The sequence below is a fragment of the Sus scrofa genome, unplaced genomic scaffold (genome assembly GCF_000003025.6).
Source record: "Sus scrofa isolate TJ Tabasco breed Duroc unplaced genomic scaffold, Sscrofa11.1 Contig1431, whole genome shotgun sequence".
Taxonomy (NCBI): Eukaryota; Metazoa; Chordata; class Mammalia; order Artiodactyla; family Suidae; genus Sus; species Sus scrofa.
The window spans coordinates 264,927-337,015 of record NW_018084874.1 but is presented as its reverse complement, the minus strand read 5'-3'; the positions used below and the strand labels follow the sequence as shown (position 1 = coordinate 337,015).

Below are 72,089 nucleotides of genomic sequence, written 5' to 3'. Positions count from 1 at the left end.
AAAACCCAAAAACAAAAACAAACAAACAAAAAAACCACAACTTGAAAAGAAAAGGGAAGTCAGGGAACTTAAACACTGCTTAAACTAAGTCTAAAGATACAGTTAAGCTACAGTGTTCAAAACAATTTGGCCTTACTATATAGGTAGGAAAATAGCATCAGTGAAACAGAAGCGAAACTACACCAGTGCTGTCAGTTGATTTCTGCCCAGAGGGCCACGTTAGTTTTCCTTTTCCCAATAAGAAAAAGGAAAGTCTCTTGAACCAATGCTTCTGGATCAGCTGGATATTCAAGTGGAAACAGAATGAGCTGTGACCTCATTCTACAAACACTAATTTGGGATGGGTCATAAACCTTAAATGTAAAAACTAAAACGGGAGTTCCCGTCATGGCACAGTGGAAACAAATCTGACTAGCATCCATGAGGGTGTGGGTTCAATCCCTGGCCTCGCTCAGTGGGTCAGGGATCTGGCATTGTCATGAGCTGTGGTGTAGGTTTCAGACATGGCTCAGATCTGGCATTGCTCTGGTTGTGGTGTAGGCCAGCGGCTGTAGCTCTGATTCCATCCCTAGCCTGGGAGTCTCCATATGCTGCAAAAAGGCCCTAAAAAGCAAAATAAGTAAATAAATAAATAAGATGAATGCTACAAGCATAAATCTTCTGTAAGAAAAGACAGGGGCAGTTTTGGGGTAGGTAAATATTTTGTATTTACCCAAAAAGCTCTAACTACAAAGGAAAAAGAGATAAACTAAGAAAATGAACAGCTAAGCTACAGATTGAGAGTAAATATTCAGATTACATGTTCTTAAATGTTAGTTTTCCCAAAAGAATATTGGCATCATTCAGGTCCATGGCATGCTGTTAAAATGCTTTATTTTAATTTTATTAATTAAGAATAATTTGTGGAGGGTTTTTGTTGTTAAAAAGTGAGATATAGGACATTGTATCATGGGGACAGTGCTTTCTCCTACTGGTTTGGACTGGATTCTCCTACTTGTTTCACTCTTCATGAATGTCGGTTCCTTTTCTGTTTACACTTTGCCCACTATTCCACGACTGCATACAATGGAGTTCCCGTGGTGGCTCAGTGGTAATGAACCCGACTAGTATCCATGAGGACACAGGTTTCATCTGGCCTCGCTGACTGGGTTAAGGATCTGGAGTTACCACAAACTATGGTGTAGATCACAGATGTGGCTTGAATCCTAGCATGGTTGTGGCTCTGGTGCAGCTCAGATTCAGCCTGTAGCCTGGGAACTCCATATGCTGCAGGTGTGGCCCTAAAAAGACAAACATTAAAAAATTTTTAAAAGCTGCTTACCAGAGGGATGGTGGTTTGTAGACCGTATTACACCTTGCAAAGTAAGAGATGTTAGACAAAGTAATCTCCTTTGGGAGGAAACTAGCTTCAATGATTGATCCCTCAAAGTCTGTGGCTCTCCTTAGGAGAGCAGCAGGGAGCTTTCAGGAACTCCCAGGAAGGGAAGCAAATCTAGGTACAGAGTCTATTGCCCTTAAGACTTTGCTTCCCGTCTTTCATTTACAAACCAAGAATAAGACAAAAACTGGAGTTCCCGTCAATGGCTCAGTGGTTAACGAATCCAACTAGGAACCATGAGGTTGTGAGTTCGATCCCTGGCCTCGCTCAGTGGGTTAAGGATCCGGCATTGCCGTGAGCTGTGGTGTAGGTCGCAGACACGGCTCGGATTCCGCGTTGCTGCGGCTCTGGGATAGGCTGGCAGCTACAGCTCCGATTAGACCCCTAGCCTGGGAACCTCCATATGCCGCGGGAGCAGCCCAAGAAATGGCAAAAAGACAAAAAAAAAAAAAAAAAAAAAAAAAGACCAATAGGAGACAGAAACCAAAAAATGAAACTAAAAGCTGTAAAAGAACAACAATACAATTAAAAATTAGAGGAATATCTTAAAAACCATGGGTAGCATGCGGTTAAAATCCCAAACTTGAAACTTAGCACTGAGCATATTCAGTTGAGTTTTGCAATTGCATACATATATATGGATATACACATAGATACATAGATACATATATATGTATCCATCTGTAAGCACTTAAGCAATCCATACATACATGTGCACCACAGATATGCACCCTTTAAGCACCAGCAGTGTTTGGGGAGGAGTCTAAATCCAGGCGGGTAAGGTTTATGAAGCAGTCAAATTAATTTCCCTAAAACTTCCACAGCTTGCGGGAACTGCCTTCGGGTTGTTACCAGGGCTCTGTGTGTTCCTGTTTGTCCAGCCTTTGGAGTAACACGTGGCACACAGTAAGCATGCAGCGGGGGTCCAGGAGAAGTGAAGTCACCCAGCCCCAGCCTTGACCCTTCCTATTCCCCAATCCTCAGATAAAGAAATGCTTGTTGTTGGGAGTTCCCATCATGGCGCAGTGGTTAACGAATCTGACTAGGAACCATGAGGTTGCGGGTTCAATCCCTGGCCTTGCTCAGTGGGTTAAGGATCCGGTGTTGCTGTGAGCTGTGGTGTAGGCTGGCAGCTACAGCTCCGATTTGACCCCTAGCCTGGGAACCTCCATATGCTGCGGGAGCGGCCCTAGAAATGGCAAAAAGACAAAAAAAAAAAAAAAAAAAAAAAAGCTTGTTGGAGGGCCTTTCACAGCTTCACAGGAATTTCCCAGTGTTACAGCTGACACTCCAGCAAATAGGACAGAATCAGTCACTGTCTCTTTAATGTACAGGTGTTTGGGCCAGAGGAGTGTTTCCCATGGGAGGAAAGTGAGAAGGTTGTCGGCGGTCCCCAGAGAGATGCTTTAAATGTTCATAGTTAGGTGTTTGGTACAGTGTGGAATTATCAGGTAGCTCTTCAGCCCTAAGAGCTAAGAAAACTGAGTTGACTTAAAGACCCATCCCATTCATCAGGCAGTATGTGAGTGTCAGGAACAGTTGAAAGCAGCACTGGACTGAAGGAAGATTGAGTGTCTCTTTCAGATCTTTCCAAATCTGAGATGTTTGAGTCTTTGCTCCTGGGTTTGAAACACGAAATCAAGATATTCAAGTGGAAGGGCTGGTCTCTGGGTTTGGGGAACAGAGGACGGTTGTGGAAAAGGCAGCAGAATTAGGTGCACAGGATCGTGGTGCAGTGATAACCACTGGTGATATTTTGGTATCTACTCTGCGTGGTTGATACACATGTACATGTTCATTTGAACAAACTTGGCACCATCCTGTCCTTATGATCTGTGGTCTGTTTTGTTGACCTGATAACTCCAGGTTCAGTCTTCTTGTGAAAAACTTTTTTTGTGTGTTCATTCTTGGGTTATTGCCAAAGGACAAAATCCCAGAAGTGGGCCTGTTTTGCTTGCTCATTGTGTCCTCACGTTATGCCGTCTTTTTATCCCTGTTGCCGCAGTTCCCTGCAGCTCGACTGTGCCCCTTGACCATGTGATGGTGGTGCCCCAGGGCCTCCTTCCCCTGTCTTCTCCAAAGCCAAGTGCAATTAAAATAGAGTTTTAGTGCTGATTTGAAAGGAGCCATACTGCCTTCTGTGTTTGCTTTCATTTTCATTTTTCTTTCTTTTTTTTTTTTTTTTTTTTTTTTCATTGACACAGCTGACCTTCTTATATGTTCATTGTTCATTTGTTTCTTCTGTGAATGGCCAACTTTTGTCCTTTCTCTGTTCTTTTTCTTCTGGAATATTAGAGTTTTATTTGTACTTATTCATTTATGAATTCTTTATATTGTAAGGACATGAGCACCTTGTGACCTGATACAGATATTTTTCTTTCTTTAATATTTGCCTCTTATAGCTGTGTATGAAAGCCAAACTGCTTGTTATGAAGACAATACAATTTTTTTTAAAAGTTAGGCTGCACCCACGGCATGTGGGCGTTTCCGGGCCAGGGATCAAACCCGTGCCACAGCAACCACCTGAGCCACGGCAGTGATGACACCATATTCTTCACCCACTGTGCCACAAGAGAACTACTAATTTTTTTAAATTGAAGTACAGTTGCTTTACAATTGTGTTAGGTTCAGTGTATAACCAAGTGATTTAGTGGTACATATATATGTTTATACATGACATTCTGTGACACGTGTTTTTGCATTTTAACATCTCTCAAATCAGATGTGACTTTCTCTTTTTTTTCTTTTTAGGGCAACACCTGCCGCAGATGGAAGTTCTTGGGTAGGGGTTAATGGGGGCTGCAGGTGCTGGCCTACACCATGGCCATGGCAACAGTGTATCTGAGTCAAATCCGTGACCTACACCACAGTTGGCAGCGATGCTGGATCCTTAATCCAGTGAGTGAGACCAGGGATGGAATCCACATCCTCAGAGACACTATGCCCCTCACTTAACCCTGAGCCCCAACAGGAACTCCAGATGTGACTTACTCTCGACCTGTCCTGCAGTCACTGTCAAGGTGTGTTGGAGCGGTCATCACCTGTGCAAGTGGACACAATGGCTATTCCTGGTGGCATGGCCGGGCTGGACCACTGTGACCATGGCCCCTGGTGCTTTACTCCACATACCATTTGAGGGCCATTTGAAGAAAGAGCGTAAATCCTGATGGCTTTTGAAAGTCATCCACTGGTCCCTTTTGAGATCAAGAAGGAGCCAGCACCAAAACTTCCAGAGTGAGGGTCAACTGCTGACCCTCACTCTGATATGAAGAAACCCTCAGTGCAGGTGGAGAGCGTTCTAGAGTCATGCTTCCTCAACAATGTCACCCAAGGCCCAAAGGGCTGTGCTGTTTGGAAAGGCACAGACACGCCGAAAGGGGAGGTTCAGCCAACATATGTCACTCATCTTTGCCTGTTGTTTGTTCCAGGGAGAGAGATGATGACACTCGGTCTCAGTAAAGGAGCTTTTTTAGTAACCCCAAAATTAAAATTCTAAACAAGAAAAATGTTAGCTAGCTGGCAGGATTTTCTATTCCCTTTTTTTCTTACAGTGGATAGTGTCTTAGATATGATGAAATATACAGCCTATGCATCATGAACCCTTTGTCATTCCCAGTTGTTCTAGTTCATATTTTAGATAATTCATTAATATTCATGGAGTGGATGCCCTGGAGTTTGCTCAGCTCAGTCCAGTCAGTTGTCCCGAGTCACGGTGCTCACCGCCCTTCAGAAGCCCAGCAGGACCCTCTCCTACCTCTTCCCAACAGTGTGTTGCCCAACTTTTCTCTTGGCCACTCTCCTGGAAACCACTGGCAGTCCCTGGATTGGAGGGCTGGGAGGAGACACGTGTTGGAACCATTAGGATGCAGGAGTCATGGGAACTAGTGATCAGGTGGTCCTTGTGTTATGTCCATGCGTCGCCCCAAGTGATGGGGGTCCTTGTGTTATGTCTGTGTCCCCCCATCTCTCTATTGTCACACATCACTGACCATGTCCAGTGTGCTGTGGGGATCTGTGCCAGGCTCTGTGTGACCTGAGTCTGCTTCTGTCCCCAACCTCCTCTCCAGTTTCTCCTGTTTTCTTCCTCTTCTCCAGCCCCCCTGCCTCTTTTCTGCTATGCTGACCCTCTTCATCCATCCATTCCCAACCCTGAGCGTTTCTCTGTGCAGTTCCTTCTGTCTGGAATGCCTTTTGCACAGCTGACTCTGCCACATTCTCTAGGACTCACCTCAGCCATGCCCTTTTCAGCGAGGTTCCCTTTCCCGTCTAAAGTAGGTTCTCCACCTGCCACACAGGACTATAGGTCATTTGTCATCATCCCCTATCTTCATCTCTGTCCCTTCTGTTTTGTTCGCCAGTGTAGCCCAGAGCGCAGCACTTTGCTGACAATAAATATTGCTTGATGGGAGCAATAGCATTAAATCTGCTGATAATGCAAAGTTGGGAGGAGTAGACTGCTCCTTGTTACCCAAGATGGCACTAATAAATCCAGCAAGGAAGATTTAGAGGGAGGCAAATTGGTGAGCTTTTCAGCAGTGTGTGGTTCTTAGCAGTGGGGCGAGGGCTTTCTCTGTAGGGAGTAGTCAAGAGTGGCTTCATGTTGTTGAAAGGATTCTTGCCCTGGATATTGGGGTTGACTAAGGTCCTTATTTATTTATTTATTTATTTATTTTTAATTTTTAAGGCCACACCTGCAGAATATGTAAGTTTCCAGGTTAGGGGTCTAATCAGAGCTACAGCTGCCAGCCTACACCACAGCCACAGAAATATGGGATCCAAGCCATGTCTGCGACCTGCATCACAGCTCATGGCAATGCTGGATCCTTAACCCACTGAACGAGGCCAGGGATCAAACCCACATCCTCATGGATCCTAGTTGGATTTGTTTCTGTTGCACCACAACAGGAACTCCTAAGGTCCCTTTTTGATGTCTGTTCTCATCACTAGTCTGCCCTTCTTGTTTCAGCTGCAGATACGGCTTTTACCACTAGATGGCAGGAGGTGATTCCTTTGAAATCAAGCGTCCCTCTGCCACCTACAGTGAGACCTCATTTTTCATGGCACTTATACCCCCAACATACCTTTGAAACAGAAGCTTCACAGAACATCCTCCCCCTTACACCGTGTAATGATGCTGTCTTTTCTCTTTTAATCTCTTTATTTTCTAAAATGTAGATTTGCAAACTATGACATTGATTTTATGCTAGGCTCACTGTTCAAAAAGCACTCTTGCAGACAAGGGAGCAAGTTTGCTCTGTAAAACTGTGGGTCTGCTGTTCTTTGTTCTCCTGGGACAGTCTTGGCTTATAGCAAATTGTGTCCCTTAGTGAGTATGTTGTGTGTTGCTGTGTTGAGTTGCTGCCTTGAGTAGCTGAATATTCCTGCTTCCTCGTGGGTGTCTATGGATGTGCAAACGTGGATGCGAGAGACTGGGGCAGGGGGTGGGGTGGGGATTGCAGTTAAGGCAGCTGTAAGCCTTGTTGGTGGATATAAAGAAAAGAAAGATGTAATATGTGCTTCTGGGAGCTTAGAACCTAACTGGGTGCATCAAATGTTCCCCCCCCCCAAAAAAAACCCCACACACTTCTTAAGTTTCAGCTTACTTATCCAGCACCATGGAAGTGGGCGTGTTATTCAGGATATCACTTAGGGTGATTTAAGCTGTAACAGAAGACTGACTCGATTTGGCTTAAGTGCTAAAGACCTCTGTTATCTCACTGTTACCTCATATTCATAGTGGGGTAGAGAAGGCTCCAGCCCAAGGGGGTGTGACATGGCCTTAGGGATCCAGGTTCCTTCTGTGATGTCTCATTTGTCCTCAGGCTGGTTCTACACACAGTTACACGAGACTTTCCGTGGTCATCCGGGCTTCAGCTCCCAGGCTTGGAACACTCCAGCCTCAACTCCTGGGAGTGTAGACTAGGATAGAAAGAGTTTAGGCTCCTGTAGCATTTCCCAGGTTGCAGCCATTTTGTGTCTTTGTCCCCGGTTCCCCCACTGTGACCTGCTTAAGGGACATGAAATGACAGGTGCTTAAGAGCCAGGAGAAATACTTTGGTAAATTATTAGTTATGTTTGCCAAATATTTCTGAATCTCTCCCCACCCTGGACACAACACTCTTGGTTGAGCAAAGTTATCTGGACCAACTCTGGCCAGTGAGTTTGCTGAGTGAATGAATGGTTGCAGGTCTTCTCAATGATGTATGAGGTGAGGTTATTTGATGTTTAGGGTCCTGAGAAAGGAATTTGTGATATGAGGGAAGAAAGAGGTATTTTCTGAGCAAGGTCCATTGAGGCAAAATGTCCCTTCCGTGAAAAAGTTTTCCTGTCTTGGGCAAGGAAGGGGAATAGCACAGGGCCTCAGAGTCCTTTGTGGAAGTGATTTATTTATTTATTTTTGGTTGTTTTATGGTCCCACCCAGGAATCAAATTGGAGCCTTATGCGCTGGCCTGCATCACAGCCACAGCAAAGTCACATCTGAGCCACATCCAAGATGTACCCTGTAGCTCATGGCAACGCCAGACGGTTTACCTCCCGAGGGAGGCCATGGATCGAACTCCATCCTCATGGACAGTGGTTGGGTCCTTAACCTACTGAGCCATTAGAACTCCATGTTTGATGATTATATGGAGCTGAAATGTTTAAAAAAAATCTCAAGTCTTTCTTTTGTAAAAAATGTTACGGCAGTTCACCTTTTAGAGGAGAGGATGCACAGGCCACATCTGGCCCGTCACCTATTTTTGCAAATAAAGTTTTATTGGAACACAGCCACTCCCACTTATTTACACCTTATCTATGGCAGCTTTAGCCCTCAGACCGCAGGGCCGAGAGCTTTGACAGAGACCACTTGGCCTGCAAAGGTGAAAATGCTTTACTTTCTGGTTCTTTCCAGAACGTCTGCTAAGCCCTGTCTTAGAGCTTTCTATCTCTGTAAAAGGACAGGGAAAGTCCTTTCCATTGGTCCTGTTGCCTTGTGCCCCTTCCCCCTGGGGTGGCCCCCTAGCCACACCAGCAGAGGCTTAGCTGTGAGCCACAGGCTTTCAGGGACCACAGCCATGAGAGCTCATTCCATCTTATCTCAGGGGCCCTAGACTGACAGTCTAGGACACCCATCTCCAGGCAGCAGGCAAGAATGGGGCAAAGAATAAAGGGTGAGTGAAACTCTCTGAGGGGCCTCAGTTCTCAGGGTCTCTTGAATAACCTTTCTGGGCAGCCAATGATCAGGTGTGGAGGGAACGCAGTCTCAGTTTGGATGCATGTGAAGCCAGGGACCATATTGTGTCTTTGTCTCAGGGCCACCCTTCCTGGTGGCTGCTTTTGGCTGCCCCCTGGTGGCTGTGCTCAGCCTTGGCTGTCTTCCCTGCCTCATGTGCCCTGCCAGCTACTTGGCAGTGGAGAGTCAGAAGGGCCAGAGAGTATCATGGAATCAAACATTGAAGCATTGCTGCCACAGCCTTTTTGCCCCTTTCTCAAGGCTGACAAAGAGGACGTCTGCTTCTGAACAGCTCCAGGGGTGCCTTTTGGAAGCTTCCTTCCCCAGGGATCCCTCACTCAGAGCTCTGATGAGGAGCAAGTGTGTGAGGGCGCAGGCAGGCCCCTCAAATAGTCAGAAGTCCTCTCCAGGATGTAGGATGCTGTGCTGTCCTTCTCTTGGTCCTTGGGGTCTCCTGAAGTTTTAGACTGTTCCTAAGGCTCCATCCCTTGTTTGCTTTTTTTTTTTCTTTGTCTTTTTGCCATTTCTTGGGCTGCTCCTGTGGCATATAGAGGTTTCCAGGCTAGGGGTCTAACCGGAACTGAGCCACTGGTCTACGCCAGAGCCACAACAATGCCAGATCTGAGCCGTGTCTGTGACCTACACCACAGCTCACAGCAAGGCTGGATCCTTAATCCACTGAGCAAGGCCAGGGATCACACCCACAACCTCATGGTTCCTAGTTGGATTCGTTAACCACTGAGCCACAATGGGAACTCTGGCTCCATCCCTTGGTGAGTGAAATCTCTTGAAAGGTGTTGTAGACTTTCTTAGGTTGGTAGGGTTGTGGATTGCTGGGCATCTTGCTAAGTGTTAGAGCTGTGAGGAGCTGCTGCAGGCAGAAAGGGGTGTTGTCATAGTCTTCACAGCTGGTGATGGAGCTGAGGAGGAGAGGATGCATTCGAGGACAGGCAGTGGGGCTGAACAATTTTTAAAAACTTGAAATATATTTGTGATATAACTTTTTATTGAAATGTAATTGATTTGCAGCGTAGTTTAGTTTCAGGTGTAAGCACAGCGTAGTTTAGTTTCAGGTGTGGGGTGTGTGTATGTGTGTATGTACATATCTATATAGAGAGATTTTTAAATACATTATTACGAAATATTCAATATAGTTCCTTGTGCTATATACAGCAGGTCTTCAGTTTTTTAATTTTTTAATTTTTATTTATTTACTTTTTTGTCTTTTTGCTATTTCTTGGGCCGCTCCCGCATATGGAGGTTCCCAGGCTAGGGGTCGAATCAGAGGTGTAGCCACCAGCCTATGCCAGAGCCACAGCAACGCGGGATCCGAGCCACATCTGCAACCTACACCAGAGCTCACGGCAACGCCGGATCCTTAACTCACTGAGCAAGGGCAGGGACTGAACCCGCAACCTTATGGTTCCTAGTCGGATTCGTTAACCACTGCGCCACGACGGGAACTCCCTTCAGTTTTTTTAGATTCCACACAGAAGCAATATTATATGATTTGACATAGTGTGTTAGTTTCAGGTGTATTACACAGGGATCTGACAATGTGCATACATTCAAGGCTGAGTGACTGATTGGACAGGGAGGAGATGGGAGAATTCTGTCATGACCAGCAGGTGCCTAGATGTGGGCGTGGCCAATGACTAACCTAGGAAAAGCAGAAGGGGGAAGCAGGGCTATGTGTGTGTGTGTCTCAGTGTTTCACACTTGTTTAAACTGCAATCATAGTAGAAAATCACTGTGCATCCCAGCCAGGACCTACATCTATGCACTCGTGTCTGTAAGTGGTAGAGGCATACGCATGATGCTTGCTGAGGGCAGGCACTAGTCTGCATGTCCCTCCTGTATTTCCTCATTAATCCTCACAACCCCATGAGGTGTCACCACTTTCTCTCCTTTTCAAATGAGGAAATTCTGGCCCAGGGAATTTGTGGCTTTCCTAAGGCCTCACAGCAAACAAGTGGTGGAGCTGGGATTCGAACCCTGTCTCCCCAGGCCCAGTGTGCCTGCTCTCTACTACCCCCCTGTTCACCATCATGGGAAAAATCGGTGCATCACAAGATAATACTTACCCTCATTCCATGGGATGCTTTCTATTTGTTATTTCTATTTTATCCACAATCCACTACATTGATTTCTTGACTCTTATCACTCTGCCTTTTTGGGAAACTCTGTTGAGTCCTACTTCCAAGTCAGCTTTTAGCCCCTCCCTCCCAGTGGCCACTCGCCAGATTCAGGCTCCTCATCACGGCCTACCTGGATAACTCCATCACTTGCTTTCCCCCTCCATCCAGTCTTTATGATGAGACTGAAGTACTTGGGAAAGCACCTTTTTCTTTTTGTCTTTTTAGAGCTGCTCCTGGGGCATATGGAAGTTCCCAGGTTAGGGGACAACTCGGAGCTGTAGCTGCTGGCCTACACCACAGCCACAGCCACACCAGATCGGAGCTTCATCTGCAACCTACACCACAGCTCATGGCAACACTGGCTCCTTGACCCACTGATCAAAGCCAGGGATCGAACACAAGTCCTCATGGATACTAGTTGGATTCATTACCACTGAGCCATAATGGGAACTCTGGTAAAATATATTTCTAACCATATCATTCCCCTGATTTAAAATCCTTAAGTCCCCCCATTGGTTATCAGGGGCTAGTACTTGGTCCACTAGGATGATGGCTAAAGGTGTGAGTAACACATAACTGTATAAGGATTTCTGTGTGTGTTTTCTCAGGATGAGGATCTTCTGCAAGTAAATACTGTGAAGTAGACTTCCCGGTGAGAGTCATGAGAAAGCTGTACACCATCAAGTAAATGTGGCTTTGGCCAGAAGCCAGAGCCCAGTGGCATCAGAACCAGCTCCCGGCAGACGGCAGGGCTGAAAGCAGGAGACCTCACTGTAGGCACTGCTTTCCTTTCCTGCCCTCCTCTCTTTCTGGCCTAGACCCTCCTTGCAGTGTGTCCTGCACCCTTTGAAATGAAATAGACCCTCCCTTGTCACCTTTCTATCCATCAATGTCATTTTCTGAACATTAAAAAAAATTACCTGGGAGTTCCCTTTGTGGTGCAGTGGAAAGGAATCTGACTAGTATCCACAAGATGCAGGTTCAATCCCTGGCCTTGCTCAGCGGGTTGGGGTTCTGTGTTGTGAGCTGTGGTGTAGGTTGAAGACGTGTCTCGGATCCTATGTTGCTGTGGCTATGGCAATAGGCTGGGAGCTATAGCTCCAATTCAGTCCCAAGCCTGGGAACTTCCATATGCTGCAGGTGGTGTCCTAAAAAGCCAAAACAAAACAAAAAATGAAACAAAAAACCCCAACCCTATAGGAGTTTAGTAATCTGAATTTTTATGTGTATTTTTCTTCTTTATCTCCAGGGTATAGAAAGGTGCCTGGTAAATGTGTGGTAAATATTTTTTTGAATGAATCACTGGGTGGCTGAAGTTAATTAGTTATTATATATGAGATATTGGGGGGGGGGCTGCGTTCCAAGTCCAGTCTTCAAGGAGTTTCCCAAGCTGTATGTGATGAGTTTGCTAATCTTTGTGGAGAGTGTTCCTTTGCCTAGTCCTGTGGCACATGCCTCACTTGCACTGTCTCACTCAGTCCTCAGAGCCCCCTCCTGGATCAAGTGCTATCATTAGCCCCTTCCTACAGACGAGAAAACTGAGGCTCAAAGAAGTGTAGTTAATTTGCCTCAGGTCACCTGGCTAGAAAGGGGGTGGAGTTTCCCAACGGCTTTGACCTACGGTCCCTCCCTGCTTTTTATATCGGTCATGTCAATGAAATCCTAATTCTTCTATTTCACATTTTAAATAAGCACAAAGTGTCATCTTGTCCTTTAGAGGTGTCTTAATTCTCACAGACTTGAGATTTTCAACTTTTGTTTTTTTTTTCTAGTTTATCCTATGAAAATTAGCTTTTTACTTTTTCCAAATATAACATTCTATCCTTTATCAAATACGCTTTGTAGATACTAGATGGCAATTCTGATGCTCCGTGAACTACAGGGGGAGACTAAACTTTTTAGGACTCTGAGAGAAAGCAGAGCAGGTAAGCCCTGCATTAAGGCCAGGGATGGTTTCCTGGGTGAAAAAATGCATTGGCCTTTGTGTAAGCTTGATGGAATATTGAGCTTGGCTCTCTGATTTCTGATTTTTTGCACTTTCTTGACTGGGGAAGTTTTCACAAAAACATATGCAACTTTAGGGACCAAAAAATGTACTTGCACAAAAATGTGCATAACTTTAGGTACAATAATGTACAAAACTTTGAGTCAATTTTTTTTTAGCATCTTTTAAAAAAGTGATCTTAAGTTTTGTTTGAGAAGAGGCAAGACACTAGCGATGGCTTGAAAACCACTGGGACATTTGGAGTGTTCTTACTGGCCTGTCTGCAGCTATTTCTAATTAAGTATTTCATGATCAACTTGTGATTTGATTTCAGAATCTCAGGGTAAACCTTAGGCTGACCTAACCTGATTATTTCCTCAGCCTGGACTTTTGCTGTGCGTGCTCAGGGTCAAATGTAATTAAACAGACGTCCCTGCAGAGTGGCTTTCTTTGAACAGTACCGATATCCACTGACTGTGACTGAGGTGAGTGTCTGCATTCTTGCAGTAAAGGAGTTACTTGACTCACCTTTCTTCTTTTTCTCAGCTTCCCATAGATTGAAACCTCTCCTGTCAAAACCCATTTTAGACTTACATTCAGAGGTCACACTTCAGATGGGCAAGTATCCTTAACCTCAGTAATACAACATGGGCTAGATAACAATTGTTGCTCTTTTCCCCTTTTCTTTTTAAAGATGCTGTGTGTGTTTGCCCAAATGCACATAGCCTTCTAATATATTTTCACTTCTACTGCAGTTACTATGAAGGAATTTAAGTTTTTGGTATGACTTTTCTTAGATATCCGTAGAGCTCCGATCCTAAATTTTTTTTTTCTTTTTTTTTTTGTCTTTTGTCTGTCTTTTGTTGTTGTTGTTGTTGCTATTTCTTGGGCCGCTCCCGAGGCATATGGAGGTTCCCAGGCTAGGGGTCAAATCGGAGCTGTAGCTGCCAGCCTACGCCAGAGCCACAGCAACGCAGGATCCGAGCCACATCTGCAACCTACACCACAGCTCACGGCAACGCCGGATCGTTAACCCACTGAGCAAGGGCAGGGACCGAACCTGCAACCTCATGGTTCCTAGTCGGATTCGTTGACCACTGCGCCACGACGGGAACTCCTGCTTTTCTTTTTTTCTTTTTCAGCCACACTGGCAGCATATGGATGGAATCCAAGCTGCATTTGGGACCTATGCCACAGCTGCAGCAATGCCAGATCCTTAATCCACTGCACTGGGTTGTGGATTGAACTGGTGCCTCCACAGAGACAGGCTGGATCATTAACCCACTGCGCCACAGTGGGATCGCCAATCCTAAACCTCTGTAAAAAGAATTTAAGTTAATTGCCAACCTTTCAAAAACAGGCATTTCATGAAAGTCTTTTTTAAATTAATGTATACTCGATTCACAATGTTGTGCCAATTTCTGCTGTTTAGCAAAGCGACTCAGTCGTACAAATATATGTATATGTATTTCCATCACAGTCTATCCCAGAAGACTGGATAGTTCTCTATGCTGTATAGTAAGACCTTACTGTTTATCTATTTTAAATGTAATAGTTCGTATCTACTAACCCCAAACTTCCGATCCATCCCACTCCCTCCCCATCCCCCTTGGCAACTACCCGTCTATTCTCTGTCTGTGAGTCTGTTTCTATTCTGTAGATAGGTTCATTTGTGCCATTTATATATATTTGGTCTTTTTGTGTTTTAGGGCCACACCGGTGGCATATGAAGGTTCCCAGGCAAGGGGTCGAATCGGATCTGTAGCCACTGGCCTATGCCAGAGCCACAGCAACATGGGGTCTCTACTGCACCTGTGACCTACACCACAGCTCAGGGCAATGCCAGATCCTTAACCTACAGACCGAGGCCAGGGATCGAACCCGCATCCTCATGGATGCTAGTCGGGTTCGTTAACCAGAGCCATGGTGGGAACTCCTATTTGTGCCATTTTTTGGATTCCACATGTAAGTCATATCATATGGTATTTGTCCTTCTCTTTCTGACTTAGTAGGATAATCTCTAGTTGCACACATGAAAGTCTTGATTTCTGGTTTTGCTTGGAAATATCAGCTCTAGCTCCTACATGGCTGTATTAGAGCAGGCTACCTCGTTTGGAGGGGTCATGCCTTCACCAGCTCTGTCACCTTCCTGGTCCCTGCAATCAAGTTTTCCCCTCAAGTTTTGGTTGTGAATGTTTTTACAACCCTTTCCGCATGTCTTAGCCCTTCAAATCATGCAAAACTCTCCCAGAATCTTCCACTGTTTTCAATTTCTCTGACAGAGAAATTCAAGAGCCTTATTAATAATTCAGGTCAGTGGAGTTCCCATTGTGGCGCAGTGGTTAACGAATCCGACTAGGAGCCATGAGGTTGCGGGTTTGGTCCCTGCCCTTGCTCAGTGGGTTAAGGATCCGGCATTGCCGTGAGCTGTGGTGTAGGTTGCAGACGCGGCTCAGATCCCACATTGCTGCGGCTCTGGCGTAGGCCGGCAGCTACAGCTCCGATTGGACCCTTAGCCTGGGAACTTCCATATGCCGCGGGAACAGCCCAAGAAATAGCAAAAAGACAAAAAAAAAAAAAAAAAAACAAAAAACAAAAAACAAAAACAAAACCAGTAAAGTGGAAACTAAAGCCACAAGGAGATACTCATGCAGCCACTAAGTTTAATAATATCAGGTGTTGGTCGCAATGTGGAACAACCAAAAAAGACAAAAGACAAAAACAAAAATAATAATAATTCGGGTCAGAAAACATGCTCAGAGGAGTTTCTGCTGTGGCACAACAGGACTGCCCCAGTGGATTGATGGTGTCTCTGCATCTCCGGGATACAGGTTTGATCCTCAGCCTGGCATATTGGGTTAAGACTGGCGTTGCTGCAGCTGCAGCATAGATCACAACTGAGGCTCAGATCTGATCCCTGGCTTGGGAACTCCACATGCCATGGGGCAGGAAAAACAACAACAAACTGCTCGGAGAGGACAGCCTTCTTGGATGGTCAATGCAGACAACACAGCACCCATCAGAGGAAGTCAGCTGATCCTCCTTTTTTGCACAACCCCAGGGCTTCAGTCCTCCTCCTTGTGATCAGGTTCCCAATACACTGTCCACAGAAAAGAACAGCTCCCCCTTCATTTCTCTCATAGAAATTGTCGCTAGAACCTCTTCAGGCTTTTCCATTTGCTGCCCTATTTGCTTTCTCTACAGTTTTGCTACCCTAAGTTCCTATATATTTGGTTAACATTGTGTCAAAGTGATTATCTGTAATGAACATGCTACTGCTTTGCTAGGACATGACCTTGAACTCTCATTGTAGAAATACATGAAGGTGACAGTGGAGACCTTCCATAATCCCCCCAACCCAAGATAACTATGTTCAGAGTATTTTCCACTACAGATGAACAGGGAAAGGTATCACATGATAAAATATGCACATGAATATAATCCAAAGCCTGGCACATAAGTAGTTCAATAGATTGTTGTTGAATTAATATATATACACTTTGAATATATATGTGGTAGCTTAACATTTGTTGAATGAATGAATCTATACTTCTATATATAAATATAGGTTTACATGTAATTTTAACAAGGTGAATAATTTATACAGGCTGTTGTGTGACTTGCTCTTTTTACCTCCTAGTAAATCATGGCTATCTTTCATGTCAGCATATCAAGTCTACTTTATTAGTTCTGATGGCATTATATTACTTTTCCCAAGGAAATTCTATTTTATTGAATCTACTCCCTACTGATGGTCCTTGTTTATTTTTTACCTCAGTGAATTTTATTATACTTACAGTTGTACAACCATCACCAGAACCTAATTTTTAGAAAATTTCCATCCCCAACCCCAAGTCTGCACCCCCACCCCCAGCCTGTCTCCTTTGGTAACCACAAGTTTAATTAATTTATTTTTTTTGTCTCTTAAGGGCCTCCCCCATGGCACATGGAAGTTCTAGGCTAGGGGTCGAATAGGAGCTGCAGCTGCCAGCCTATGCCACATCCACAGAATGGCAGATCTGAGCCACATCTGTGACCTACCCCACAGCTCACAGCAACGTCGGATCCCAGTCCACTGAGGAAGGCCAGGGATTGAACCCACATCCCCATCAAACGAGCTCCCCCTAAGTTTGTCGAAGTCTATGAATCCATTTCTATTCTGCAAGTAAGTTCACTGCATCCTTTTTTAAGATTCCACATAAGTGATAGCATGTGATGTTTGTGCCTCCCCATCTAAATTCACAACGCATGATAATTTCTAGGTCCATCCATGTTGCTACAAGTGCCATGATTTCATTTTTTAACAGCTGAATAATATTCCATTGTGTATATGTACCACATCTTCTTTATCCACTCCTCCATCGGTGGATACTGAGATTGCTTCCATGTCTTGGCTATTGTATATAGTGCTGTGGTGAACACTGGGGTACACGTATTTTTTTGAGTCATGGTTTTCTTCAGATAGGTGCCTGGAGACAGCCCTTTAAATACACTTTTTCCAGAATGTATAGTCCCCTGGTCATCATGGGATATCTGATAGTCACCTAAAGGCAGATTACAACAATCAGCATCAGAAACAAGCTTAGAATATTAATAATTCAGTTAAACTTTACATTAATGTAACCTAGCAGCAAAGATCTACTTGGGAGATATGTTTACATGGTAACACTAACCTTGGAAAATAAAACTAGAATGTGAATCAAAACAATCTATTTCTTTAAAATTACCCTCATTTTAACCAAATATAGCCAGGCTGGCATTGTAGAAAGTATACCCCAAATGGAAAACACGTTTTCTTTCTCTTTTTTTTCTTTTTTCTTTTGGTTTTTAGGGCCACACCCGTGGCATATGGAAGTTTCGAGGCTAGGGGTTGAATCGGAGCTGTAGCTGCTGGCCTATGCCACAGCCACAGCAACATGGGATCCAAACCACATCTGCAGCCTACACCGAAGCTCATAGTGAGGCCAGGGATCAAGCCCACATTCTCATGGATACTAGTCAGATTCGTTTCCTCTGCGCCACAAGGGGAACTCTGGAAAACACATTTTCTAATCAATTCTTATTCATTACTTGTTTTTCCAAGGTTCTGGGAAGAAGCAAGTGGCCATCTCAGATTTCCCAGAGCCCCGACTGTTTAGTTCACAGCCATTGTTTCTGAATTTCTCTGATTTAGAAGCAGACTGTAGCCATGCTACGAGGGCATCAGGATGGAAAAAGTCTAACAGTGGGGGGTTAACTCTTTGTAGAAGCAGAGTTATCCACATGTGACAATCTTTAGAGATTTCATTGTTTTTACCTTTTATTTGATAATGTGTCCCCTGTCATTTAATCTGCCAAATAATCCTAGTTCAATACCTTTTCTGAGATGCTGCAGGGCCCTCCTGAAGCACCCCAAAGTTAGCTGGAGGTCAGAAGAAACTGAATTAAAATTTTAAGTTTTGGGGAGTTCCCATCATGGCTCAGTGGTTAACGACTCTGATTAGGAACCATGAGGTTGCAGGTTTGATCCCTGGCCTTGCTCAGTGGGTTAAGGATCCAGCGTTGCCATGAGCTGTTCTGTAGGTTGCAGATGCAGCTCGGATCCCACACTGCTGTGGCTCTGGCACAGGCCTGCAGCTACAGCTCCAATTTAACCCCTAGCCTGGGAATATCCATATGCCATGGGAGTGGCCCTACAAAAAGGCAAAAAGACAAAAAAAAAAAAAAAAAAGAAAAAGAAAAAAAAGAAAAATATAAAGTTTAAAAACACCTGATAGGAGTTCCCATGGTGGAGCAGTGGTTAACGAGCCCGACTAGGAACCATGAGGTTGTGGGTTCGATCCCTGGCCTTGCTCAGTGGGTTAAGGATCCTGTGTTGCCATGAGCTGTGGTGTAGGTTGCAGACGAGGCTCAGATCTGGCATTGCTGTGGCTCTGGCGTAGGCCGGTGGCTACAGCTCTGATTAGACCCCTAGCCTGGGAATCTCCATATGCGCGGGAGCAGCCCCAGAAAAGGCAAAAAGACAAAAACAAACAAAAAAACACTTGATCAAACTGATTGTAGATTATTGTTAAACAATCCTTATTCATTCAACCAAAGGAACAAAAGGTTTCAAAAACAAATACAAATTTCAAGTCAAAGAAATTCCCATAATCTTTTATCAAAAGTAGCATTTTAAGAAAACCTTTTTCTTTTTTTTTTTTTTTTTTTTTTGTCTTTTTAGGGCCATGCCCCCAGCATGTGGAGGTTCCCAGGCTAGGGGTCAAATCGGAGCTGCAGCTGCTAGCCTACACCACAGCCACAGCAATGCTGGATCCGAGCTGCATCTGCGACCTACACCACAGCTCATGACAACGCCGGATCCATAACCCACTGACTGGGGCCAGGGATCGAATCCGAGTCCTCATGGATACTAGTCGGGTTCGTTAACCGCTGAGCCACAATGGGAACTCCAAGAAAACCTTTTAGCAGAGAGACCAAATCCAAATTCAAGTTTTGCACTAGCTTATTTTTCAATATTTACTCAATTAAACTTAATTCTAAACTTAGCCCTGACTGTGCACAAAATTCCTTTCCGTGTCCACTTCCCACAAAACCTTCCATCAATTTCTGTATCCACATTAGTCTGACTGCTAATTTTCCATTCAAGCTATAAGACAGACTTTCTTTTCCCTTAATAAAATGCAATTCTTTTTCTCATTCCTTCTTTACTGAAAACACACATCCTGCTTTTCTAAAGCAACCATGGACTGTGTGTTATAATTTTTACAAATAAAAGCTTTCTTAGAACATCTCAGGGTGGCACTGAAGATAGTAATCATCCTAAATGACTTTGATTTCTGTTTAGCAACTGGTCTCTCAGTAACTCATTTGACTTCTATTAAACCTGGGTACGATAAGTTATTATGTTTAATGCTGATGACTCTAAAGACATGGTGTCTAGATTAATTACATCAATAAACTTTAACACTAGATATTAATTTAATACTGACTATTCCCCAGTCCATGTGAACCTGAAATTAATTCTGGCCATTTACCTTACATATTTTGGGAATTCATGTAAGCCCTTCACTTCCTTTAAGGCAATTAAATAGAGCTCTTTAATGAATCAATTTTGGCAATGCCACACACACACACACACCTTATGAGCACACAAAACAGAGACCTCATAGTTCCTATTCTGAAGTTTCAGCCATGAACAAGGTACAACTGTGTAAAACCCATCAGTTACAAAGGAGATGGGATTCAAATTGGGTTTCTGGAAGATGGAACTAATTAAGGTGACCTCTCTAGATGGCTAAACATCCTTTTACTAACATTTATGAAAGGACAAGTTCTCTGTTTGCCTCTGAGAGTTCAACCTCCAACCTGTACCCCTTTTCCTAAAGTTTGCATTTCAAAAGATGGTGAAGATAAGGATTCCAGATGACCAGGTAGAATATTTGCACCTCAAAGGCACTGGCAGGGAGTTCCCTGATGGCTCAGGGGGTTAAGGATCTGATGTTGTCATTGCTGTGGTGCAGGCTCAATCCCTGGCCAGGGAACTTCTGCTTGCTATACGTGCAGCAGAAAAAAAATATATTAAAAAAGCAAAGCAAAGCACAGGAAGACATCTCCTGGGATGACTTTGTTTCTTTAAGGCCAGAAAATAATATCCCTTAACATTTAGAAGTGTCTTCCCTGAGACATTAAAGGCCCTATCAAGTGAGACCAGGAATGGAATTCGAGGGCCCTGTTCTAATTTTTGTAGTTTTGTCTGTCAGGGGAAGCCTGGCTTATAAAATGGATTGCAAGGATGGCATGTATGTCACTGGTACTGGGGTTCAGATTAGTGTGGAGCAGACACGGGGAAAGGGACATGCACCCTGAGAGTGCCTAGGTCTCCATTAGCAACTTCCCTCAGGGGAGCACACTGGGTTGACAGGGGCATGTGGACGGGTCTTTAATTTTTTTTTTTTTTTTGGTCTTTTTGCCATTTCTTGGGCCGCTCCCACGGCATATGGAGGTTCCCAGGCTAGGGGTCTAATCGGAGCCGTAGCCACCAGTCTACACCAGGGCCACAGCAACGTGGGATCCGAGCCGCATCTGCGACCTACACCACAGCTCACGGCAACGCCAGATCCCCAACCCACTGAGCAAGGGCAGGAACCAAACCCACAACCTCATGGTTCCCAGTCGGATTTGTTAACCACTGCGCCAGGACGGGAACTCCTAAATTTATTTGAATGTGAGAGTGATGCTGGGCTCTAGACGGGGTGGAGGTATCCCATACCTTGGGCAAAACAATGCAGGCAGGTTAGAGGCAGCTTATCAGGTTCTGGATGAGTAAGAAAGAGGTGGAGGGTCAGCCACAGAGATGGAGTGAGAAGGGTAAGGGAGGCTCTGAATTTAGAGAATATCTCTGCTGAGAATCGGGGTTGGGCACCTGGGTCGTTGCAGGAAAGAAATGGCTGAAGGGTGTTCCTGATGAGGTGCCATGTAGAGGGGGTGTTAAGGGTTTGGAGATCAGGCCGTCAACCCTCCACAATGGAGACTTGAGAGGGGTGCATGGAGCCTGTCAATTCGGGCTGTGCCGAGTTAAGTGGCCCCCGTGTCAATACCTGCCCCAGCAGAGTTTACCCTGGGCTCTGATGGAGCGATAGGTGTGGGGGTGTGGGGCCCCTGGGGTGGGGGCACCCCCATTAATGTGGCTCAGCAGGTTGCGGTTCAATGTTTCCAGTCTCTCTGTAGGGAGGGAATTGGCCCTCCCCTGAGGCGGTGGTCCCAGTGGACCAGGCAGTGGCCTCTCTTGCCACACTGTGGACAAGGGCCTGGGGGCACCTTGGGGTGGTTGTTTTTGTGAGGGAGCCTATAGTTTTGGGAGCCTCCGTTAAGTGAGGAAAAAAAGAGGGCAGGGTTTTTGTCTGAGACTTGACTAATTTCCTCTACTTTTTCACAGTCACCAGCTGTGAAATCTACCTGATAGTCCCAGAGTGGATCCCGTCTAGGGACAGCTACTGCTCCAACTGGCTGGTGGTTATCTTGCTGGTGGAGGTGGTCAGCGTGGGCCTGAGCTGCTATCCAGACCCTTTTCCTGGAGGGAGAGGGTGGAGGATAACAGAGATGTCCTGCCAGGTAAGGTCACAGGACTGAGTGAGATACTGGAATTCCTTGATGTAGGCGGAGGGGTCAGAGGAAAAGGAGCCTAATCGTTCTCCATTTCAGAGACAGCAGACGAAGAGAAAGGGACACGGACCCGGATAATCCCCCTGCTCCTGCAACGTCCCATAAAGGGCCTAACGGAGCTGGTTGGAGGTGTCTTTGGAGGCAGGAGGATGGGTCTGGGACCGTGTAGGAGGAGGGGAGAGAGGGGTCAGGGTCTGGATCAGGATCAGGAGGAGCAGAGGAGAGGGCGATTGTGAGCGGGTAGGAGAGCTGAAGGCTCAGAGAGGGTTACACGGGGGACAGGGAGGGGCTGCAGGATCCGAGGAGGAGACAGCACACGCAGAGGGATTTGGTTGTGAATCTTCAGCCGGAAGGAGGAGGGTGTGAACAGCTAAGCCAGATAAGCAGAGGGCGACTTGGGAACAGAGACTACAAAAGGCCTGAATGTAGGGACCTTCAGACCACTTGCTATTATGGCGACAAAAGGTATTGAGGTCCTGCAAGATAGTAAGCTCAAAAGTGCCATTTTCATGCCAATGGGAGTTGTTATTTAATGTACATTGTGTCCAGGCAGCATCACAAAGAATGTAAGATGCTGGGACCCAATGTCTCCTGTGAGTCTGAGGGTATCTGAATTTGCTAAGAGGCATCAAGAGGCATGTCCCTGGAGGCGGGGAGGCAGGGGTCCCCATGATGAGAAGGAAAGAGAGGACTAAGCGGGGATGGAGGGAAAGGAGGGAGTCTGCATCTGGGAGGGCCACTACTCAGGCTCTGCGCCCCCAAGGTCTGGGGAGGGGAGCTGAGAAGAGAGCGGGGTTGCGCTCCGATGTGGGGGTCCCCAGATCAGGGGAACCGGGACCCAGTGGCTGTGCCGACAGAAGGCCTGGGAAAGGTGGCAGTCCCTCACCTGAGAAATAAAAGGCCCGTGTCAAATGCCGAGTCGGTCATGGAAAGTCTGGGCTCCAGGGTTTTGGTGGGAAGAGCCTAAGTCAGGGACCCAAATCGGGGAGGGATCCGGAGGTGAGCCCAGAACCTGCTGCTTTCCAGGTTGCAAACCCGGGGGTTTGGGGCGATGCTGAGCAGCTTCCTGTCCCCTCACCACTCCCTCACAGGTTTTGGCACCAAATGGTGCTGAGGGGGAACACGCAAGGCCAAGTCGGCAGAGCAAGAGAAAGTTATTAAGGCATCTGAAACGGAGGGGCTGAGCTCAACATGGTGCCAGCAGCGACTGAGAGGAGACGTTAGGTTTATAAAGGATCTCTGGCCGGAATCTGTGGTGGGAATTTATGGCAAGAAGAGTGAAAAAGAAGGCGAGAAAGACCACAATGCAGGGGAGGGGGAGAGGATCGAGTCCTATGACCTAGCAATGGTTGCACCAGGAATTGAGCTACAGAGGGCACTTCATCTTTGCAGGTGATTCATCTATGCAGGCAGTTGGTTTCTGCAGGCCACTGTTTCTCACTGCCCAACTCGAACTGCCATATGCTGGGGGGCGGGGGGAGTTCGGTCACCATCCCCCCTGGGAACCTATCAAATACCTTGCACAAGGACACAGAGTTTGGACCCAGCAAGTGTCTGTGCATGGGTGAATCAACCAAAGGCAGGGGGACAAAAGGCGCCCTCCTAATGCTCTTCTCTGGGACCCTCATATCAGGAGACCGACCACCCCCTGAGCCTTGCCCCTGTGGTAAGCAAACCAACCTCTGAACCAGACACATCCACTCATTGTAAACAAATTGCATCTTGTGGACTTTCTCCTTCTAGCCATTCATAATTCTCCCCTCTATCCACCCCACAGAACCTCCCTGTGGGGCTATTCACAAGGTCCTTATTCTGCAAAGAGAATACTTCATGGCAAGATACCACCTAGAACTCTGCAAACTGATAGTACACACTCCAGGCAAGCCATTCACACAGATAACTTCATTCATTAGAGTGTGCTTTTGAGCCTCTGTGGGGGGGTTTTATTTTTTATTTTTTTTCTTGTTTTAATTCAAGTTTAGTTGGTTTACAGTGTTGTGCCAATTTCTGCTGTACAGCAAAGTGACCCAGTCATATATATATATATATATATTCTTTTTCTCAGATTATCTTTCATCATATTCTATCCCAAGAGATTGGACACAGATCCCTGTGCTGTGCAGTAGGACCTCATTGCTTATCCACTCTAAATGGAATAGTTTGCATCTACAAACTCCAGACTCCACATCAAGTCTTTGTTTTGACCCAAATACATCCAGAAGCCAGACTGAGATGCCCACCAAGAGTCTGCTTCTGCCCAATAACAATTCTAGGCTCTGTCCTGCCTCCATTTTTCCTTCCTAGTCCTTTACCATCATTTAAGTGGGGGAAAAAATACAAATAAATCTAAGAAATTAACACCAGTAAAAGAACAGGTGCCCCGATAAAAACACTTTTGACTTTAAGTGTGTAACTGCCACACCCTTAACACCTGGGGTAATAGTCGCAGCATCTCACCATACAGATTTTCACACAGAGTCAACTGTCAAGGCCAGAATTCTAGTACCAGGATGAATCACACCATTTACTCTCTCCAAACCTCGCTTTCCCATAGCTGGGCCCACACCACCAGTGTGATCTAGTGCGAACTGGATGGACATTAGTTCAACCATATTTGTTAAAGCCTCAGACCCTTGGGACAATATGGGTCCAAACCGCCAAAACTCATCCGCCGGATGAGACACCCGAGTAGGACGCAGTGGGGGAGGAGGGCCGAGGCGGAGAACTGGGAAGGAGCTTCGGGATGATGGAAACAGCCACAGTCTCTATCAGGGTCACACTTATGCGCAGGTGTAGACCGTTGTCAAAATGCACAGATTGTGCTCTTTAGAGGGATGAGGGCCACAACGCGCATTTTACCTCAATTTAGAAAAAAAAAATTGTGCATGAGGCTCACAAGCTGTGGGAACAGTACACAAGCTGTGTGATACCATTTAGTGAAAACGTGAAAGGCAATGTGTGTCGGATTAACATATTCATGGTACTCTATGTAAAATAGACAACCGACATGGACCTACCCACACAGCACAGGGAACAGTACTCAGTGTTTTGGAATAACCTGTAAGAAAAATAATCTGAAAAAGAGTATTTATAGATAACTGAATCACTGTTCCATACATCTGAAACTAAAACAACATTTGTAATTAATTTTTTCTAAAAAAATCAAAAATTAAAAAAAGCAAAGGCAGGGTGTAGTTTCTACAAACACTCAGAGATGGCACCTTCAGTGTGGCTGTGATGGTGGCCTTGGAATCTGAGTGGCACTGGGAAAATCACCCGGGGGGTGAGGGGTGCTGGAAAGGTGTGGGGAAGAGCCCACTGGGGGGCGGGGGGCAAGGGTGGGAACAGGTCACCAGAGACAGAACTTTTGTTAGGTCCCAGGCTAGGCCTGGGCAGTGCCAAGCAGGCCTTCCTGGCTCACATTGCCTAGAAACCCCTCATTGTGTTTGGATTCTTAGCCTCGAGCTGGCAGCAGTGTGGGGACATCTTGTGACACTGACTGTATCAGATGCTTCGCATGGAGCAGACCAGGTCAGTTCTGTGACCCACAGCGATGGCTTCAGCAGGTCCCTGGGGCAGGTGGGTAGTAGTGTGGCCTCTCTCACAGGCCACATCTCTAATGTTGCAAAAGCTGTGCTGAGGAAGGGAGAAGACCAGGGACCTGAAGATGTACCTGAATCCAAGACAAAGGAAGCTGAAGACCCTCAGTCCATCTTCAAATCAGGGAATGAGACACTGAAAATTTCAATTAGGAAACAGAGTGATACCGTACGACACAAGAAATAGTTCCTCCACAGAGACCATCATTGCAAGAACTACTGGAACAGCCACAAGCAGGGTCTGATGCTGACAATGAAGTCATGAGACTGAGCAGCTTAAATCTGAACAATGATCTTATTGAAGAGAAGCTGAAACTTCAAAAATGACTCCAAGGTTTAGAGGAAGAAAACGCATTATTAAGTCAAGACAAGGAAGAACGTCAATTATCACTGTCAAATTGAGCAATGATTATAGAGTCATTAAAATACAGCTATAAGAGAGAGACATGAATCCAGATTCAAAAGTTCACTTACGATGTGACCTGGAGGGAGTTACTGTTGTAGCTCAGCAGGTTACAAACCTGACTAGTATCTGTGAAAATGTGGCTCTGATCCCTGCCCTTGCTCAGTGGGTTATATATCCCACATCCCCATGAGCTGTGGTGTAGGTCTCAGACATGGCTTGGATCCTGAGTTGCTGTCACTTGGCCTGGGGGTGTTGAAGTGGACATGTGTAAACTAAAAGAGAATATTGAAAAGCTAGTAGAAACACACAGGGGAGAGGAAACTGAAAATCAATCATTAGAGGAAACCAATACACAGCTTCCTATGATGCAGAGAGAGAAAGAACTGGAGAATGTCACAATCAAGGAGAAGGCTCCTGCTTTGGAGCATCTGCCGAAAGAGAAAGAGCAAAGCAACACAGAGGAATTAAGTCAGCTTTTAAATGCCCTGACATCCATACAAGAGAAGACAGGCCTGTGTCAACAGGAGAGAAATGAAGTGATGTTGGCATTGAAACAGAAAGAAATGGAAAACTGGGCCCTCCAGAGCCAGGTCCAACATTGACATGACAAAGAATTATGTTTAAAGGAGGAGCTGGAGAGGTTGTGTAATCTCTGCAGGACTGGCTTTCCAATCTGAAGAGTCCTATAAATGCCAAGCTTTGGTTGCAGAAGGTAGAGCAGCTAAACTAAGAATGAAAGCCACCAGCTTGGAGGACAAGCTCCTTCTGTCCTCCAGGGCCATGGAAAATGCCAGCCATCAAGCAAGACTGCAGATAGAGTCACTGAAGGAGTAACTGAAAGTCATCACCAAGCCAAGAGAGGACACGTCTCTGCAGCTTTCACTGTCCCACCTCCTCCCCTGTGAAACAGAATTTTTTATAAAGAAAGGTAGCACTGACCCCAGGGAGCTAGCCTGGTACTGTGAGCCAGGCTTCATGCTATCAGAGGCTGCCTGGCACTGACAGAGGCCACACTGTCCTGCTCTTGCAATCTTGCCGGACAGCCTGTACGAAGCACACTACGATAGCGATAAAGTGGGACAAAACAGGACCACTTCGTAATTTCCCCTAAACAGCTGCAAACAAGGTCATCATGCCAGACACAGAATATTAAACATTCCTCTCTGATGGCTATGAGCGACTGTGGCTTCCTTATGAATGATGGCATGCATGACTCTGGTCACACCTTCCTCTAGGAACTATGGAGCTATCCAATCAGGGAGTGTCCCTCCTCCTGTCAGCACCCAATCCAGAGCCCACCCCTGCCTCCTCGAACCCGCCCCCAAATCATCCCACCAAAGCCCAAATCCTGGACGTTCTAACATCCTTTACCGAGAGGCTCCAAAGTCCCCCATGAGGCGAGTTCTTCTCCATTAAAATAGGTAATTAACACCTTTAAAAACAAGTGCATTTCTTGTGGTCTTTGCTGGAGGACACTGACAGCTCAGACAGCAGAAAGAAGGGTGAAGGTTCTTGGAGGGGAGTTAATGGAGTGCCGATCTGAAGGCTTTCATTTCTGCAGGTTATGTAATACCCAGACCATTACCCCTGCGATCTTGAAGATGAAGGGAGGGTGGACTCACTCAGAAGTTTGAGGAAATGGAGTTCCCGACGTGGCTCAGTGGTTAAAAAAAACCCCACTAGTATCCATGAGGATGCAGGTTTGATCCCTGGCCTCGCTCAGTGGGTTAAGGATCTGGCATTGCCGTGAGCTGTGGTGTAGGTCAAAGACATGGCTCAGATCCTGTGTTGCTGCGGGTTGTGGTGTAGGCTGGCAGCTACAGCTCCAATTCGACCCCTAGCCTTTGAAACTCCATATGGCACAGGTGCAGCCCTAAAAAGTCCAAAAAAATAAAAAAGAAGTTTGAGGAAAGTAGAAAACATTCTCCAGGAAAAGTCTCCTGGAGAAGGGGAGAGTGAGTTGACCAGAGGGTTATACTGGAAGGAGCTGGCCCTGAAAGTGTCCATTGTGGCTGGCTGACCAATTCAGGGTAGTGCTGAGCTGCCCTGCTGTGCCATTGCCACCACCAGCATTCAGGGTGACAATGGATAGTTCGGTTCAACCAGGGTTTGGGGCTTTACCAGGAGGAGGGGCAAGGGACCTAAGGGCAGGGTCAAGAGAATTACTGAAGGATGGACTAGGAACTCCAAGCTCAGCTGAGAGGTAACAGCTGAGAGGAAGCATCTACAGGCTGGAGAAAACCAAGGAGGTCCTGAGGAGAGGGATACTGAGGGCAGAGCAGAGAGAACAGATGAAGCAAGCTGGTAAGGAGAGACTGGGGTTGGAGGGCCCTGCACTGCACTCACTTGTGAGGTGTGGGGGGGTGCAGCTTCAGGCTGGAAATCCAGGGTGTCATGGATGGAATGGTGACAGAGGTGAATGAGAAGAGCTGACCAAGCAAAGGAGTGTCCCGTGTGTAGGCTGGGTTCTCACACACTAGGAAGCCCACAGCATGATGGCAAGAACTGAGCCAGAGAGGAAGGCCTGAGGGCCAGGAGCCCAAGTCTTCAATGAATGAGACGAACGACCAGCAGCAGGCAGAAAACAGGAACACGGGGCAGAGGATGCTGGGGACATGGGTCTCAGAGAAATGGGGTGAGGGACCAAAGAGCACTGAGGGCACCACCTGGGACCCTGCTGATCCTGAGATGCCCAGGGTATGAGAAAGCAGAGGCATGACCCGAGAGGGCATCAAGAGAAGGAGATCCGGGGAAGGGCAGGGGTCAAGGCAAAGAGCAGGAGGGAAAGGCTAAGGAGAGGCTGAGCCAACAGAAGCGGCTGGTGACCAAGGACGGGTCATTTCAGAGGACACAGGGGAGGCGGCAGGGGTGGGGTGGGCACGGTCAAGGGGAAACAAAAAGAGTGGGAAGCTGACTTAGGGGCACAGCATCTTGGGGAAGATATAGAGAGAAGGAGTGGGCAGAGGGGGAGTGACCTACCATGGCACGTGCTCTACAGAGACCTGCTCAATCTACTGGAATTAGCACACATAAACCTAGTACCTCCAATCAGGAGAGTTCCAACCATTGGACTGTAGGAGGGATGACGGAGATGATGGTGATGACAACTTGGTGACAGTGGGGGTGGGGATGATAACAACGACCAATTCTGAACACCTACTATGTGCCAAGCACTGTTGGAATTGCTCCACATTTAATCTCACAACTACTGTCTGGGACAGATAAGGGCACATATCTTTCTCAGAAAGGCTCTTTCCCAAATGAGGGAGCCAATTAATGCAGAAATAACAGAACTAACTCAGGAGCTAACTGGCTTTTTAAACCTGATTGTAGCAATCTTACACAGCTGAAACTCAGGGTGGCAGGAACCAGCCTGACTCGCAGCTATTTCAGTAACGTCACACAAATGATATTCAGGCTGCAGGAAAATCAAAACCAGCAACAAGAGGAGTTCCCGCTGTGGTGCAGTGGGATCAGCGACATCTCTACAGTTCTAGGAGGCAGGTTTAATCCCCAACCCCACACACAGTGTGTTAAAGGAACTGGTGTTACTGAAGCTGGGGTCACAACTATCAGATCTGATCCTAGGCTCAGGAACTCCATGTGTGCCACAGGGCAACCAAAAATAATTAACTAATTATCTTAAAAAACTAGCAATAAGAATTTATTGAGGAGTTCCCGTCGTGGCGCAGTGGTTAACGAATCCGACTAGGAACCATGAGGTTGCGGGTTTGGTCCCTGCCCTTGCTCAGTGGGTTACGGATCCGGCGTTGCCGTGAGCTGTGGTGTAGGTTGCAGACGCGGCTCGGATCCCGTGTTGCTGTGGCTCTGGTGTAGGCCGGTGGCTACAGCCTCCGATTCGACCCCTAGCCTGGGAACCTCCATATGCCTCGGGAGCGGCCCAAGAAATAGCAACAACAACAACAACAACAACAAAAAAAGACAAAAAGATAAAAAAAAAAAAAAAAGAATTTATTGAAGTCTTCCCTTAGTGCCAGATCCTGTGCTAACCTTTGCATGGATTATCTCATTTGATACGCACATGCAAAGGGCAGGTTACCATTATTATCTCTGCTTTGTTTTATTTTATTTTATGTTATGTTATTTTGTCCACACCTGTGGTATGCAGACATTCCCAGGCTGGGGCTCAAACCTGCGCCACAGCAGTGACAACTCCAGATCCTTAACAGCTAGGCCACCAGGGAACCCCCATCATAGCCATTTTAGAGATGTAGAAACAGAGGCAGAAAGAGAATAACACGCCTACTGTTCTGCAAGGAATCCTTCGCTAACAGGATGACTCTGGGACGAGACTCAAGGGTTTAATGTGTTACCATGAAGATGCAGAAGTACCACAGAACTCGACAGTCACTGGGCCCTGGAAAACGGCTGAAGTCATTAACTTAAGGATTCTCACCACCTCTTTGCATGTTTTGTTTAGATAAGAGAAAACCCAGTGCAAACAAAGCTTGGATGAAATGCATCCAGGTGGCAAACGTGTCCGGTTTTGATGGCCCCAGAACCTATTTCAGAAGATTCTCAGTGGATCTAGAGGAGGCCCTGAGCATCTGCGTTTCTTTTCAAAGTCCCACAGGCTATGCTGATGGGCAGTTAGGCTGAGAACCAGATTCTCCGCAGTTCCGAACCCAAACTTCCCTTCAATGTTTAGAAGTCCGAGGACACATGTGCATTGGAAACAGAGGCAGAGAAGAGCTGAAGTTATAAAAACTATCCAACAGAGAGTCCAGGAAAGGCAGGCCCTCGTTATGCTATTTCTCTGTACTTTTGAGTCTGAATTATTTTATACCTAACTTGCTCTTTTTTAAAGTAAGCAACATAGCCAAAAATGTTACCAACAATTTTTTTTTCTTTCTTTCTTGGCCCAGTCAGCAGCATGTGGGAACTCTCAAGCCAGGGATCAAACCCGTGACACAGCAGTGACTCGGACCACTGCAGTGACAATGCCATAGTCTTAACCCACTGCACCACCAGGGAACTCTACCAACAAATAATATTAAATAAACCAATATTACCAAGAAAAACGGCAGTCCCATGTGGCCCCAGCTTCCAGGAAATTCATTCAGTTGCTCTAACAGTTCACACACCTTCCAGTCCACACACCTTCCTTGCTCTGCCAGCACACCCTCCTACATCCTTATTTTTTTTCACTCTCCTTTCTTTTCTTTCTTCCCTCATTTCTTTTTTTTTTTTTTTTTTTTTGTCCTTTTGCCATTTCTTGGGCCGCTCCCTCGGCACATGGAGGTTCCCAGGCTAGGGGTCCAATCAGAGCTGTAGCCGCCAGCCTACGCCAGAGGCGCAGCAACGCAGGATCCCAGCAGTGTCTGCAACTTACACCACAGCTCACGGCAACGCCGGATCGTTAACCCACTGAGCAAGGCCAGGGATTGAACCCACAACCTCATGATTCCTAGTCGGATTCGTTAACCACTGAGCCACGACGGGAACTCCCCATCATTTCTTTCTTTACGTCTTCTCTTCTCAGCTCAAACATTATCCTCTGAATTACAAATTTGAAGAGCTCGCTGTTTTTCTCAGCACTCGCCACAAAACTGTAACTATGTTACCTCCTGGGTAATTACGTGCTTCCTGTTTTCCAACTGGAGTGAGTTCAGACACCACCTCAAACCTGCTCCTTATGGGTCCTCCACAAAACACCACCAACTCACCAAAAGGAAGGGCCTGGAACTAATTAAACTCTGAATTGTTGTTGAATGACTGAATGAGTGGAGAGCAGTCAAGCTTCATGCTTTCTTTTTCATGCTTTCAGGTCCATGACACCCCCCCCCCCCCCCGCTCACCACGTACCCCCTGCACCCCGCCCCCAGCCTTCACTACACTCCTGATTGCTGATTGTAGACTCCCTCAGCAAAGCCAAGAGCTCTGAAGAATACAGGCTCTGCACGCAAACATGTGGCCCTGGACAGATCATTTCCCCCCTTAACTAGCCTGAGTTTCAGGAGCAGGAGGGGATCAGGACAAGTCCCAGAGGAATGTTAACTTATAAAACAGAAAGCACCTGCGCTTCTCCTCCTAACACATCAAGGCTGCAGTTACTACTTGTTTCGAATATGTTTCCAGACCAAGTCCACGTCTACCTTGTTCAGTGCCTTAGCTCAGTCAAACATCCCCAGGCTTGTACTGTGCCAGGCACACAACCAAAATTAGATATTATTAGTTAAGTACATGAGTCCCTGCTCCGAGCAGGGGTTCACAGATGTCCCACAAGTTAAGGGGTACCTTTTGGCGTAAAAGCGCATTCCTCAGACACAGGCCCGCCTCTCACCTAGGCCCCAGCACCCAGGGGAAGCCGACCCCTAACCCCGCGCCGGGCAGGTACCGCTTGCACAGAGAAGCATCTTCCCAAGTGCCGCGCACGCCCTCGTCGTCCGCGTCCGGAGGAGAGGAAGAACCGGTGGTGAAAGACGGCCTCCTCAGGCTAGTGGCCATGGGCGTGGAGGCTGCGGAGGGCTGCGTCCACCGGGGACGTGGAAAAGGGGTCGACCGGAGGCTGGGTGAAGGAGCGAGGCCTGGAGAAGGGACGCAAGAGGAGCACGGCTGCAACCGGCCCAGCTGGCGCGGCTCAGTGACACGGTCCACCGCAGCTGCCCAGCTCCTTGGACAATTTCCCCGCCCCCTTAGCCCGCGGAGAGGCCCATTGGAGGACGTCTTTGGCCCCGCCCACACACTTTGGCCCCACCTCACTCTGGAGGTGAGGGGAGGGAGGGACCCGAAATTGACGCCAGGGGGGCACCACGTAAGCCTTTCTGGGAATTGTAGTCCTAGCGCTTTGGGAAGCCACCAGGTTTCTCATTGCAGGTTATGAACTTTTAGAACTGTAATTAACTCAGGGTGGAGAAACTGGCAGGATCCTCAGCATTGGGGCGAAGGGCAGAGAAGCCAGCCGGAAAAACAAGGGCAGTGATAGAGTCAGTAGGAGCTGCCTCATTCAGCAGTTGAATGTGTATTTACTGAGTGCTGACTCTGGCAGGAACTGGGGGAAGAGCTTTGCACACAAAGTCATCTTTGAAATGTTGTGAAGGCCTGTGTGGAAAAGGGATACCGTGAAAACTATGTAGCAGTGAAAAGAAGCCAATTAGAGCTACCACTTCAAAGCGTCAGTAGTTGAATTTCAAATCATAATACTCAGTGAAAAAAAAGAGATAACATTTTTGCAAAGTTCAATCAAAGCAGAAACAGTGTTATTTAGAAAAACACATATAGATGGTAAAATAATATATGGCATAGTAAAGGACCAAGGGGGAAATCAGAAATTAGGCTATCTGTGCCATTTAGGGAGTGGAGAAGGTAGGACACTGGAGGGAAAGAGAATGGGGAAGATGTACATAGACACTTCAATAATTTCTCAAGTTGAGGTGAGTTCATGTGTGTCTCACTATTATGCATTTTTAAGATGTTCATCACATAGACTTTATACTAGACTTACTATAAAGAATCTTCTAAATAAAATGCTTAAATCTGTTTGCATACTCCCTTTCATTATCTGTCAGAAGCAGGGAATGGATGTACTCAAACTTTAAGAACCAAGGGTTACACACACAGGGAGAATAAAGAAACAACAAAAACCCAGTACACATAGCGTGGGGCAAGATCAGGTGTCAAATGCTGGCTTAGTATTCAATGGAGGAACAAGAGCTCATTGATACCCAAAGTAGAAAGACAGTGGGGAAGGCTGAGGTTAGGGAATTTTGCCAGGGGGAGTGGCGATGAGATGAAACAACACTTTTTCGAGCGGTCCTCAGCCAAGAGGGTATTGCAAACCCCTGAACCAGCATAGTCTCCCAGCTTGGCAGTGTACACATTCCATGGGTGTCAGTGAGCCCAAAGGGTAGATCAACAGCAAGGAGTATAAGGCGTCAATCTCACAGGTCTGGATGGTGAGGCTGAGAGTCTATAAGGTGGAGGCAGATGTATTGATACACTTCTGGTATTTGATGAGCAAAACTGTTGTTTGCTGGGCCTTTGATACCAAAGAACTGGTGACTCAGAGAACTTTGGTCAGTTTTTCACTGAGGGGTCACCCCAAAGCCTTCCTGCAGGCAGGGCCAGCTCATTGCATTTAGGCTCCTGGACAAGGGGCTGGAACATTATGATAAAGCAATGGATTCTAGAAATGGCAATTTTAGCAATCTCAAGCTGTATAATGCCTCCAAATATGACTCTCCTTGGGGTAGCCATGAACAATGTCCCAGCCAGAGAAAGTTATTGACAATAATTAATCTGCATCCTCTAATGAAGTCAAGAAAAGAGAAACTAGAGTTTAAAGTTCCTGTTGAACATTGATTAAAATTCAGAGCAAATAGCTGGGCTTTAACCATGAAACTTCTCCCTTGAGAGGCTAGAGTGGACATTTGCTGCTTTGACTATTCAGTATTTCTTTGCCCTATTGCAGCAGCCAAAGCTTGTCAAGAAGAATCATAATCTTTTAGTCCACCTGGATGAGGGAAGACTCCATGCCTGACACTAGGTGTGGAAACCTGTCCAGGCCTGGCCAATCACACACGAAATCATCCTAGCTACACTTCAGGAGTGTGTGTGATGGGAGTTAGGGGTTACTGAGAATCCCAGGAGTTGAATGGGAGTTGCCAGGTCTAGAAGCACTCTCTTTTCTGGCAGATTTGAACCCAGGAGGCTGTACTGCTGGAGCTGCTGGGAGCCAACTTGTTATCTCATGTAACCCGAGAACAATGCTATTGGCAATGCTGGTGGAGTCTGGAGCACTGTATGCTCAGTTAGGGATGACCTGAGTTTGCAAGGATCAGTTTCGAGCGCCAGTGGGAGCTGATGGGAAAATCACCAGAGCCTGTGATGCTGACCAATCAGAAGCAGCTGAATCCAGAAAGATGCAATAACATGTTATCCAGGATTTTCAGCTTTCATCCTGAGCTGAGTGCACCTTCTTCCTCCCCTCCCATCATCACCTGGTCACTCACACCACTATCTTCCTTCTTTGCTGATCCAGTTTTCCATGTTTTTGGCCTGAGATTTCCTCACAAGCTTTGTATAGCAATAGCCTTTTGAAAAGGCTATCTTTCCTCCTTTGAATTGCTTTTGCACCTTTGTCAAAAATCAGTGGAGCTAATCTGTGTGGCACGGTTTCTGAGTTCCCTGTTCATTGATCTATGTGTCTCTCCTTCTGCAAGTACAACGGAGTCTTGCTTACTACAGGGAAAGAATAAGTTGGGAAACTGGATAGACTGATTTCTGCCACTTTTTTACATTTTTCAGAATTGAGCTACTCTAGTTCCCTTATATTTCCATAGAAATTGTAGAATCATCTTGTCTATAGCCACCAGAAAACCAAAAAAGTCTTACTGGGTTTTGGAGCTCCCCCTATGGCCAAACGGGAATGGTGGCATTTTGAAGAGTGCTGGGACTTGGGTTCGATACCGGGCCTGGAATTGCCACAGCTGTGGCTTAGGTTGTGACTGGCGCTCGAAACTGATCCTTGGTCTGGAACTCCATTTGCTGCAGGGCAGCCAAGAAAGAAAAAGGAAAATCATACTGGGTTTTGAGAAAATTTGAATTAAATCTATCAATTTGGGGAGAATTGACATCTTTACGATATTTAGCCTCCCAATTCGAGAACATTGTATATCCCCCCATTTATGGAGATTTTTGTTTTATCACTGTGGTCAAGTTTTCACTATACAAGTCCTAGACATCTTTTGTTAGATTTACACTTGAGTTCTTTCTGTTCATTGGTGATTGTAACTCTATTTTAAATTTTGGTGTCCATGGGTTCATAGCTAATACCTAGAAATACAAGTGATTTTTGTGCTTATGTTGTATCCTCTGACATTACTCAATTCAATGATTACTTCTGGGAAGAATTATTTTTTAATAACTTCTTTTACTATGAGGCCTGAGGTTAAGTTTCAATATTGAGAGCTGTCTTGAAAACTAGTAAAACTGAGAGGGCCTCCAATGGCCCACCTGCAATTCCCCACTCCCGCTTCTCCCAGAGGTAAGTCCCCTTGCCATTCGATTTTTATCATAGCAACCAGTTTCCAATCAGCCCATTGAATTATTCAAAAATCCTATCACACCCTCCTGCAGGAAACAGGGCTTGTCACCACCATCTTGTTATTACAAAGTCTGCATCCCAACCCCCATTTGTTCACTCTGGTCCTAAATACAAACCCCCACACCCTGCATAGCCTTGCATGCTGTGCGGTGTCCTCCCCTGGGCTGTGAGTCCATGTGACTTGTAAGCTGCTGTCCATCCCATCTTTTGGTGTCAAGGGTCCGGTGTTCAGCCAACCCCACAACTCTAGGTGGGATCCTCTCTCTGATAGATTGAAGGAGAGATGAGAAAAGCAATGGGCATCACGAACAGGATGCCCTGACCTCAATTGAGGACACCTGGTCAGCTTTAACTACCTGCTCTTTTGCTAGTTAACTGGTTTGTAAGGCAGGCATTACTATCTGGGATGTCAGTGCCATTTTCTGGCCAGCTTGGGCTTTAGCTCATGTTCTGTTGTCTCCAATGGCTGTTGGCCAACTGTTTCCACCCTGATGGCTCATTCTTGCCAACTAGGCAAAAACTATTGTGTTTTGTTTTGTTTGGCCAGGCCTGCAGCACGTGGAAATTCCCATGCCAGGGATGGAACCCCCACATGGTAGTGACCAAAGCCACTGCAGTGACAATGACTGATTCTTTTTTTTTTTTGACAATGAGTGATTCTTAATCCACTTAACCTCCTGGGAACTCCAGAAGTTTTGTCAATTGGATTTGTCCTGAAGCAAGGTGACATCAGTGTGCCTTGTGTCAAGAGGTCGTCTCCCAAGGTTCCTGCTTGAGACCAGTGACAACCCAAAGTCCTAAATCGTGGGTGCTTGAGTTCCATTTCCTGGGTGTGAGGCTAGCACTTTGGTAACAGTGTCTATCCTAGCACAATCCTGGACATAATATATGTGTGTATATATATATGTATGTGTATATATATATATTCTTTTTCTCATACTCTCTTCCATCATGATCCATCCCAAGAGATTAGATATAATTCCCTGTGATGTAAAGTAGGACCTTATTGATCATCCATTCTAAATGTAACCGTTTCCATCTACCAATCCCAAATTCCCCGGCCATCCCTCTTCCTCCCTCCTCCCCCATGGCAACCACAAGTCTTTCCTCTATGTCCATGAGTCTGTTTTGTAGATAGCTTCATTTTTGCCCTCTTTTAGATTCCACATATGTGATATCATATGGTATTTGTCTTTCTCTTCCTGATTTACTTCATTTAGAATGAGAATCTCTAGTTGCATCCATGCTGCTGTGAATGGTATTTTTTCAATGGCCCGGTAGGATTCCATCATATATATGCAGGACATCTTAATCTGTCAATGGACATTTGGGCTGTTTTCATGTCTTGTCTATTTTAAATAGGGCTGCAAGAATTGGAGTTTTTTTTTTTTTTTTTTTTGTGGTGACTTGGTTGGGGGAGGGGTGCTACTGGCATCTGGGTAAATTGAGGTCAGGGAGGCTGCTGGACATCCCATGATGCACCTGACAGCCTCACCACCAGATATGTCTGTTCTCAAATGCAGAGACAGCCGAGGCTGAGAAACCCTATTCCATCCTTCCAGGGTCTGGATGTGTGAGTTACCAAAACCGCAGCCCTGGAGTTCCCATTATGGCTCATTGATAACAAATCCCATGAGTGTCTGTGAGGACATGGGTTCAATCCATGACCTCACTCAGTGGGTTACAGATCCAGCATTGCTATAAGCTGTGGTACAGTTTGCAGATGTGGCTCAGATCTGGTGTTGGTGTGGCCATGGTGTAGGCCAGCAGCTGCAGCTCCAATTCAACCCCCAGCCTGGGAACTTTCATATGCCACAGATATGGCCCTAAAAAAACCAAACAAATACAAAACAAGAAACCACAGACCAACACTGTGTGCCTGAGGGCCACAGAGGTGTTCTCTTTGGCCTAGTCAGTATTTATTTGTTTTCTTCAATCACTGGTTTTTAATATGGATGGTAAACTCTGCAGTGAACTGGGGAGTCCACGTTCATGTAAAGAGGATACTTGCTCTCAGCCCCAGCAGCTTGTTGCCATGGTGAGGTGTGGGTACAGTGTAGTCCTCTTCCCTCCACTCTTTTTTTTTTTTTTTTTTTTTTGGCTTTTTATGGCCACACTTGCAGCATATTGATGTTCCCAGGCTAGGGGTTGAATGATGCTACAGCTGCTGGCCTCAGCCACAGCAAAGACAGATCCAAGACTCATGTGTGACCTACCGTGCAGCTCATGACAACGCAGGATCCTTAACCCACTGAGCAAGGCCAGAAATCGAACCCACATCCTCATGGATACTAGTTGGGTTCTTAACCCACTGAGCCAATGGGAACTCCTGGGACTATATTTTAGAACCACTGGTACAGACAAAATGAGACTGGCAATAAAATTAGGTGATGGACACACGGAAGTTCATCCTTCCAGTCATATTATTTTTGCATAGACGTAAAATAGTTTCTAAGTTAAATTTTCTATTTAAAAATGATTAAAAATGATTAAAAGAGTTCTCACTGTGATTCAGTGGGTTAAGAATGCAACACAGTATCCATGAGGCTGGGGGTATTTAGGTGCAGCCCTAAAAAGACACACACACACAAAAAAAAGATTGAGAGAAGAGTTAATGCCTATACTTCTGAAATTATTCCAAAAAATTAATTGCAGAGGAAGGAACACACCCAAACTCATTCTGTGAGGCCACCATCACCCTGATAACAAAACCAGACAAAGATACCACACAAAAAAAGAATATTACAGGTCAATATCACTGATGATACACAGATGTAAAAACCCTCAGTAAAATACAAGCAAACCAAATCCAACAACACATTAAAAGGATTGTATGCCATGATCAAGTGGGATTCATCCCACTGATGCAAGGATTGTTCAATATCCAAAAATCAATCAGCAGGATATACCACATTAAACAAACTGAAGAATAAAAAAACATATGATCCTCTAAACAGATGCAGAAAAAGCATTTGACAAAATCCAACAGCCGCTTCTGATAAAACCCTCCAGAAAGTGGGCATAGAGGGAAGCTACCTCAACATAATAAAGGCCATATATGACAAACCCACAGCTAACACCATTCTCAATGGTGAAAAGCTGAAAGAATTCCCACCAAGATCAGGAACAAGACAAGGATGTATGCTCTCACCACTTCTATTCAACATGGTTTTGGAGGTCCTAACCACAGCAATAAGAATAGAAAAGGAAATAAAAGGAATCCAAATTGTAAAGGAAGAAGTAAAACTGTCACTCTTTGCAGATGACATGAGACTATACCTAGAAAATCCTAAAGATGCTACCAGAAAACTGATAGAGCTGTTCAATGAATTTGGTCAAGTTGCAGGATAGAAAATTAATATACAGAAATTGACTGCATTTCTATATTACCAATGAAAGATCAGAAAGAGAAATTAGAATGGAAGAATAGGAAGCACTTAGAACTTTGGTGATGTAATTTTAAAAGAGAGAGAGAGAGAAATCAGGCAAACAATCTCATTTATCATCTCATCAAAAAGAATAGAATACCTAGGAATAAAGCTACCTAATGAGATTAAAGACCTGAACTCTGAAAACTATAAGACACTGATGAAATAAATCAAAGATGACATAAACAGATGGAAAGATATACCATGGTCTTGGATCGGATGAATCAATATTGTCAAAATGACTATACTACCCAAGGCAATCTACAGATGCAGTGCAATCCTTATCAAATTGCCAATGGCAGTTTTCACAGAACTTAAAACAAAGTATTTTAAATTTTGTTAGGAAACACAAAGGACCCAGAGTAGCCAAAGTAATACTAAGAAAGAAAAATAGAGTTGGAGGTATCAGGCTCCCTGTCTTTAGACTATACCACAAAGCTACAGTCATAAAAACAGTATGGCACCAGCACAAAAACAGAAATACAGATCACTGGAGCATGATAGAAAGCTCAGAATTAAGCCCACGTACCTATGTTCAACTGATCCATGACAAAAGAGGCAAGAATGCACAATGAAGAAAAGACAGCTCCTTCAATAAATGGTGCTAGGCAAACTGGACAGCTACATGGAAAAGAATGAAATTGAAACACTCTCTAACACCATACACAAAAATAAACTGAAAATGGATTAAAGACCTCAATGTAAGACCAGATACTATAAAACTCTTAGAAGAAAACATAGTCCAAACACTCGCCAACATAAACAACAGCAATATCCTTCGATTCATCTCCTAGAATGACAATAAAAACAAAAATAACAAAAGGAATCTAATTAAATGTAAAAGTTTTTGAAAAAAAGAAAAACCAAACAAAATAAAAAGAAACCCCACAGAATGGGAGAAAATATTTACTAATGAAGTGAATAACAAGGGATTAATCACTAAAATATATAAACACCACCAGCACTCAAGAAAACAAACAACCCCACCAAAAAATACTCAGAAGATCTAAACAGACAATTCTCCAAAGACACACAGATGGTCAAAAAAACACATGAAAAGATGTTTGACATCACTCATTATTAGAGAAATGCAAATCAAAACTACTGTGAGGTACCACCTTACACCAGTCAGAATGACCATCATCAAAAAGTCTACAAACAATAAATGCTGCAAGGTGAAGGAGAAAAGGGAACCTTCTTACACTGTTGGTAGGAATGTGAATTGGTTCAACCATTATGGAAAACAGTATGGAGATTCCTCAGAAAACTAAAAATAGAATTACCATATGATGCAACAATCCCACTCCTAGGCATCTATCTGAAGAAAACCATGACTCAAAAAATACATGTACCTCAATGTTCAGTGTAGCACTATATACAATAGCTAAGACATGGAAACAACCTCAATGTCCAGCAACATAAGATGTGGTACATATATGCAATGGAGTATTACTCAGACATAAAAAAGAATGAAATAATGGCAATGTAGCAAAAGGATGCAGAAATTATCATGCTAAGTGAAGTTAGACAGTGAGACATAAACATCATATGCTATAACTTGTATGTGGAATCTAAAAAAAAGGATACAATGAACTTATCTGCTGAATAGAAATGGATTCACATGCTTTGACAAACTTATGGTTACCAAAGGAGACAGGTTGCCATGGGTGGGAGAAGGGGGATGGACTGGGGGTTTGGGATGGAAATGTTCTAAAAATTAGGTTGTGATGATGGTTGTACAAATGTAAGTATAATAAAATTCACTGAAGTTAAAAAAAAAAGGAACATCAGTAGGGAGTACATTAAATAAAAAGGAACTTCCATGAGAAAAGTAATATAATGCCATCAGAAATATCAAAGTCGTCTAATATATGCTGACATGAAAGATAGCCATGATTTAGCAGGAAGTGAAAAAAGCAAGTCACAAAACAGCATGTATAAATTATTCACATTGTTAAAATTACATATAAACCTATATTTATGTATGGAAGTATAGATTCATTCAACAAATAAGTGTTAAACTACGATATACTTATTCAAGGTGTTTGTACATCCATTCAACAACAATTTGTTGAACTGTTTATGTGCCAGGCTTTGGATCATGTTCATATGTGTATTTTATTATGTGATATTTGCCTTTCCCTGGCTATACTGTTCATCTGCAATGGAAAATACTCCGAACACTGGTATCATTGGCGGGGATTATGGAAGGTCTTTATCTTCTCCTTCATGTATTTCTACATTGATGGATCAATGTCCAGTTCTAGCAAAACTGTAGCTGTTCATTACAGATAATCATTCTGACACAAGGGTAACCAGATATTTGCAAAATTATAGTAGCAAAACTGGGGAGAAAGCAAATAGGTCAGCAAATGGCAAAGCCTGAAGAGGTTCTAGTTATAATTTGTATGAGAGAAACAAAGGAAGGGGAGCTATTCTTTTCTGTGGACACTTGATTGGGAATCTGATTACAAGGAGGATGACTGAAGCCCTGTGGTTGTGCAAAGAAGGAGGCTTATTTAACTTCCTATGATGTTTGCTGTATTATCTCTGTCAACCATTTAAGAAGGCTATCGTATCTAAGCACACCTTCTTTTTTTTCTTCCTTTTTGGCTGCCCCGCAGTATATGGAGTTCCTGGGCTGGGGATCAAACCTGTGTCCCAGAGATGCAAGGAAACTGCCAATCTGCTGTGGCAATCCTGTTGCAGCACAGCAGAAACTCCTCTGAGCATGTTTTCTGACCCAAATTATTAATAAAGCCTTTGAATTTATCTGTCAGACACAGACTGAAAACCATGGAAGGTTCTGGCAGAGCTTTGCATAATCTGAAAGGCTTAGAGTGAGGAAAGTGTTGTGAAAACATTCATAACCAAAATCTGAGGGGAAACTTTGACTGCAGGGACCAGGGAGGTGACATGGACCAGGGAGGTGACATCAACCAGGAAACAGGTCAGGTGTAAGACCAGAGTGAGTGGCAGGGACAGAACTGGGGAAGGCATGACCCCTCTAAATGAGGCAGCCACTGCTCTATTAAGACCACGTAGGAGCCAAAGCTGATATTTCCAAGCAAAACCGGAAAACAAGACTTTTGTGTGTGCAACCAGAGATTATCCTACCAAGTGAAGTAAGTCAGAAAGAGAAGGATAAATACCATATGCTATCACTTACATGTGGAATCTAAAATATGCACGAATGAACCATCTACAGAACAGAAACAGAATCACAGACATGGAGAATAGACTTGGGGATGTTGAGGGGGAGGGAGTGGGATGGACTGAGCGTTTGAGAAGATAGTTGATAAAAACTATTACATTTAAAATGGATAAACAGGAGTTCCCATCGTGGCTCAGTAGTTAGTGAACCTGACTGGGATCCTGAGGATGCAGGTTCGATCCCTGACCCTGCTCAGTGGGTTAAGGATCTGGCATTGTGGGGAGCTACAGTGTAGGTCACAGATGTGGCTTGGATCCTGCGTTGCTATGGTTCTGGTGTAGGTCGGTAGCTACAGCTCCGTTTGGATGCCTAGCCTCAGAACCTCTATATGCCATGGGTGCAGCCCTAAAAGACAAAAAGACCAAAAATAAATAAATATGATAAAATGGATAAACATAAGGTCTTACTGTAGAACACAGGGAACTCTATCAATCTCCTGGGATAGACAGTGATGGAAATACATATACATATATTTGTATGACTGAGTCACTTTGCTGAACAGCAGAAATTGGCACAACATTGTAAATCAAGTATATGCTTTAATTTGTAAAAAGAAGACTTTCATGAAAAACCTGTTTTTGAAAGGTTAGCAACTAAAATTCTTTTTACAAAATTTTAGGATTGGAGTTCCCACAGTGGTGCGGTGGGTTCATGATCCAGTCTATCTCTGTGGAGGCACTGGTTTGATACAGTATTGCTACAGCTGTGGCATAGGTTGCGGCTGCAGTTTAGATTCCATCCATATGCTGCCAATGTGGCTGAAAAAGAAAAAAAAAAAAAGGATTTCGGATTGGAGATCTATGCATGTCTAAGAAGAGTCATACCAATTTTTTTTTTTAATTCCTTCATAGTAACTGCTGTAGAAGTGAAAATATATTAGCACAAAGATACATTGCATTTGTGCAAGCACACACATCATCTTGGCGAAAAAGAGCAAAAATTGTTATCTAGCCCATGTTGTATTACTGAGGTTAAGGATACTTGTCCATCTGAAGTGTGACCTCTGAATGTAAATCTAAAATGGGTTTTGACAGGAGAGGTTTCAATCTATGGGAAGATGAGAAAAAGAAGAAAGGTGAGTCAAGTAACTCCTTTACTGCAAGAATGCAGACACCCGGGAGTTCCCGTCGTGGCACAGTGGTTAACGAATCTGACTAGGAACCATGAGGTTGTGGGTTCGATCCCTGGCCTTGCTCAGTGGGTGAAGGATCTGGCGTTGCCGTGAGCTATGGTGTAGGTTGCAGACGCGGCTCGGATCCCGAGTTGCTGTGGCTCTGGCATAGGCCGGTGGCTATGGCTCCGATTAGACCCTTAGCCTGGGAACCTCCATATGCTGCGGGAGCGGCCCTAGAAAAGACAAAAAAAAAAAAAGAGAGAGAGAGAAAAAAAAAAAAAAGAATGCAGACACCCACCTCAGTCACAGTCAGTGGATATCGGTACTGTTCAAAGAAACAGCCACTCTGCAGGGGCTTCTGTTTAATTATATTTGACTCTGGGCACACACAGCAAAAGTCCAGTGGATAAAAATTTCAGGTTAGGTCAGCTAAGCTTTACCCTGAGAATCTGAAATCAAATCACAAGGTGATCATGAAATGCTTACTTAGAAATAGCTACAGACAGGCCAGTAAGAACACTCCAAATGTCCCAGTGGTTTTCAGGCCATTGCTAGTGTGCTGCCTGTTCTCAAAGAAAACTTTTATGATGGCTATTTTTTTCATAGAGACACTAAAGAAAATTGACTCTTACTGAGCCCTAAAGTTTTGTAACATTTTTGTGAAAACTTCCCTAATCAAGGAAATGTAAAAAATCAGAAATCAGAGAGCCAAGTTCAGTATTCCAACAACCTTATACAAAAGCCAATGTATTTTTCACCCCAGGAAACCTTCCCTGGCCTTAAATGCAGAGCCTACTCACTCTGCTTTCTCTCAGTTCTAACAAGCTGAGTCACACATTGTAGTTCACGAAGCATCAGCATTGTTATTCTAGCATCAACAAAGCATATCTGATAAATGTATAATTTTATATTTGGAAAAAGTAAAAAGCTTATTTTCATAAGAAAAAACTAGAAAAAACAAAGGTTGAAAATGTGAGAATTAACATCTCTAAAAAGGACAAGCTGAAACTTTAAGCTTGTTTAAATTTTTATGAAGTATAGTATTTAGGACTTTATTGACATGACTAATATAAAAAGGAGGGAGGGACTGTAGGTCAAAGCTATTGGGAAACCTTAACCTTGGTCTTGAGGTCAGGGTTCAAATCTCAGCTCCACCCCCTTTCCAGCCAGGTGACCTGAAGCAAATTACACTTCTTTGAGCCTCAGATTTCTCACCTGTAAAAAGGGGCTAATTAGGGCGTTCCCGTCGTGGTGCAGCGGTTAATGAATCCAACTAGGAACCATGAGGTTGTGGGTTCGATCCCTGGCCTCTCTCAGCCGGTTAAGGATCCAGCGTTGCCGTGAGCTGTGGTGTAGGTTGCAGACACGGCTCGGATCCATCGTTGCTGTGGCTCTGGCGTAGGCTGGCAGCTGCAGCTCCAATGAGACCCCTAGCCTGGGAACCTCCATACGCTGTAGGAGCGGCCTAAGCAATGGCAAAAAGACAAAAAAAAAAAAAAAAAAAAAAAGGGGAGGACTGAGTGAGACAATGCAAGTGAGGCATCTCCCACGGGACTAGGCAAAGGAAAGCTCTCAGCAAAGTTTAGCAAACTCATCATGTACAGCTTGGCACAGTCCTTGAAGGCTGCACTCAGAATGCAACTCCATCCCCCCACCCCGCCCAATATCTCATATGTAATAACTGATTAACTTCAGCCCCTACTGATTCATTAAAAAAAACATTTGCCACACATCTGTTCTGGGCCAGACACCTTTCTATACCCTAGGGATAAAGAAGTAAGCAAAATACATAAGAATTCAGGTTACTAAAATTGGTCTTTTTTTTTTTTTTTTCTTTTTAGAGCCATATCCATGGCATAGAGAAGTTCCCAGACTAGGGGTTGAATTGGAGCTGTATTTGCCAGCCTAAACCACAGCCACAGCCACAGCCACAGCCACAGCCACACAGGATCTGAGCCGCATTAACAACCTACACCACAGCTAATGGCAATGCCAGATCCCTGACCCACCAAGCAAGGCCAGGGATCAAATCTGCATCCTCATCAATACTAGTCAGATTCATTTCTGCTTCACCACAATAGGAACTCCCAGGGCATTTTTTTTTTTTTTTAGTGTTCATAAAATTATATTCATGGATAGAATGGGCACAGGAGAGGGTCTATTTCATTTTAAAGAGTGCAGGACACACTGCAATGAGGGTCCAGGGCCAGGAAGAGAGGGAGGAGGGCAGGAAAGGAAAGCAGTGCCTACAGTGAGGTCTCCTGCATTCAGCCCTGCCATCTGCCAGGAGCTGGTTCTGATGCCACTGGGCTCTGGCTTCTGGCCAAAGCTGCACTTACGTGATGCTGTGTGGCTTCCTTGTGACTCTCACTGCAAAGTCTACTTCCCAGTATCTAGTTGGTAGAAGAGCTGCATCCTGAGAAAACACATATAGCAATCCTTATACAATTATTTATACTCACACCTTTAGCCATCATCTTCATGGACCAAGGGGGGGGACTTAAGGATTTTAAATCAGGGGAATGACGTGTTTAGAGATATACTTTCCAGGTGTTCCCATTGTGGCTTAGCGGTAGAGAATCTGACTAGGATTCATGAGGATGCGGGTTCGAATCCCTGGCCTCACTCAGTGGATTAAGGATCCAGCAGTGCTGTGAGCTGTGGTGTAGGTCACAGATGTGGCTCGGATCCTGCACTTCTGTGGCTGTGGCGCAGGCCAGAAGCTACAACTCTAATTCAATCCCTAGCCTGGGAACTTCCATAGGCCGTGGGTGCAACCCTAAAAAGACAATAAATAAATAAATAAATAAATAAATAAATAAATAAAAGATAGAGAAAAATAAATGTACATTCCAAATCACTCTGGTCTCAGCAAAAAGAATGGATGGAGGGGGAAAGGAGGTTATTGGAGTCGTCCAGCTAAGAAGTGATGAGGACCCTGAATCGGGTGAGTGGCCAGGGAGGAAGGGAGGGGCTAAAGGCTGGTTTGGAAACCGGACATCACAGGATTTCCTCAAAAGCAGCTTGAGACCTATTAGAGTCAAGAAATCCACACGGTGGATTGTGATCAGCAGTTGGGGATAACAGAGAAATGGCACATATCTGAAAGCATCCAGGGAATGAGGTAAGTATTATTTTGTGATGCATGGATTTCTTTCCAGAATGGTAGAGAACAGAGGAGCCATAAAGAGCAGGCATACTGGGCCTGGGGAGACAAATCCCAGCTCCATTTGTTTGCTGTGAGGCTTTGAGAAAGTCACCAACTCCCTGGGTCAGAGTTTCCTCATTTGAAAAGGAGAGAAACTGATGACACCTCATGCGGTTGTGAGGATTAATGAGGAAATACAGGAGGGACACACAGACTAGGGCCTGCCCTCAGTAAGCATCATATGTGCCTCTACCATTTACAGAAACGGGCATATAGATGCAGGTCCTGGCTAGGGATGCACAGTGATTTTCTACCATGATTGCAGTTTAAACAAGTGTGAAACACTGAGACACACACACACACAGCCCTGCTTCCCCCTTCGGCTTTTCCTAGGTTAGTCATTGGCCACGCCCACATCTAGGCACCTGCTGGTCATGACAGAATTCTCCCATCTCCTCCCTGTCCAATCAGTCACTCAGCCCTGAATGTATGCAAATGTCAGATCCCTGTGTAATACACCTGAAACTAACACACTATGTCAAATCACATGATGTCACTTCTATGTGAAATCTAAAAAACAAAAGCTACAACTGGACTTAAGTACAAGACAGAAACAGACCCGCAGACATAGCAGAAACACCTATGGTTACCAAGGGGGGAAGGGGATGGGGAGGGATAAATAAGGAGTTTGTGATTAGCAGATATCCTCCATTATGTATAAAACAGATAACCAACAGGGACCTACTTATAGCCCAGGGAACTATACTGAACAATCTATACTAAGGTATAAGGGGAAAAAACACTTAAAATATATACATAAATACACAGACACACAAAGACACAAATAACTGAGTCAGTGTGCTATACACCTGAAACTAACACAACACTGTAAATCAATTATATTTCAATAAAAAGTTATTCCACAAATATATTTCAATTTTTAAAAAGTTGCTCAGCCCCACTGCCTATTCTCAAATACATCCTCTCCTCCTCAGCTCCATCACCAGTTGTGGAGACGAAAACAACACCCCTTTCTACCTGCAGCAGCTCCTCACACCTCTAACACTTAGCAAGAAACCAAGTGCTCCACAACCTGGCCAACCTGCTAAGAAATTCTACAACACTTTCAAGAGCTTTCACTCACAGGGGATGGAGCCTTAAGAAGAACCTAAAATTCCAGGAGACCCAAGGACCATGAGAAGGACAGCACAGCATCCTACATCCCGGAGAGGACTTCTGACTGTTTGAGGAGCCTGCCTGCGCCCTCACACACTTTCTCCTCGTCAGAGCTCTGAGTGGGGGATCCCTGGGGAAGGAAGCTTCCAAAAGGCACCCTGGAGCTGTTCAGAAGCAGACGTCCTCTTTGTCAGCCTTGAGAAAGGGGCAAAAAGGCTGTGGCAAGCGATGCCTCAACATTTGATTCCACATCTCTCTCTGGCCCTTCTGACTCTCCACTGCCAGTAGCTGGCGGGACATGAGGCAGGGAAGACAGCGCAGGCTGAGCACAGCCACCAGGGGGCAGCCAAAAGCAGCCACCAGCAAGGGTGGCCCTGAGACAAAGACAACATGGTCACCAGATGCACAGGTGCCCAAACAGATACTGCGTCCCATGGGCACTGGATCCTCTGGCTGCACAGAAAAGTTATTCAAGAGACACTGAGAGGAGTTCCCATCGTGGCTCAGTGGTTAACAAATCCGACTAGGAACCATGAGGTTGCAGGTTTAATCCCTGGCCTTGCTCAGTGAGTTAAGGATCCGGCGTTGCTGTGAGGTGTGGTGTAGGTTGCAGACACAGCTTGGATCCCACATTGCTGTGGCTCTGGCGTAGGCCAGTGGCTACAGCTCTGATTCAACCCCTAGCCTGGGAACCTCCATATGCTGCAGGAGTGTCCCAAGAAAATGGCAAAAAAAAAAAAAAAAAAAAAAAAAGACAGTGAAAATCAAGGCCTCTTAAAGGGTTTCACTCATTCTTTATTCTTTGCCCTATTCTTGCCCATTGCCTGGAGGTGGGTGTCTTAGACCATCAGTCTTGGGCCCCTGGGATTGAATGGAATGAGCTCTCAAGGCCATGGTCCCTGAAAGCCTGGGACTCTTAGCTAAGCCTCTCCAGGTGCGGCTGGGTGGCCACCCCAGGGGGACGGGGCATGAGACCACAAGACCGATGGACAGGACTTTCCCTGCCCTTTTACAGAGATAGAAAGCTCTAAGACAGGGCTTAGCAAATGTTCTGGAAAGAACCATAAAGTAAGCATTTTAACTTTGTAAGTCAGGGGGTGTCTGTCGAAGCTTCTCAGCCTTGCAGTCCGAGTGCCAAAGCAACCACAGATAAGGTGTAAATAAATGGGAGTAGCTAAATTCCAAGAAAACTTTATTTACAAAAATAGGTGGTGGGCTGGATTTGCCCTGTGCAACTTCTCTAAAAGGTAAACAACCCCAATATTTTTTAAAAAGAGACAATTTAGGCATTCCTATCATGGCTCAGCAGTAACAACCCCAACTAGCATCTACCAGGATGCAGGATAGATCCCTGCCCTTGATCAGTGGGTTAAGGATCTGGTGTGGCCGTGAACTGTTATGTAGGTGGTAGAGGTGCCTTGGATCATGCATTGCTGTGGTTGTGGCTGTGGCTGTGGTGTAGGCTGGCAGCTGCAGCTCCAATTTAATCCCTAGCCTGGGAACTTCCACATCCACGGGTGTAGCCCTTAAAAAGATAAAAAGTAAAAAAATGAAAATAAAAAATAGATGTTATAGTTTTTAGACAAACATTTTAGATCAATATAATTTTCAAGCATGGAGTTCTCACTGTGGCTCGGCAGGTTAAGAACCCCATTAGTATCCATGAGGATGTGGGTTTGATCCATGTCCTCACTCAGGAGGCAAGCATTGCTGTGAGCAGTGGTGTAGGTCACAGATGTGGCTCAGATCTGGCTTTGCTGTGGCTGTGGTGTAGGCTGGCAGTTGCACCTCCAACTCAATTCCTAGGTACAGCCCTGAAAAGACAAAAATATACATACCAGAAAACCCAAAAAATTGCCACATAGGACTTGAAGGCCCTAAGCTATTCCCCTTCCTTGCCTCTGACAGACAGCCTTTTTCTTGGAAGAGGCACCTTGGCTTGATGTATCTTACTCAGAATGTACCTCTTTCTTCCCTCATATCACTAATTCCTTCTCCAGCACCCTAATCATCAAATAACCTCACCTCATACATCATTAAGAAGACCGGCAAACATTTAGTCACTCAGCAGACTCACTGGCTGAAGCTGGTCATATAACTTTGCCCAACCAAGAGTGTTGTGTCCAGAAGAAGGGAGAGCCAGGAATATCTGGCAAACATCACTCATAACTACCAAAGGATTTCTCCTGTCTCTTAAGCTGAAGGGTCCCCTGACCCTGGGAGCTGAAGCCCAGATGACCACTGAAAGTCTCCTGCAGCCGTGAGTGGAACCAGCCTGAGGACAGATGAGAAGTCAGAGAAGGAACCTGGATCCCTAAAGCCACGTCACACCCCCATGGGCCAGAGCTTTCTCTGCCTCACTACGAATATGAGTGAGGTAATAGAGAGATAACAGAGGTCTTTACAAGTTAAGCCAAATTGAGTCAGGCTTCTGTTAGTTGCAACTTAAAGCATCCTAAGTGATGTCCTGTATAACACACCCACTTCCATATTGCTGGGTAACATGGAACTATTACTTAACTGCAGTTACCTGAAGTTAACTGAAACTTAAAATGTGTTTGCAGAGGGGTGGGGGGTGTGGCTTTGATGTCACCCAGAAGCATATATCACATCTTTCCTTTTCTTCACATCCACTGAAAAGGCTTATTGCTGCCTTGACTGCAAGGGGTGCTGAATTCGACACAGACATGCCCCCTGCCCCAGTCTCTCGCATCCATGTTTGCACATCCATAGACACCCACGAGGAAGCAGGAATGTTCAGTTACTCAAGGCAGCAACTCAACACAGCAACACACAACGTGCTCACTAAGGGACACGATTTGCTATACGCCCAGACTGTCCCAGGAGAACAGAGAACAGCAGACCCACAGTTTTACAGAGCAAACCTGCTCCCTTGTCTGCAAGAGATCTTTTCAAACAATGGGCTGGGGCCCATTCCTAGCATAAAATCAATGTCATAGTTTGCAAATCTGCACTTTAGAAAACCAGGGAAAGAGAGAAAACAGCAGCATCATTACACATTGTAAGAGGGAAGACGTTTTGTGACACTTCTGTTTCAAGTGTATGTTGGGGGTATAAGTGCCATGAAAAATGTGGTCTCACTATAGGTGGCAGTTTGAGGGACACTGATTTCAAAGGAACCATCTCCTGCCATCTAGTGGTAAAAGCTGTATCTGCAGCTGAAACATTAAGGGTAGACAAGTGATGAGAACAGGCATCAAAAAGGTACCTTAGGAGTTCCCGTTGTGGCGCAGTGGTTAACGAATCCGACTAGGAACCATGAGGTTGCAGGTTCGGTCCCTGCCCTTGCTCAGTGGGTTAACGATCCGGCGTTGCCGTGAGCTGTGGTGTAGGTTGCAGACGTGGCTCGGATCCCAAGTTGCTGTGGCTCTGGCGTAGGCCAGTGGCTACAGCTCCGAATAGACCCCTAGCCTGGGAACCTCCATATGCCGCAGGAGCGGCCCAAAGAAACAGCAAAAAGACAAACAAACAAACAAACAAAAGGTACCTTAGTCAATCCCACCTCCAGAGCAAGGATCCTTTGGATCATATGGAGCCACTGTTGACTACTCCCCACAGAGAAGGGAACAAGGAACTGCTGAAGAGCCCACCAATTTGCCTCCAAGTCCTCCTTGCTGGATTTAGTAGTGCCCTCTTGGGTAACAAGTAGCAGTTCTTTTTTTTCTTTTCTTTTCTCCTTTTTTTTTTTGCTTTTTAGGGCTGCACTCCCAGCATATGGAAGTTCCCAGGCTAGGGGTTGAATCATAGCTACAGCTACCAGCCTACACCACAGCAACAGCAACGTGGGATCCGAGCCACATGTGCAACCTACACCACAGCTCACAGCAATACCAGATACTTAACCCACTGAACAAGGCCAGGGATCGAACCAGATCCTCATGGATCCTAGTTGGGTTCATTAACCCCCGAGCCATGAAGGGAACTCCCAACAAGTAGCAGTTTCTACTTCTCCCATTTCTGCATCATCAGTCAACTTACTGCTTTTGATTTAGTCAAGCCATATTTATGGAGTGGCTGCAAAGCACTCGGCACTGGGTTGCAGTGGTGAATAAAAGAGAAGGGACAGAGCTGAAGATAGGGATGATGACAAATGAGGGATAGACCTGTGTGGCAGGTGGAGAACCTACTTTAGACGGGAAAGGGAACCTCGCTGAAAAGGGCATGGCTGAGGTGAGTCCTAGAGAATGTGGCAGAGTCAGCTGTGCAAAAGGCATTCCAGATGGAAGGAACTGCAGAGAGAAACACTCAGGGGTATGAATGGGTGAAGAGTGTCACCACAGTAGGAAGGAGGGAGGGGGGCTGGAGAAGAGGAAGAAAACAAGAGACACTGGAGAGGAGGTTGGAGACAGAAGCAGACTCAGGTCACACAGAGCCTGGCACAGATCCCCACAGCACACTGGACGTGGTCAGTGATGTGTGACAATAGAGAGACGGGGAGATGCAGACATAACACAAGGACCACCTGATTACTAGTTCCCATGACTCCTGCATCCTAATGGTTCCAACACGTGTCTCCTCCCAGCCCTCCGATCCAGGGATTGCCAGTGGTTTCCAGGAGAGTGGCCAAGAGAAAAGATGGGCAACACACTGTTGGGAAGAGGTAGGAGAGGGTCCTGCTGGGCACGGCTGCTGGGCTTCTGAAGGGTGGTGAGCACCGTGATTCAGGACAACTGACTGGACTGAGCTGAGCAAATTCCAGGACATCCATGCAATGAATACTAACCAATTATCTAAAATATGAACTAGAACAACTGGGAATGACAAGAAGCTCAGGAAGCTATGTCCTTATATCTAAAATACCATCCACTCTAAGATGGAAAAAGTTATTTTAAAAATCTGCCGATTAGCTAATGTTTCTCTTATTGCTCAGAATGTTAATTTTGGGGTTACTAAAAAAGCTCCTTTATTGAGACAGAGTGTCATCATCTGTCTGATACAAATATAAAAAGGCAAAGATGAGTGACATATGTTGGCTGAGGCTTCACTTTCAGGATGTCTGTGCCTTTCCACACAATTTAGACTTTTGTGCCATGGGGGACTTTGTTGAGGATGCATGTCTTCAGAGTTCTCTATACCCATCTGAGGGTTTCTTCCAAGCAGCTGACCCTCACTCTGGAAGTTTTGGTGCTGGTTCCTTCTTGATCTCCTCAGAAGGGATCAATGAATGACTTTCAAGAGCAAGTAGGATTTAGTCTCTTTCTTCAAATGGCCCTCAAATGGTGAGTGGAGAAAGCACCAGGGGCCATGGTCACAGCTGTCCAGCCCCACCATGCCACCGGGAATACTCATCATGTCCAGCTTGGCAGTGACCACAGGACACATCAGAGTAAGTCACATGTGATTTCAGAAAATTTCAAATGCACATACATGTATCACAGAATGTTATATATAAACATATATATGTACAACTGAATCATTTTGTTGATCACCTGAAATGAACTCAATTTTTTTTTTTTTGTCTTTTCCAGGGCTGCACCTGCGGCACATGGAGGTTCCCAGGCTAGGGGTCCAATTGGAGCCGCTGGCCTATGCCAGAGTCACAACAATGCCAGATCTGAGCCGCGTCTGTGACCGACACCACAGCCCACAGCAATGCCAGATCCTTCACCCACTGAGCAAGGCCAGGGATCGAACCCTCAACCTCATGGTTCCTAGTCAGATTTGTTAACCACTGAGCCATGACAGGAAATCCTGAAATGAACACAATTGTAAATCAACTATAGTTCAATTAAAAAAATAGTATTTCTAGGGTTCTCTTGTGGTGCAGCAGGTTAAGGATCCAGTGTGGTTGCTGCTGTGGCACAGGTTTGATCCCTGGCCTGGGAACTTCCACATGCCCTGAGTGGGGCCAAAAAAAATTGTATTGTCTTTATAACAAGAACAGTAGGTTTAGATTTCCCACAAAAATGAGGAGCAAAGATTAAACAAGGAAAAATATCTCTCTTTCCTAATATTCTTACAATATAAAGGACTGAAAAATTAATAGGGAAAAAGCTAATATCATATCCCAGAAGAAAAAGAATAGACAAAGGACAAAAATGGAAAATTCACAGAAGAAGAAACAACTGACCAATGAACATACAAAAAGGTCAGCTGGATCAGTGACAAAGAAAAAAGAAAAGCAAAATGAAGGTATTTTGGGGGTTTGGGGGGTTAATTGGAATGGGTGGGCAATGGGATCCTACTTTATAGCACAGGGAAATGTGTGTGATTGGGTCACTTTGCTGTATAACAAAACTTGAGAATCATTGTAAATCAAATATCTTTTAATAATAATACAAATAAAAATAAATTTAAAAGGTAGAAGGGAAATGAAAGCAAAACCAGAAAGCAGTAGTGCTCCTTTCAAATCAGCAATAAAGCTCTGTGTCAACTGAACTTGGCTTTGGAGAGGACAGGGGAAGAAGGCCCTGGGGCACCACCATCAAACTCTCAAGGAGCATAGCTGAGCTGCAGGGAACTGAAAGCCAGCATAACATGAGGACACAATGATCAAACAGGCCCACTTCTGGGATTTTATCCTTTGGCAATAACTGAGAATGAACATGCAAACATTTTTTTCCAAGAAGACTGAACTTGCAGTTATCAGGTCAACAAAACGGGCTACAAGATTATATGGATGGGATGGTGCCAAGTTTGTTCAAGTGGACGTAACCATCCATATCAGCTGCCCAGAGTGGATACCAAAATGTGACTAGTGGTTATCACCACACCATGATCCTGTGCACCTAATTCTGCTGCCTTTTCCACAACCATCCTCTGTTCCCCAAACCCAGAGACCAGCCCTTCCATTTGAATGTCTTGATTTCATGTTTCAAACCCAGAATCAAAGACTCAAAAATCTCAGATTTGGAAAGATCTGAGAGGCACTCAATCTTCCTTCAGTCCAGTGCTGCTTTCAACTGTTCCTGACACATACCGCTTGTTCTATAGGATGGGTCTTTAAGTCAACGCAGTTTTCTTAGTACTTAGGGCTGAGGAGCTACCTGGTATTTTCAAACACACACTGTAACAAATACCTAAATATTAACATTTAAATGTAAAAGTTTCTGCACAGCAAAGGACACCCTAAGCAAAACAGAAAGACAACCCATAGAATGGGAGAAAATATTTGCAGGATTCATCTCCAAAATTTATAAACACCTCCTGTAGCTCTATACCAAAAAAACCCAAACAACCCCATCGAAAAATGGGTAGAAGATCTAAACAATTCTCCAAAGAAGACATGTGAATGGCCAAAAAACATATGAAAAGATGTTCAACATCACTCATTATTAGAGAAATGAAAATCAAAATCACTATGAGGTACCACCTTACACTGGCCAGAATGGTCATCATCCAAAAGTCTACAAATAATAAATGCTGGAGGAGATGTGGAGAAAAGAGAACCCTATTACACTGTTGGTGGGATTGTAAATTGGTGCAACCACTGTGGAAAACAGTATGGAGATTCCTCAGAAAGCTAAAAATAGAATTATCATTTGATCCAGCAATCCCACTCCTGGGCATCTATCCAGAGAACACCATGACTCAAAAAGATACATGTACTCCAGTGTCCGTTGCAGCACTATTTACAATAGCCAAGACATGGAAACAACTTCAATGTTCATTGACAGTAGAGTGGATCAAGAAGATGTGGCATATACACAATGGAATATTACTTAGCCATTAAAAAGGGAGGAAATATGGCATTTACAGCAACATGGATGGATCTAGAAATTATCATGCTAAGTGAAGTTAGTGAGACAGTGAGAGTCCAACATCATATGCTATTACTTACATGTGGAATTTAAAAAAAGGACACAATGAACTTCTTTGCCAAACAGATACTGAATCACAGACTTTGAAAAAATTATCATTTCTAAATGAGACAGGTGGGGGTGGGGGATGCACTGGGGGTTTGGGATAGAAATGCTATAAAATTGGTTTGTGATGATCGTTGTATAACTATAAATATAATAAAATGGAGTAATAACGAAATGTAAAGCATCTCTCTGGGGACTGCCTACAATCTTCTCACATTCCTCCAATGGGAAACACTCATCTGGCCCAACCACCTGTTCATTAAAGAAACATTGACTGATTCTGTCCCATTTGCAGAAGTGTCAACTGTAACACTGGGAAATTCTTGTGAAGCTGTGATATGCCCTCCGACAAGCATTTCTTCATCTGAGGATACAGGGAATAGGAAGGGGCCCTCCCTGCTCTCCCAGACCCTGAGGGTCAAGGCTGGCGCTTGTTGATTTCACTTCTCCTGGACCTCCGCTGCATGCCGGACAAACAGGAACACACGGAGCCCTAGCAACAAACCGAGGGTAGTTCCCCCAAGCTGTGGAACATTTAGGGAAATTAATTTGACTGCTTCATAAACCTACTTACCCACCTGGATTTAGACTCCTCCCCAATACTTCAGGTGCTTAAATGGTATGTTTCTGTGGTACGCATGTCTGTATGTATTGTTTAACTGCTTACAGATGGATACATGTGTAAATGTGTACAGATGGGTGCATATACATTTGTCTGTATATGTGTATATTCATATATATCTGCAATTGCAAAAATCAACTGAATAGTCTCAGTGCTAAGTTTCAAGTGTGGATTTTAACTGCATACTCCCCCTGGTCTTTAAGACACTCCTGTAATTTTCACTTTTATTGTTGTCCTTTTACAGCTTTTAGTTTCGTTTTTTGGTTTCTATTTCCTGTTGGTCTTATTCTTGGTTTGTAAATGGAAGACAGGAAGCAAAGTCTTAAGGGCCATAGACTCTGTACCTAAACCGAGTGTGGATTTGCTTCCCTTCCTGGGAGTTTCTGAAAGCTTTTTTCCTAAGGAGATTCACAAGATCTTGAGTGCTTGATCATCTGAAAACTGGGCCTGAATAACTAAGAAGACTCGAAGCCAGTTTCCTCCTAAAGAAGATCACAGGTATGGGGGGTGGGGGGAATGTGCCTGGGCTGTGGGATGGAAATCCTGTGAAATCAGATTGTTATGATCATTATACAACTACAGATGTAATAAATTCATTTGAGTAATAAAAAAATGGGGAAAAAAAGATATATACAAATGTTAAAAAAAAAAAAAGAAGACCACAGGTATTGCCTTTTGGCTTCATCTCACATTTATTACTTTACAAGGAGCAACATGATCTACAAACTACCATTTCTCATGTAAACAGTCTTTTTCTTTTCTTTTTTTCTATCTTTTTTTTTTTTTTTTTTTTGGTCTTTTTAGGGCCCCACTTGTGGCATTTGGAAGTCCCCAGGCTAGGGGTCAAATCAGAGCTGCAGCTGCTGGTCTCCACCACAGCCACAGCCACAGCCACAGCAGATCTGAGCCAAGTCCCCAACCTACACCACAGCTCAAGGCAACACTGGATCCTTAACCCATTGAGTGAGGCCAGGAATTGAACCCACGTCTTCATGGACACCAGTTGGGTTCATTACCACTGAGCCACCACAGGAACTCCATTGAATGGAGTCATTGACCAGTAGGCAAAGTGTAAACAAAAAGGAACCGACATTCATGGAGAGTGAAGTAAATAGGAGAATCCAGTCCAAACCAGTAGGAGAAAGCACTGTCCCCTTGATACAATGTCCTGTATCTCCCTCTTTAACAACAAAAACCAAAACCTCCACAAATGTGATGGATAAAATTAACAGAAAGCATGTTAACAGGATGCCATGGACCTGAATGATGCTAATGTTCTTTTGGAAAAACTAAAATATTTTCAGACATGTAATCTGAATATTTTCTCCCAGGCTGCAGCTTGCCTGTTCATTTTCTTAGTTTATCTCTTTCTCTTGTAGTTCATGCTTTTCAGGTAAACAAAAATATTTACCTACCCCCAGACAGCCCCTATGTTTTCTTACAGAAGTTTATGGTTTTAGCTTTTATATTTAGGTTTATGATCCATCCCAAGTGAGTGTGTGTTTACAGAATGAGGTCAAAGCTCATTCTGTTTCCACGTGAATATCTAGATGATCCAGAAGCATTGGTTCAAGAGACTTTCCTTTTCCTCTTGGGAAAAGGAAAACTAACGCGGCCCTCTGGGCAGAAATCAACTGACAGCACTGGCAAGGTTCATTTCTGTTTTACTGATCTATCTTCCAAGGCCAAATTGTTTTGATCATGTAGCTTAACTGTAGCTTTATACTTAGTTTAAGCAGTGTAAGTTCCCCAACTTTCCATTTCTTTTGAAGATTTTTTTTTTTTGGCTATTCTAGAACCTTTGTGTTCCATACACATTTTAGAATCAATTTATTAATTTCTTCCAAAAAAAAAAAAAGGTGAGGGTTTTGTCTGGGATTTAGACAGCTGGTTGTTTGTTTGCTTTTTAAGGCTACATCCAAGGCACATGGAAGCTCAAAGGCTAGGCATCAAATCAGAGCTATAGCTGCCGGCCTACACCACAGCCACAGAAACATGGGGATCCAAGCCAAGTCTGTGACCTACACCATAGCTCATAGCAATGCCGGATCCTTAACCAACTGAGTGGGGCCAGGTATCAAACATGCATCTTCATGGATACTAGTTCAGTTCCTTAACCACTGGGCCATGATGGGAATGTGGACAGCTCTTTTTTTAATGCTATTGTAAATAGTATTTAAAAATTTCCTTTTCCTACACATGCACATCTATTTACTGCACATACATATGACAAAGGATTCCTATCCAGAATAACTCTAATAAGTTGAAAACAATATTATCAACAGCAGCAAAAATGGACAAAGGACTTGAACAGACAGTTCACAGAAGAAGATGCAGAAATGGCCAATAAGCGCATAAGAAGTATGCATTTGTCACCCGGGAAATGTCATTTAAGACCATAATGAGATGCTATTTCACATCCACTGACAATACCAAATGTTTAACCAGGATATAGAGCAACTGGAGTTTTGATACATTGCTAGTGGAAAGTGTAAACGGATAAACCACTGTGGAAATTCATCTGGCAGTTAAATACATACCCACCCTATGACTAAGCAGTTCCACTCATAGATGCTTATCCAAGAGAAATTTAAGACTGATAGAAGAATGTTCTTTGCAGCCTGTTCTCAATGGCCAGACACTAGATACAACTCACAAATGCATCATCAGGTGAAGAGATGAACAAATCTTACTGTTATATTCAAAGGACAACACAAAAAGGAGCAAATGATTTACATTGACCAAGATTCTCTCCTTGACCAGCCTCTCATCTGCCTCCTCTGAGCTGCTCCTTGACTAGATCTCAACCTGGGCTTGTAATATAAAGGCCTGAGCAAACACGAACACAGTTTCTAACAGCTCGAGGCCAGTTGAGCTAAGGGGAACTAGGATGACTCTAGTTCCCCTTAGCGAGCTTGCTTGAGAAAACTCCAGGCTGCAAAAAGAATTTACTATTTGCTCCAGACAACACCCTGTCTCCCAGTTAGCAGATCTAGATAATTGCACATTGATCCGCTAGATAACCCCCTCTTCCCCAGGTTCTGTGATTTTTCTCTGACTCTACCGGATCCCTGCTTCCCCCCTCCTTCTTCCCTTGTTCTCCCTTTGTTTATTTATTTATTTTCGATCTTTTTTTTTTTTGCTATTTCTTGGGCCGCTCCCGAGGCATATGGAGGTTCCCAGGCTAGGGGTCGAATCGGAGCTTAGCCACCGGCCTACACCAGAGCCACAGCAACACGGGATCCGAGCCGCGTCTGCAACCTACACCACAGCTCACGGCAACGCCGGATCCTTAACCCACTGAGCAAGGGCAGGGATCGAACCTGCAACCTCATGGTTCCTAGTCGGATTCACTAACCACTGAGCCGGACGGGAACTCCTAGAAATATTTTATATCTTGTTTTGGGTAATGATACACAAATATATTCAACTGTCAACACTCATCAAACTGAACACTTTAATTCTGTATAAATTATCTCCTCCTCTCCCCCTCCCACCCACCCCTTTTCTTGTTTAAGAATACCTGAGCAGGAGTTCCTGTTGTGGATCATCAGATTAAGAACTCGACATTGGGGAGTTCCTGTTGTGACTCAGTGGTAGTGAACCTGACTAGGATCCATGAGGATGGGAGTTCAATCTCTGACCTTGCTCAGTGTGTTAAGGATGTGGCGTTGCAGTGAGCTGCAGGGTAGGTCACAGACACGGCTTAGATCTGGCTTTGCTGTGACTGTGGTGCAGGTCAGCAGCTATAACTCTGATCCACCCCTAGTCTGGGAAGTTCCACCTGCCCCAGGTTGACCCTCAAAAGATCTCAAAAGAATAAAAGGAAAAGGAAAAAGAACTTGACATTGTCTCTGTGAGGATGTGTGTTTAATTCCTGACCTTGCTCAGTGGGTTAAGGATCTGACTTTGCCACAAGCCTTAGCATGGGAGGCAGAGGCATCTTGGATCCAGTATTGCTAAGGGGGTGACATAGGCCTTAGCTGCAACTGATCCCAGCCCTAGCATGGGAACGTCCAGGTGCCACAGGTATGGCCTTAAAAAAAAAACCTGAGGAAATTCTCAAGAAAAAAAACAAAGATGAGGGATGTAGCAAATCCTCCCAGGTCCCTTTCCAGTTCCCAGTCCCTCCTCTTCCTAAGAGGACCCCGATTTTGTCTGAGGCATCCACCCGAGCTAGTAGAAAGTCTTACGTCCCCACACTGCACTGCACCCAGGAGTGGGGCCATGTGTCCTAACTCTGACTAAAGAGCAGTTCACAGAAGTTTTCAGGATAAGGCTCCCCTGAAAGCTCCTGCTTTCCTGATGAAAAGGGGCAGACACACACACACACACACACACGCCTCTTGCTAGCATCCCTTCCTTTTCTTTCCTCCTAGGGCACAGTGTGAGCAGCTGTGCTCCAGGGAGCGCAGACTAAAAAAATTCTGACATCCCTGCTACAAATCTAGTCTTAACCTGCAAAGCAAGTTTTTGGAGCTTTGAATCAATTCACAACTGAGCAGCTTTGCGATCAAAAAAAGTTTTCAAACACTGGAGTTCCCTGGTGGCACAGCAAGTTAAGGATTCAGCATTGTCACTGCTGTGGTTCCCGTTCAATCCCTGGACCAGGAACTTGATCATGCCATGAGTGTGCCCCTACCCCAATGGGGAAAAAAACAATGAGTGTGAGCAGACAAAAAATACTCAGCCTCATCCCTGATTTAGAAAAACACATTATCTTCCACCTCACACCAGTCAGAATGGCCATCATTGACTGGGTCACTTTGCTGTACAGCAGAATTTGATAGAACATTGTAAATCAACTACAATTAGAAAAATTAAAAAAAAAGAATGGCCATCATTAATAAGTCTTCAAATAACAAATGCTGGCAAAAGTGTGGAGAAAAGGGAACCCTTTTTTACACCGTTGGAGAGAATGTAAATTGGTATAACCACTGGCATGGTTCTTCTGAAAGCTAAATATAGAACTACCATGTGATCCAGCAATGCCCCTCATGGGCATATATCTAGACAAAACTTCCACTCAAAAAGATTCATGCACCCCTATGTTCACTGCAGCACTATTCACAATAGCTGACACATGGAAACAACTGAAATGTCCATCAAGATGAATGGATAAAGACAACGTGGTACATATACACAATAGAATATTACTTAGCCATAAAAAAGAACAAAATAATGCCATCTGCAGCAACATGGATGCAACTAGAAATTATCACACTAAGTGAAGTCAGAAAGAGAAAGACAAACACAACATATTTCACTCATATGTGGAATATAAAATATGGCACAAATGATCCTACCTATAAAACAGAAACTTTGCGGCTGCCAAGGGGAAGGGGGGAGGGAGTGGGATGGTCTGGGAGTTTAGAGTTAGTAGATGCAAAGTAGCACACTTAAAATGGGGAAGCAATGAGGTCCTGCCGTATAGCACAGGGAACTCCAGCCAGTCACTTGGGATAGACCATGATGGAAGGTAGTACGAGAAAGGCAATGTATTTACATATGACTGGGTCATTGGACTGTATGGTAGAAATTGGCACAATATTGTAAATCAACCATACTTAAAAAAAATTATCATCCACCTGCCATTTGATAAACAATCTAAGAAACTAAGAATAATTCCTGATTTGTGTCTCTGTTCCCCATGATGAACAGAGAACGTAAAATGATTTTAACCTCCTTTGAGGATTGTTTTGCAGAAATTTCTCCACGGAACTCCATCTCATTGGAAAACTCCAACAGGTGTGCAAAGATCTCACTGCAGCACCATTTTTTTGGGTTTGTTTTTTGTTTTTTTGCCATTTCTTGGGCCGCTTCTGCGGCATGTGGGGGTTCCCAGGCTAGGGGTCCAATTGGAGCTGTAGCTGCCAGCCTATGCCAGAGCCACAGCAATGCAGGATCCGAGCCACGTCTGCAAACCACACCACAGCTCACAGCAACACTGGATCCTTAACCCACTGAGCAAGGGCAGGGATTGAACCCGCAACCTCATGGTTCCTAGTCAGATTCGTTAACCCCTGTGCCATGACGGGAACTCCCTGCAGCACCATTTTAAGAGCAAAATCATAACCACCTAAATGTTGACCCAAGAGAACAGCCAGATAAAGGAAACCACACTGCAGAATACTGCCCATCCAGTGAGAAGAAGGAGGCAGATCTGGGCTGAAGTTACATGGACAATACGTTCATAGTAGGCTCTCCAGTGGGGAAAAATTACAGCTGAACTTTGAACAACACAGGGGTGTGAAAAAACATCCATGATTTATTTGACTTTTTCTTTTTTTTAGGAGAGTACCTATAGCATATGAAGTTCCCAGGCTTGGGGTCAAACTGGGGCTGCAGCTGCAAGCCCCAGCCACAGCCACACCAGATCCTCACCTACTGAGTGAGGCCAGGGATAAAACACACATCCTCATGGACACTATGGTGGGTTCTTAACCTCCTGAGCCACAACAGGAACTCCTACTTGACCCTCTTCATGGGCACGCTTGGCAGCAAGTTTGTATCCTCAACAGAATGTTCTCATTCTAAAGTGAACAGGAACCCTATCTGGGATGGAAAGCAGCTTGGTTATCTGCCTTCACATATTTTAATATTTTAGGTCAAAATCTCAGCCCTGCTTTGTGGGGCATAGCTGTGAGGAGGCAGTCAGTGTGCCGGAGAGGCTGAGTTCCTCAGGAAGGACCAGCTTCCCCAAGAGGTGATCCTGTGACCTGCCTGCATGACAAGAGAGGGACGTTTTTCAACTCAGTTGAGAAATCAGAGGAACTTCTAGAATCTGCACAATGGCATTTCAGCGTTACAGGCCCTGGTCTGGTTTCTAACACATACGGACCGCTGAGAACCAGCAGAACAGAAAGCCAAAATTCTAGCACCTCGTCCAGAAATAGAATCTTGAGCATCTGCATTGGGTCCTAATCCCTTTAGCCCTCTGACAGATGCTTCCTGTGTGTCTACAAAGCAAATGGCACTGAGGCAGACATGCCCCTGCTCTGTGTTCATTCTGGAAGGAGAGACACATGGGAAATGTGTCTGAATTATGAATGGGCTGATTAGCACAGAGGAGACGTGCAGAGCTATGAGAACCTAGAACAGGGCCTGGATCTTGTCTGCAGGGGCCAGAGAGGTGTTCTGGAAGGAGCACATCTGAGATAAAGCAACAACCTGGGAGTTACCTTTGACTCCTCACCTCACCCCACATCCAGTCTGTGAGAACACTCTAGCAGGTCCACCTCTGAAGTTGAACCAGAATTTGAGGGGTGCCCAGCTTGTCCTCCACTACCATCTCTGACTCAGGCCATCCTGGGAGCAGAGCCCCCGCCTCCACATGGACCTCTTCCAGTCCCTTCTCAACAGATACACTGAAGGGTCCTATTCAAACCCAATTGGGTCACCTCCATCTTTGTTCCAAGTCCCCCAGTGGCTCTCATCTCACTTTCAGTGAAAGCTGGGCTCTCACCAGGGCTCCCCCCTCTGAGCCCTGCTGCTCCTGGGCCAGGCCAGCTCCTGCCCCAGGGCCTTTGCACTCTCCATTCTCTTTCCCTGGGACATAGTTTCCCAGATGTCCCTCCATCCTCAGGGCTCATTCCCTCCCCAGCTTTCTTTCTTTCTTTCTTTTTTTTTTTTTTGGTCTTTTTGCCATTTCTAGGGCCACTCTCGCAGCATGTGGAGGTTCCCAGGCTAGGGGTCGAACCGGAGCTGTAGCCACCGGCCTATGCCAGAGCCACAGCAATGCGGGATCCGAGCCGCATCTGTGACCTACACCACAGCTCACGGCAATACGGGATCCTTAACCCACTGAGCAAGGTCAAGGATCGAACACACTCCTCATGGTTCCTAGTCAGATTCGTTAACCATTGAGCCATGAGTTCATGTTCTGAATCACTATGCTGTCTCCAAGAATCTTCAAAAAGTGCAACCTTTACTCAAACCTTTTCTCTCCACCTCATGGCCCCAACTTCAAGGGCATTCACTCAGTTCCTCTAACTACCCGTACTCCTTCCTTGCTCTGCCAGACATCCTCCTACATCCCTGTTTCCTTTCTTCCCTTCCTTCCCTCCCTCCCTTTCTTTTCTTCTTTTTGAGTCTTCTATTCTCAGCTCAAACATCAACTAAATTACAAACTCTAATGGAACGGGGCATTCCTCAGCAGTCAAACAAAATTGTAATTTTGTTAACTTCCTTGGTAACTCTTTACTTCCTGTCTTTTCCAAATGGAGAAGAGTTCGGACACCACCTCAGTTTTATTCATCATTTGTTCTCAGTCAGCAAAAATCCACCACCTGGCCAAAATGAAGGATCAGGCACAAAAGAAGCCCTTACCTCTTGCTGAATGATTGATAAATGGAGTTACACTCAAGCCTAATGCTCTCTTTTTCATGTTTTCAGTTATATGCCATGCACCTGTGCTCACAACACCCCCCCATGTAATCCCCACTAGCTTCTCAAAGTGCAGGCTCCCATAGCACAGGCAAAATACCCTAACTCTGGAGAACACAGGCTGTGCACAGAAATATTAAGAGGATCTGGATAGGTAATTTCTCCCCTTTAACAAGCCTGCATTTCGGCCGCACAAGTCCCAGTGGAATGTAACTAATAAAAAGAAAAGAACCTGTACTTCTCCTAACCCATCAAGACTAGTTAATTACTTGCTTCATGTGTGTTTCCAGCAAGACTTTGGCTCTGAACACATCACTGGTGTCAGTGCCTTATCTCAGTCCCTGTATCCCCAGGCTTGTACTGTGTGCCAGGCACACAGCAAAAGTTAGACAATGAAGAGTTAAGTAAACAAGTCTTGCTCTGAGTAGAGATTCACAGATGTCCCATGAGTTAACGGGTACCTTTTGGCGTGAAAGTGCACCCTCCCACCCAGGCCCGGGCCCCAGCCCCCACGCTGACCCGCGGTGAAGTGGGCCCCTAACCCCACACCAAGCAGGTATCGCTTGCACATGGAAGCATCTTCGAAAGTGCAGCACGCGCCCTTGTCGTCTTGGTCGGTAGCTGAGGAAGAACAGGTGGTGAAAGAGGGCCTCCTCAGGCTAGTGGCCATGGGTGTGGAGGTTGCGAGGTGCTGCCTCCGCGGGGGACATGGAAGAGGGGTCGATGAATGCCAGATGAACAAGAGAGCCCGGGAGAAGGCAGGCAAGAGGAGCGGGCTGCACCCGGCTCAGCTAGCATGGCTTAGAGACGCCAACGGCCGTTTCCCTAGCAACCTTCCCACTAATTGCCGCCTCAGCCCAGAGGCTCCTTGGCCAATTTCCCCGCCCCCTCAGCCCGCGGATGTGCCCATTGGAGAATTCCTTTGGCCCCGCCCACACACCGCGGGAAATGAAAGTAAGCTGAAATTGAAGCAAAACAGCAGAGCAAGGCTTTGTGGGAGTTGTTATTCTAGGCGCTTTGGGAGGCCCCAGGGTTTCTCATGGCCGGTCAGGAAATTTTTAACTGTAATTAACTCAGGGCGGAAGAGCTGGCCGGATCCGCAGCAGTGGGGCAACCGGCAGAGAAGACAGCCAGATAAACAAGTCAGTGCTACAGTCACTTGTGGCTTAGTCTCATTCAGCAATCGAACAAATATTTATGGAGCGCTGGCTCTATGGCAGGAACTAGGTAAAGACTTTGCACACTAAACCGCCTTTGAAATGTTGGGAAGGAAAAAAAAAAGTGTAAAACAGATACTATGGAAAATTATGTAGCAGTGAAAATGAGTGAAGGAGAGCTAGCAGTTACAAGCATCAAGGGCTGAATTTCAAAAATATGATACTCTAGAAGTTACATTGTGCTTCAGCGAAAAGAGCCTGATTAGTATCCTTGAGAATATAGGTTCCATCCCTGGCCTCACTCAGTGGGTTAAGGATCCGGCATTGCCCTGGGCTGTGGTGTAGGTTGCAGATATGTCTTGGATCCAGCCTTGCTGTGGCTGTGGTGTAAGCCAGCAGCTGCAGCTCGGATTGACCCCCTAGCCTGGCAACTTCCATATGCCACAGGTGTAGCTCTAAAAAGCAAATCATCACCATCGTCACTGAAAGAAAAGAGATAACATGTTTTTAACGTTAAAGAAAAAACTTGAGTCAATATGAAGGAAAGATATGGGGTGAGTTCTCATGCCAGGAGTTCTTGTGAACCCTGACGTGGTATGCCTTAATGAGCTCAGGGAGTGCAGAGACAAGGAATTGATTTTGTGTGTTTGGTTACTTTGTATTATCTTCAGGTTGAAGGAAGTTTAATTTTAGCATGCACTGAGAGCAGACAAACTATATGTGGCCAAATGGATTTGCCCTTTGTCAAAAGCATGCCAAAAGCATTTGGGAATTTGAGATTAGCAGATGTAAGCTATTGCGTTTAGGATGGATAAACAATAAGGGCCTACTGTAGAGCACAGGGAACTATAGTCAATATCCTGTCTTTTTTTTTTTTTTTTTGCCTTTTTAGGGCCACACCCACAGCATATGGAAGTTCCCAGGCTAGGGGTCCAATCAGAGCTATAGCTGCCAACCTATGCCACAACCACAGCTACACTGGATCCAAGCCATGGTCTGTGACCTACACCACAGCTCACGGAAATGCCAGATCCTGAACCCATTGAGCAAAGCCAGGGATTGAACCTGTGTCCTCTTGGTTATTAGTCAGATTTGTTTCCACTGAGCCATAATGGGAACTCCATACCTTTAATATCTTGTGATAAGCTGTCATGAAGAATATGTATGTATGAATATATCTATACATATGTATAACTGAATCGCTGTGCTGTACAGCAGAAATTAATACATTGTAAGTCAGTTATACTTCAATAAAATAAAATTTTACAAAAAGCATGCCCAGCTCTTTGCAGAAGGCACAAATACAGAGCTAAAAACTAGTCAGCTAATAAGTTTCTTTTAAAGTCACATTGCCCATGTTGATGAAAGCTCCACAACTTCTGAGAGTCCTGGAAGATTTTTTGCTTTTTGCCAATTAATTTGTAGCCTCTTTTTTCATTTTGACTAATTTTTGTTTTCATATCTCATTGCAAGGTTTTGACTATACAACTGCATAAAACTTATTTTCTACCTACAAGAAGCCTATAGTTAAGAAGATGAAAATAGCCTTTAATACCTGATACTCCCGTATGTTCTTCAGCTATGTGTTAGATCAGGCTTGTTTGGGATGGTATAGATATGTATACCTAGCAATATAATCAGTTATACAGATAAACCCATTTTATAAATAGAGTAATATGGGCAATAATGTAGATTTCAGTAGAATTATAAAAGGATGAGTGAAATTTTGTCTTAGAGAGTGCCTTATGCCTAGAAGGAGGTAATGCTTCTGAATATGTGAAGGGTTTATCCAAGAGAAAAGGGAAAATATAGCAGAGACAATGTTTCTGATATCCATTTTCCATTTCTTGTTTACAAAACTGCAATTATATTCCAATCAAAGGCACATGTTTCACAACCTCTTTTGCAAATGGAATTTCTAATTATAACTAAAAGGGCAGATGCTGGATGGATACTTTTGATCTCCAAGTGGACTCATCTGGGCTAGAATTGTCCTTGTATCTTTCCTCCTTATGACTTCCTCCTTTTTTATTGTCTTTTTTTATTTTCAGGCCACACCTGAGGCTTCTGGAAGTTCCCAGGCTATAAGTCAAATTGGAGCTGCTGCTCTCCTACATCACAGCCACAGCAATATGGAATCTGAGCTGCATCTGCAACCCATTGCACAGCTTGTGGCAATGCTGGATACTTAACCCACTGAGCAAGGCCAGGAATCAAACCTGCATCCTCCGGGATATTAGTCAGGTTCTTAACCCACTGAGCCAAAAATGGGAACTACTTCCTCCTTTTTCTTGCTTCTGGTACGTACATTATATCAGGAACTCCAGCAGCCACTGTAGACCATGAGGAGATCTTGATGAAAATTACAGATTTCTGGTGAAGTAGAAAGCTACAGAAAACATACCTCCTTGATGATTGAGATGTCACCATACTTCCAAGATTTTTTTTTTTTTTTGGTCTTTTTGCTATTTCTTGGGCCGCTCCCGCGGCATATGGAGGTTCCCAGGCTAGGGTTCCCAGGCTAGGGTTCCCAGGCCTACACCACAGCCACAGCAACGCAGGATCCGAGCCGCGTCTGCAACCTACACCATAGCTCACAGCAACGCCGGATCGTCAACCCACTGAGCAAGGGCAGGGACCGAACCCGAAACCTCATGGTTCCTAGTCGGATTCGGTAACCACTGCGCCACAACGGGAACTCCCCAAGATTCTTTTTATGGATGAGATAAATAGGACTCTATTATGACTAATGGTGAGATTAATTTCAGATTTTATGTTATAAAAAATTTCATCCAAAAAGCACCAATACACAGATAACAGAGTGAGGTCAGGTAAGAGTCAAGAAACTGACCTGACTAGAGTTTCAGAAAGTAAAACACCACTACTGACCCTGACAAGTATTGAGATATCTTCTACCCTATATAATTACAGTTTTTACCCTCTCCTATACAATTGTAACTCTTCATTTAAGATGGCTTTGAGCTTGTTAAGTACATAACCTTCAGATGTATCTCTCTGTAATTGATGTCTCCAACAATCCAGCCAACTTTTACTAGAAGAACAACCAAAAAATGTAGATAATTAAAAAAAAATCAAAGACATTAAACAGTTATCCATCAGCCTGGTTTCAGGGACCAACATTGCAAAGAAGAGGAAAGCACATTTGCATGAGCTTTGTGATTCACTACTTTTCCTTTAGAGACATATATCTCTGTGAGCTAACTGGATGACCTGCAAGCTGGATCTGGACAATCAGCTCACTGGCTGAGGTCAGTTTGCAACTTCCAGCTTCCTCAGGTGAAATTGAAACTGTATCCCTTACAGTGAGAGCAAGGAGAGACTGAAAAAGGAGGCAGCCAACTCCAGATATGTGGGTAGCTGGTTTAATGAGCAAGGAAACTTATAGACAAGGTTTGTCTTTGGTGGCTGCAAGATAAGATTTCCACAAGAAAATTCGAAGTTTATACAGAGTCCTTGATGGGGTACAGTGACATATTCAGTCCAGATGGTCTCAATAACACTTTGCTCTCTTAGGATTTCATCCTTGAAACGGCTCTGGCTATGGGAATGGTGGGTGGAAGGTGCATTGCAATGACAGGGGAGAAAATGAGGAGCCTCTGATTGTCCAGATCCAGCTTGCAGGGCAACCAGAGTTCAAGTCTTCTTGATGATCTCTAACAGCTAAATATCCAAGAAGAAAACAGAAACTAAAAGTTTAATTAGCAGAGCACCCTTTCAGCAATCTCTGATGAGAAAACCAAAATTGAATTTCAGGGCTGGCCAAATATAAGGGACCTGGTAAGCATCCCAGGCATTTAGTTGGAGCCTCTGTAGGGCTAAACCCTAGAAATAATAACAAACTGGAACTTGTGCAACTCTCTCCAGGGTTAAAACTGAGTGTCAAATCACCTCATGCTTGATTTGATTAAGGGCATCTAAGTCTAGACTAACTGCTCACTTTTTTGAGAAATTAAAGAATATTTAAATTCATAATGGGATATATCATGTTCATGGATTGCAAAATTCAGTATTATAAAGTGTCAGTTCTGCCCTAAATGGATCTGTAGATTGAATGTGATTCTTTTTTTTTTTTTTTTTGTCTTTTTGCAATTTCTTGGGCCGCTCCTGCGGCATATGGAGGTTCCCAGGCTAGGGGTTGAATTGGAGCTGTAGCCACCAGTCTACACCACAGCCACAGCAATGTGGGATCTGAGCCGCATCTGTGACCTACACCACAGCTCACGGCAAAGCCAGATCCTTAACTCAGTGAGCAAGGCCAGGGATCAAACCCGCAACCTAGTCAGATTCGTTAACCACTGCGCCACAACGGGAACCCCTGAATGTGATTCTAAGCAACAATCCAGTGGGTTTTTAGTGGAGAGTGACCACTGGCTATACAAGCATTATGGAATGGTAAAAAATTAATAGTTTTTATCCAAGACTGTTTTAACAAAGAACAAAATCAAGCTACTAGAGATACAGTGATGAGAAAAGCATTGAGGTCCCTGCCACTGTAGGACTCACAGTCCCAAAATAGTATGGGAATATCAGAATATGAGCATACTTTTTTTTTTTTTCAAAAGAAAACAGGATATAGGGGAAACTCAACCTACCTTAGGGGGCCTTCCTGAGAATGTGATCTTTAAACTGAGCCCTTGAGGATGAAGAGTGGTTATCTAGGAGAACAGGAGAAGTATGAAATTCCTAGGAGAGGGAAAATTTGGAGAGAATTCCCTGAGAAAGAGAGAGGGCTTCTAAAATGCAGTGGGGGGGGGGGCAGGGATTGGGGACTGACATGGGGATTGGAAAGGGATGCATATAGATAGGGAAGCAGGCAGTAAACCTTGGGAGGCCTTATAAAGCTTACAGAGGAGCTTGGACTTTCTGCTAAAAGTTCATATTTTATTTTATTTTATTTTTTTGTCTTTTTGCTATTTCTTTGGGCCGCTCCCGCGGCATATGGAGGTTCCCAGGCTAGGAGTCCAATCGGAGCTGTAGCCACTGGCCTACGCCAGAGCCACAGATCCTTGCAACGCAGGATCTGAGCCGCGTCTGCAACCTACACCACAGCTCATGGCAACGCCGGATCCTTAACCCACTGAGCAAGGGCAGGGACCGAACCCGCAACCTCATGGTTCCTAGTTGGATTCGTTAACCACTGTGCCACGACAGGAACTCCTAAAAGTTCATATTTTAAAGGGTTCTCCTCACCCAGGGAATACAGAGATAGAATTTGCATTATCAAAAGACTTCAAACTATTATTCTATCTGCAGTGGGGAAGATCATATACAGAAGTTGGGAGAGAAATACAATACAAATACTATGAGGGTCTTCCAACAAAAGTTCAAGAGAGAAATACAATTGCTTAGAATAATGTAGTAGAGGCAGAGAAGAGTGGATGCAATTAAGACTAATAAATGCTAGTACATAGTTATTAATATTGGGAGAGAGAAGTATTGATTTATGGACCTTGGAATACTAGGGGGGAAGGAAGAAAGAATAAAAAGGGAAGAAGGAAAGGAAAGCTGGAGGAATGGAGGGCAGGAGGGAAGGAAGGAAAATTCGAATCCCAGAAGGTCGTGGAGGTGTGCCAGCATCAAGAAATTCCAAACGAAATGAAATATTTACAGAAACTGAAACAGTAATAGAAAGTTTTGTTACAAGTCAAAATACAGTCTTCACACTGTTTAGATGGTCATTTTAGCACAAGCTACATGGTTAATAGCTCTGGAAGCATCAGCCAATATATTTAAAGATATATGATTAAGTCTTAATTATAAGCATTAATAATTCAACAGATAATCAAGAATAATGCATAGATGGCTTTTTAATTGATTTTATGATATTTTTACAAGGACATTCAATTTCTAAATTATACATTTCTGACTTTGGTGGTGGTTGTAATTATTTTGTGTTCCTGGGTACAGGGTCTCTCTAGAGTACACAAACTCCAAAAGTTGTAAAAGATGTCAGGAGACAAATGCACGAGTTAAAATTATACCACAAATAGTCCAAAGTCAATGAGACACATGTTCAAAAAATAAATTTATATATTATAAAACAATTACAAGCAAGAAGTCATTTGATTC

The 72,089-nt window shown here is 44.6% G+C and overlaps 2 long non-coding RNA genes across 2 annotated transcripts in view; both read left to right on the top strand.

The window, feature by feature from the left end:
• Window positions 1–340, top strand: part of LOC110258161 — a 3,938-nt gene extending 3,598 nt beyond the window's left edge. The window contains exon 2 of the long non-coding RNA XR_002341005.1: window positions 1–340. This exon is cut by the window's left edge and continues 1,815 nt beyond it. This is a non-coding gene — a long non-coding RNA (uncharacterized LOC110258161).
• An 11,466-nt stretch (window positions 341–11,806) lies between these two features.
• LOC110258160 lies at window positions 11,807–26,135 on the top strand. The gene is made up of 3 exons (XR_002341004.1): window positions 11,807–13,199; window positions 21,632–21,807; window positions 25,317–26,135. It is a non-coding gene; the product is annotated as an uncharacterized LOC110258160 (long non-coding RNA).
• The last annotated feature ends 45,954 nt before the right edge of the window (window positions 26,136–72,089 follow it).